General features: G+C 39.1%; 1 long non-coding RNA gene across 1 annotated transcript; it reads left to right on the top strand.

Annotated features, from left to right (window-relative positions):
• Window positions 1-26,480: 26,480 nt before the first annotated feature.
• Window positions 26,481-50,130, top strand: LOC103480510 (uncharacterized). Its single transcript, XR_536106.2, has 3 exons — window positions 26,481-28,340; window positions 28,419-28,479; window positions 49,628-50,130. It is a non-coding gene; the product is annotated as an uncharacterized LOC103480510 (long non-coding RNA).
• The last annotated feature ends 21,959 nt before the right edge of the window (window positions 50,131-72,089 follow it).

Below are 72,089 nucleotides of genomic sequence, written 5' to 3' on the forward strand. Positions count from 1 at the left end.
TTCTGAGCCGAGAGATTGCACCTTTGCTGTTGTGTGATAACACAGAAAAATGCAAATGGGAATGAAGGAGGCCGGCGGAAAGTGGGACTTTTTTGTTTGTTTCCATGAGTAAAATGTTGAGTGGGTGGGTGGATTCACACACTTTTTGTTGTTGTTGTTGTTGTTGTTGTTTTTTTGCATAGCCTGCCCCTTGTGGAATTAATTATTACTGCAAATTTGTCTCAATATGGAAGCAGAAACAAAACAAAATGCTTCCACGCTGCCTGCCCTCACGTTTTCTATTGTTTTGTTTTTGGGTTTTTTTTTTCTCGTCCAATCCTACGTTCTGTATTGACCGGCTTGATCCATTCACACAAAGATGCGGGGCTGGAAATTGGAGCTGAGGGGCAAACCTGTGGGAGGAGGAGGACGGCGGGAAGAGAGGAGATCAAAGAGAGGAGAGCCGAGGGCAGAGAGGGGAGAGGAAGGTAAATTATATCAGTGGGGGAGACAGCGTGGGGGAACTGGATAAGACATAACTTACTAAGTCCGCTGGTCCAGTCAGACATTTACATCTGCTGCTCTTGGGCATGAAAGTAACAAGAATTTTGAGTGTAAGCTTGAAACAAAAGAGAGCTGTACAAAAGTATATACAGCTCTGGAAACAAAAAATGAAGAGCCCACTGCACTGAACCCCATTGAAAGCCTCATGGCTATTCCACCAGATATTGATTTCTGAACTATTCCTGAGTTAAAACATTAGTATTGTTGTTTCTAAATGAACATTGACTTGTTTTCTTTGCATTATTTGAGGTCTGAAAGCGCCGCAGCTCTTTCGTGATTTTCACCGCTTCTCATTTTCTGCAAAATAAATACTAAAGTTTTGCTTGTAACTTCAGAGACATGTTGTCAAGAGTTCGAAGAATAAAAAAGAACAATGTTCATTTTACTCAAACAAAAGTGTAAAAATCACACAAAGGAAAATTTTGCAGTGGTCTCTTAGTTTTTTTTCCCCAGAGCCGTTTATTATTTCAAGTGCTTATTAGATGCTTCCAAGAAAACAAAATGTTTTTTTAGACGTCATAAATTTCTCTACTTTTTTTATTTGTAACATTACAAATAATGTTAGGGGTCTCCAAACAAGCGAGGAAGCACTGGGTTGCGGTGCAAGGAATTGTTCAGTGCAGTAATTTCTCTGATACTGACGAGCTGAGCGTGGGAGTGCAGCAACCCTGAAGCGTCCGCTTACTTACGTCGGCGCATTTGAGAATTATTAGGACATGAAGTGAAAGGAAGCTGGAAATTAAATGCGTGTCGGACATGAATCTACTTCCGAGAGTCAGGCAGCACATGCACTGGAGAGTTCACCATTCGATCTCAGGGTTAATGAACACAAGTATGAGAAAAACAGCCGCTCACGTAGGTGTAGAATTTAACCTCCAATTAAACGACTCGCACTTTCATTCGGACTGTGTAAAGAAACCCAGGAAAATAAACCAGTGGATGATGCTGCAGTTGTTCCAAAAATGACTATGGCAAAAATGCAAAATGAAAAAAAAAAATGACTTGGTGTATTTTGTGTCAGATCAACCAGTTGTTTTCAATTTCCAGCTGCCTTAGCTGCAATTTGAGGCAAAGCTGAAGGAAAGAGGAATCCATCACGTCAGTAAAACCCACAGGAAAAACAATCCCGCGGCTTGACGCTGCCGCCGTCGCACTTACAAACGGGACAGTAAGTTGACCTGGAAGCCTTACCTCGACTCTTTCAAGTAATAGTTCTTGTAATTGTGGACAAGTCGCCCACAGATCTTTGTCCGATCTGACCTTTTTGAAGGTCGCCATAATAACCTTTATCCAGAGGACATGCGGCTTGTCCGTGTGAGGGGTTGAAAATGTCAGCTAAATTTTAAGGTGATGATTTTAGAGAGGGGGCTTCTTCCTCTCCAGCCACCTGCAAGGTAAGTCCTCTTTCATGGCATCCTTTGTGTTAGGTGGTCACGTTTTTGTTCCTGGACACATGGACCAATTTTCTTTCATTCGAAGGGAAACAGGTTAGAGCTTGTTGCAAACATTTGCACATTGGCGACACATATGAGGAACTTGTACTTGTGCTTATGGGTAACCACCTACTCCCGATTGTATGTATTTTGGATTCTCCTGACTTTTATAGTGAAAACTCGTATGGCGTTTTTCAGGACCCTCAAAGACAATTTACAATAAAATCAGTCGTTTCCATTCACACACAAAGCATTCACTGCTACTTCCTGTCTACTGTGCGCTACATACATTCCAGTGACGTGCGGTCAGGGGAGGCAGGTGAGGCAGAGCCTCACCAGTCATCATGGAAAAATAAGATATAATAATAAAATCATTTATAAAGATATTTTCACCCTGTGGTTTGTACTATAAAGTACCTATTTTTCATTTAATGTAACCAAATCTGATGATTTTTTTCTTCAAAATCGCTGAATTTTTGCATTTTCCCATTCAAATGCTTTGAAGCTACGCCGGTGAGGCAGCAGCGAACTGAGCCTCACCTGGGATTGCGCAACCTCTCGTTAACTGCACTAGCTGCTATTCTATGAGAGCATGCTCCTCCTGTCTGTACGTCGCCAATAAAACGGTTGAAAACATTTAATGTATGAACTGATTTTCCATAATTTAGCTTATGTATTTAATGTACTGTGTTTTTATTGTCACCAACTGTGTGTGCAACGTGTTTCGTGTGCTGAGGAGCCATCAGAGACAGCAGAGAACAGACTCGAGGTGAGGCAGGCAGTTCTCGTGTCTCATCACTGGGGGCGCTCATGAACCCAAACATTGTGACTCCACAACTGCAACGTAAGAGACAGTTACAGCGATGTAGCCATGCAGAAGCTGCGCTGATACAGAGAGCGAGAAAAACGTGGTTTTGAGTTGTACTTTAACGGTTTCTCCCTTTGCTGTTAAGCACAGCATGAAATTAATAATATCTACATGTCTAAGTTTGTTTGAGATAACGGAATTATTCTGCGGGGCGGCTAAGCATCACATATTAAAAGAATAGTCTTTTTGCCCTCCAGCATTGTACGCATGCGCGAAATTTCCTTATGTAAACAATAACATGCAGAGGGTCTAGATTTGTAAATCTGATTATAATTAAGTCAGTGCCTCACCAGCTATGAACCTCACCGCACGTCACTGATACATTCAGTTGATCAACTTTTTTTCTGCATTAATGCTAGAAAAATGCTTGTTTAACTCTGTTCTTTTGTGTGTTGTGAATGAAAAGACCATCACGGAGAGCTGGCGAATAAAGTTTATCAACATAAAACTTCATAGAATGTAGTTATTTCGTGATCGACTCTGCAGTACATGATATTATTAAAAGATTATGCAAATCCAGGGTAATCTCTGGACACAGGGGACAAGGCTGTAAAACCAGTGCTCATTGCGAGTGATTTTCAGGCCTTTAGACAGAACTGCTCACACAATCCTGCTGTAAAAATCTCTGCATGGGCACTTAGTTAAATTCCCTGTCCTGAGTATGCACCGTGCAGCGGGGGGTAAAGGAACAGACCTCTGGCAGAAGCACATTCAGAAATAGGGTGAAACTGGGAGGCTAAGAAAACTAGAAAAAGATACAAAGGGAGACAAAAATAACCAGGCCAGGGACCCCCGCTGTGGTAAAGAAAAAAGAAATTAATAAAAACATAGTTAATCTAAAAACAGAGCAAAGAGAGTAGAGTAATGGGAGGGGACGAGTACGCCATCTATACCCACGATGGCTAGACCCGTTTCTTCTTGCAGCAGGCCTGCGCCTATTGCCAGCGGTCACTGAATGAGAGGCAGGGTACACTGGACAGGTCATTCAGGCAACACAGAGACACACGCACACACACACACACCAAGTGTGTATATCCCCTATCTCCACGAGGAGTTTGCATAGACTTCCATTCGTTTTTCATTCATTTCTGTAGCCTAACTCCGACCCTTCCTCTAAACTTAACCATTACCAGTACATGCCTCACCCTGAACCTATAGGCTGAACTCAGTTCACATCTCTAATCTAAACCTTAGCCCTTAAAAAGCACTTCTTCTTCTTCTTGTTGTGAGGCCTGGCTTTGGGCCCATAAGGAGCATTCAGTCTTTACAATGTAGGATGTGTTGGAAAACGGTCCATACACTAAATCAAAAACAAGGCCACACACACACACACACACACATACACATACAAGCACTCATACCTCCATAACTTAGAGCAACCAATGAAACTAACAGTCATGCTTTTGGACTGTGGGAGACAGAATGGAGAGAACCCGCCTGAGCACAGGCACAACATGCAAACGTCAGGCTGGTTTCAAACCTAGACAAGAATCTGCATCCTGCCAAAGGAGTCATTTACATTGAAATGTAATCAGATCATGTCCACCTTTTGCCCTAGTCAGTGTTCCTAAAAGTCGCTGATGTGCAACACTGCTAATGCTAATGCAGCTTTATATAGCTAATATATAAATTGGTGGCCAGGTCTTCCAAAACACTCTGTCTCCATGACTTGAAAATTTACCATTAGCTGAAAGTTCTGCATCTTATTTTATTTCAGGATACTGTGAAAACCAGCAACCATATCGACGTGGGGTCGTATTGGGTTCTGTTAGAGCTTTTCAACAGGAGAATACTAATGTTGCAAAACATGGAAAAAATAGCTTCAGGTATCGTTTAGTTTTTTTTCGCATACGTGACTTTTTTTCAGCCATGTTTGTCCTTTCAAGAAAAAAAAAAAAACATAATTACGTTCACCTAAAAGAAATCTGTCTCTCTGTGTAATTAGCTTTATTTTACACCTTTTAAGCTCTTCTTCTAAGTGCACAGATGTGTCAGGTGATTTTTACTGAGACATTTTTCTTTTGTAATTGGACAAGCTACACTTTGCACCTCTAAGCACACAGACAGATTCTTATTAACCCACTCATAAAGTTCCCTTGTTTTTCCTCCGTTGTGTTTCTGGCATGATTATTGAAAGACGTTTTCTTTACTAAACTTTCCTCTTAGAGGCAAAGAGAGGAAATTAAAATTTCCAACTACTTAGTTCACTTTATATTTTAAAACAGATTATTCAGTAGTATTTTTTTTGTTTTTTTCCTGTCTTAAGTCAATCATTCATGTTTTTAATTAAAAAGGGCGATTTTACTGACAGAAAAGAAAGCACCATTTGAGTGTCTGAGGACATTATGTAGGTGGAGTGCTCAAATCAACAACAGAGCAATATTTAGAATCATCGTTTAATAAAATTAGGGTTTTTTCAATCTATCTCCATTATCCCCTAAGGGGAGTTTAAATAGCTGGAGAGGAAGATGACGCAGAAGAATTTAGCATTTATATATTCCACGGTTTCCTAATGGTTTATTTTGTGTTAAAATTAGGCATGAGTTTTTGTGAGACTCAGAGAGAATGAGCAAAATCCCGTGGTATTAAAATAAAGTAATACTCAAAAAAAAGGACATATTACATTTTTAAAATATTCTACTAAAATGTCTGTGTACCCGTCCTTGACCGCTGGAGTCGGGCACCAGCAACCCTCATGTCCCTGCTAGGGACCAGGGTGTTGGATAATGAATGGACTACTAAAATGTTGTGAAATGTCGCTACAAGGTTGTTATTGGTATTTCTGGATGTATATAACGTCATTTTTGTGAATGTACACAATAATGAAAAACCAACTGACTGTAGATCGCTAACTAATACCCAGTCTCTCTTAATTATTGCACGACATTTCAACTTACCTTAGCTAAGGTAATTTAGCGAAATTACCTTCGCTAAATTACCTTTAGCGAAGGAAATTACCTCAACTCTTCCCCTGACTTGATTTTTAAACAGCACTATGACATCATACGGAGCGACATCTCAAATATTTGTGCCACAGTGATGGTTTTAAGCGTTTTCTGGCTTTAAGCGTTAGCTCATAGCATTAGCGTAGTTAGCATCCATCGGCATTTCCTGTCCCTCTTCCTCATGGGGCAAATACGTCAGAACAATTATGTTTTAGGCTAAAGAGGTGCGTTGTAGGTAGAGGGTTCTGGATGTTGTCAGATGTTTGTTTGAAGAGTTTCAAACTCACAGCACCTCTTTCTTTTGATCAGGGGGTATAACAGCGATATAATTAACACTGAGTTAATTTATGTTGATTTTGATGCAAATAAGTGTCTGTAAATCATTCAACTCTAATACGTATTGACTGTGTGTGCTTTGGGCGTTCAGTTGACACAACCCCCGTTTATAAAAGCAACACTCCTAATAAACCCCGGCGATGTGGATGAGAGAAATAAACAGGTCCCACTAATGATTACGAAGATATAAGCTGCATGTGCTTTATGACTCCTCACTAACAAGCAGATCATTTTAAAAAGTGCACAATGGTGTCAAGTCGCCTGGGATGATCTCCCCTTCAACGAGTGGATGGATTACTATAAGCTGATTTTCCATAATTTACCCTCACCGAGTGGAAAAGCACAATCCGGATTTGCCTTCCTAACTCCCTCTCCTTATCTTGTTCCCCTCACGTCACTGTTGTCCTTAGAACAAATATGAGTTATGTCTGCAAGCCTGGAGCTTTAAACGGGTTAGTTTTGAAGTTGGCAAATTTGCATTGTAGGTCAATGTCATCTATTTGGTTGTTTTAATAGATGGTTTTTATGTCTTTTTTTTGTTTTGTTTTTTTACTTTTAGCTTTTCAGGAAAGACACACTGTGACTGTGCGGCATTTGCATATTTTTACATCCTGTTTAACGTCTCGAAGAGGACAGCTGGAGATCCCCATTATTTTCTTGCTGAGTGGATTCTTTCCTGAATCCACACCCGGCTCACACACACACACACACACGCACGCACACGCACGCACCCCCCCCACACACACACACACACATGTGCTAATAAGACAGATGACGCCAACATATCTGAGGGACTTGCAATGAAAATGGAGCTGCAGTTCCATACAATCGCAACCTCCCACAGATTACACTCTGTTGAGAAACACGTCGCTTTCTGTAAGAGCCGAGCTTCATATTGTTCCGGTTGTGACAATCGGTTTGTCAGAAAAGTAACATGTGGTGTCAGAGAAGCTGCTTCTAGCGTGACAGTGGCATTGTTGATCCCTCATTGGAATCTTCACTTTGTGAACTGAAAATGGAAACTGTAAATTCCACCCTGTTGAGAGCAAAGTCAAAACATCAGTGAGTCAAGGAATAATTCTCCTCTTTTGCACAAAATGCATTGAATCCAGTGCAGCGTCTCTTGGACTAGCTCAGATTTTGCCTCCTGCATTGCCCAGTTTTTTCAGCTTTGCCTCAGTGTCGCTTTTGACTTCCTACTGCGTCTTTTTTGCACTGTAACGACTGGTATACGAAGGTGTTTAAATATGGCTTTATAGCCCTTTCCTGAGGTCCTTAGTAAGCTCTTTTGTTTTAGCCATGACACAAACAGCTGCATGGAGCTGCTGTTTTTCACCTATTAAGATGATGAAAGCAGCTGTTCCCAATCAATCAGGGTAATTAGGATGCTTAAGACCAGCATGGACTATATGATATTCTATAAAACCATGAATTTAAGCAGTGGATATGTGAATACTGTCAGGCCCGCTGTTAAATGCCATGCAAGCAAAATACAGAAATCCCTTCCTTTTAGTTGACACGCTTTACCATATTATTTTGAGAGATCTTCGTTTCTTCATTTCCAAATGAAGAAAAACAAAACCGATCGGTCTGTCACATAAGATCTTTCAGGCATGAGATAAGAGGAACATTCAGGTTGTTTTATACAAAAACAACGAAAAAAATGTTCAAATTGAATGACACAAATATGAACAGATTTAGTGGGATTTTTATGTTAAGAAATTCAAACGTTCAGTGAAGATGGAAAAGGGGACAGAAATGTGAAATCATAGGAGTTTTAGTTACATTTAGCTTCAGTACACTCCCAGACTGCATAGGTATATTTACTTTCTGCCCCCAACAAAAACAAAAAAACATATTCAGGCACCATGGGCTTCTAGCAACTAGAAATAAATGGTATAATTGCAGGGCTATGCTGTTCTGAAAACATCAGAGCAAACTTTTAAAGAACACGACGAGATGCATAGGGTTTCCTTTCAGTTTTCATATTCTCATCTGAACGCATTTTAAGCCTACATTTTCATTGAGAATATTGATCTCCCTGCAATAACTCCACAATCAACAGTATGTGAACACATGCAAAATTACTTGATTGAATTGCAATATTATTGGACTAAATAATCTGAATGTATTTTTAACATAGGCACAAAATAGAGAAATCCAATCCCTTTACATGCACCACGCTTTATTTAGAATAGATCAGAGTTGGAAAATTTCCTTAAAAACACACACACACACGCACACACACACACGCACACACACACCCACACACACACACACACACGCACCCACCCCCCCACACACACACACACACACACACACACACGCACACAGAAGAAGTTCTACTTCTATCTGTCCTGAACATAAAAACTAACAAATGCAGTAGTGTGTTTGTTCTGCGTCTTCTGAGCGCCTAGAATGGACCTGCGCCAGGCTCTCAGAACGGCTGAGATGTTTAAGCAACTGCATTCCCTAATTAAGTCACAGAACAAGCAACACATGCTGTTGGTCTTTGGGACGAGAGAGCGGGAGGAAATTAGCATCCTGATTCGAACTAACCCGACTACGCCACAATCAGAATACGATCATCACAGCAACTGTTTACGTGCAAAATTGAATATTGCTATGTAATAAACAGACACCGGTTGCTTTCCCAGGCTGTGGTACCTGACAGCTTATGGACATCAGAAGTGGTAAAAAATTAATCAGGATTTCTTCCTTTTGAGGTTTTTGTGTGAACACATTTAGTTAAAGAACATTCCTATAAATATTCACATTTTAACACTTTACCATACTTTTTCATTCTGGGATTGACTGTAAATCCCATTATGCTGCATAACTGTAAATATTTTGTTCTGATTCATCCCCAAAGTGTTCTCCAGGAACTAAGGTTTTTCTACAAGTGTGCTGTACCCTGAATTACCCCCCGAATTAAATACATTAGGGCTTTTCACAGACTTAAAAACCCCTAACTCATCAGACATTTTATTTCAGTAAGTTGCAAAGCTTAATTTACAATACATATGAGTGCAAATTACATCAATAAACGTTCGTCTCCTGCAGTTGCAGCTGTTGGCTGAGCAATTAAATCATGTAAAAATGTATTGACGCCAGAGGGAGCTCAATTATCACTAGCTGTATGTGAACCAAATTGACTACACGACCATGAGCGACGTTCCCCTATTTGCACACAAGGAATCCACAGATTTGTGGGAAATGTGGTGTTTAAAGTCTTAGCCAAGGACACTCAGACATGTGGTGGTGGGAGGAAACTGGAATCTTGTTGACCCACAAAATGGTATTTTCGAATGAGTTTCTGTATTTCCCTGCAACAGCACTTAAATGCAACACACCAAGTGCTATGTTCTGATAGTTCCTGACCTTAACAGAGACTATGTTCCCTCAAGCACAAATTAATGCAGCGACAGAAAAGCCAACCGCAAGCAATGATGATAAAACCCTTAAGAACTTGATTTCTTTTGGTCCTGCAGATATAAATTTCACTCCTAAGCACCAATTAATTTACAGCACCTGTAAAGTCAACGCCTGTTGTGTCACTGCTAGCTTGCTAGTTTGTGGTGCCAAGCACTAGGTTTAAGTCTCCATTTCACACTCCCACTCTGCACAAAAACATTTCATGATCTCATGCTAATTAATGTGACTCTCGAAAGAAAAATATTTGCATTTTTTCTTTTTCCCCCCCACATTAATCCTTAAAGCCGCAGCATACAACTTTTCTTTAAAAAAAAAAAAAAGATTTTCTTTGGCATATTTCTTAGAACTGTCACTATGCCGCTACAATATATTATGAGACAAATAATCTGTGAAAAATGCTTGTGAAAAATGCTGCCTCCTTTTTGCGGTCTTACAGCCATCTGCAGAAATGCAACTCACCCAGTCAGAAATAACCAAATGGAGCCAGCAGGAGGCGCCGGGCAGTCATACACGTGCACATGCTGCTACTAAGCTAATGGTGGAGAAACAACTTACAGTTACAGGAAAACTGTTAACCCAGCGTCATCTCTGGCTGCGCTAACTAGCCTTTATATTCACACCGTTCTCTGATGTGAGGAAAGAGATGTAGCATAGATGTAGCTCTGATTGGTTATTTCTGACCAATCAGAAATTGGTCAGAAATTTCTGACCAATTTCAATACTGTACAGAAATACAATACTCAGTACTGTATTTCTGCAAGTGGCAGTAGGACCACAGGAAGAAGCTGTAGCAGCTTGATTCTTTTCACAGATTATCTGTCTCTTAATGTACTGTCACAAGATGGTGACCATTTGGGAAAATATGTTTAAAGCATATTTGTCAATATAAGTAAATAGTAAATTAATATCTCTTCATTTACTACTTGAATAACAGCCAAAAAGTTACTAAACTTAAACTAAAAGAGATGCTATTAAGTACAAATAGCTTACTTCTCTGGTTCGGGCAAAATGATGGAGCTGGTACTAGCGTTAGCAAATGGAAGCATTTTTCGGACTAGTCCAGACAACAATTATCTGCATAATTCGAAATCTTCTAATTTAGTCACTTCAAAAAGAAAACACACAGGCTTATGTGTGTTTTCACACGGAGTGGGAAGATGAAACGTCTCAATGCTAAACTCATGTTCTTAATGTGTAGTCCAAAGATGTCCTGACATGTGTCTGACAACATGGGCTGACAGTCCCTCTGCGGAAGCTATCTTTAGCAAAATGGAGGAAGTACTTCAAGCTCGTCACTTTTCGCAGGCCAATTGTGTGTACTTGTCAGCTGATAATGCCTGTGTCAACTTGGTTTCCATAAATTCTGTGATGAGAAGAGATTTGGGCCAGAAGCCTGCTGTGTTAATCTTTTTCTTCCCCTGCCATGGTTTGCATAATTGGCAACGTATGGCAGGAGGATAATAACAGGTTCAGTGTTTACCTTTCTTTAGTGCGTCGCTATTTTTTGCCATTTCGGAGAGCTAAGTTTGACTTTGTGGAATAAGTTTGCAGTTGTATGAAACAAATATTCTTAGAACCTAGTCTGTTGTGTCTTTTCTTTGGACAAAAGGCCAATACAAACCCCAAAACGACATCATCAATGTTCTTTTAGACTTGATTCGGGAGTCAACTGTTATTCTCCATCCTTTGTGAAAGCACAAAAGTTTGTACAAACTTTTGCAAGCATCAGGTGTTAAAATGAAAAGGCTGCCTGTTAGCATGTGAACCATTTAAGAAAATACACGTCTTGTTTCTAAATTAGAAACATGTATATTTGTCTATTTTTTTATCAGTTCAGAAAAAAACATAGATAGATAGATAGATAGATAGATAGATAGATAGATAGATAGATAGATAGATAGATAGATAGATAGATAGATAGATAGATAGATAGATAGATAGATAGATAGATAGATAGATAGATAGATAGATAGATAGATAGATAGATAGATAGATAGAACACATAAAAACACATATTGGACATTTCCGCATACATTCCAGCAAGTAAACAAACTGACAAAGCAGAACAGAGCATCAACAGCATGAGAAAAACACTATACTTTTACTTTGACTTAGGGACAGACTGATTTTTGAATCTGGCGGTGTCTTGAACTTCAGTTGTTCTTACTTTGGAAAACTACATCAACATACGATAAGACAAAATGCAATAAATAAAATAAGACAGCAATCCAACATGTTCCAAGAAATGTACCAACGTCATGCCGACTCTGACTTTCTGCATATGTTTTCATTAGAAAAATCAAATTGATAAAGCAGCATAAAGGAAAGGCAGCTTGATATCTGCACTTGCTGTGAGTTTCTAACAATGAACATTGCTTTACTGAAGCTTGTTCGATAGTGGGACTTGTGAGTGTCTGCCAAGCTGTGGGCGATCCACTTCCTGTCAATTAAATGCTTAGAATCATGCATGCTGGTTGCACTTGTGTCAGATAGTTGCAGCCTTGTACATCCTTGAACAAAAGAACAGCCCACTCACTTAAACATTTTTGGATTTACAAATTTAATTTACCAGTTTCTTAATTTTAAATTCTAGTAATGTCAAGATAATTTATACGTGAATTGGACATACAGCCATGAAAGACTGAACGCAAGGGCTGGCACAATAACTATTCATTTAAAACCTATTCTGCTTTGGCTCTGGTTCCAATAGCAGGAAGAGGAAGGAAACTCTGCGATGTCATGGATACCTCCGCCTGTTCTGATCAGCCGCCATGGAGGGCGACAACATGCTCACTTATCCTGACGGCAGAGAGAAACGGCAGGAGCTTCGGATCCAAGAAGATGCATGGGTTTCTATTAGTGCATCCAGGGCCTTTCCTTGGCCAAAGAATAAAACTCAATCCTGGTTTACTCAGAATTCTGCAGACGGAACAGTGGAACTACAGGTTCCTCAACGTTGTAGCCGGTTACGGTCCAGAGCACGGGAAAAGCAACTTTCCAAGGTGATCTGTTCTTGATCCAAGCTGCTGCCACTTTGGTCCATTTTGTTTGTGTCTAAAACCGTAGAATGTGACAAGCTTTCAGAGCCATAACAATATTCTTTTATTTATTTTATTGTGTATTGCAGAACATTTAGCATGAACATGCATGAAACACCTCAACATTTACAGCCACATCACAGGCCGCATATGGCCACACCTTTCTATTTCGGACGACTCTTTGTATTACCAAAAGTGTTTTAAAATGATTTATCCACATTGAAAACAGGTGGAAGGATCAATGAGAATCTGTAACATTTCATGTTTTCAAAAAGTCTCCGTATTCTTACGACTGAAACGTGATGCCGCGCCTTCAAAACTCCAGCGTTAACAGTGAGGAGCGCCGCACAAACTAATTAGAATTGTCCTTGAACACTTGCAGGCAACAGAGATAACATGGCAACAGATTTGTTTGTACACAGTTTGAGCCGCAGCACGATAAAAGTAAGGTGTCACCAACACCTTCTGTGTGCTGATCCGTATTTGGGCGAATGTGAAACAACTCAAATTGTTTTACAAGCTCGCCATATTTGCAGATAAACAGGGACGTGCTTAATCATCAAAAACCTGGCAGAAAGTTTGATAAGATATTCCTCCTCAAACACAGAGAGGGAAAAAAAAAGAAGAAAATGCTGGCAGGAAGGCCACCCAGACCCATAAGCAAATGGAAGTTGGCTGCCAGTCTCTATTACCTTCCAGCATGTGTTATTGTTGCTTATTATTGCGCATATTTTTCATCGCCTCTCTCTCTCCTAGCTGGCACTTTCTGTCCAGAAACCCCCCACACCCCCAAAACCCTTTCTCACTACACCGGAGCATTGTTATGTGAACGTGTGAATCAAGTGACTGAATGAGTGAATGACTGCATTGCACTGAGGCAAATCTAAGCTTCATTTGGCCTTACAGACAGCATGGTAGAAAAAAAAAGAAAAAAGACAAAAATGAATTAATTCAAAAAAAAAAAAAAAAAGTTTCTCTGCACATTGGTCACTGCCTTCCGGTACTGTTCGTTTTAACTTCATGGCGTGTTTTCTTGGCAGGCGAGGAACAAATTAATGGATTGGCAGCTTTTACAGTGTCTTTAGTCAGCGTGCCATGATGTTTTTGACCACTGTATTAGCTTTGCCGTTCCAGCTGTTCCAGTTCTCCTCCACTGCTTTCTCTCCTTTCTAAATTAGCCCGATCTTAAACCATGGCCAACATCTGGAGAAGAATTCAGCAGAGGCAAGCAATCAGCCGATTACACCAGCGTGCTCTTAAAGAGGACGCTTTTAGCCCAATACAATCTTTACCGACTATGAAAGTGAGGAAAGAAGCTGTCATACATTTGCAGTGCCAGCAGCTATTCAAGTACTGGATCAATCTCTGAATGATTGCTTTGTTTCCAGACTGAAACAAATGCATCTTGTTCCATTTTATCCCTGCTGGATGCATTGGAGGGGCTGGCTCATGTTAAAGCAGTTTTGTTTTTCTTTTTATTCGTCTTATTTGAATGTAAACAGTCACAGTGATTTTGAGAAATGAGGGTTTCTATTTGGAGTATTACTGCATATTACCTCTCTCCTCTGGAATGAAAATATTTGACTTAGGGTCGGTTTTGGGTGAATTTGCAGTACAGCAGCAGAATTTAATCCTGAAACTACACATTTTTTAAATGTCATACGCTTTCACAAAACGTGTTTTTAGGAATGTAGCTACGTCATCAGCCACGACCTCAAGACATGCAAATGTTCACAAAAGTTTAACTTTTCCACACTTTTGTCATTTTGCAGATAGAAAGCTCATGTGATACTTTTAACAAAAATAGTGCACAACTGGGTAGTCAGAGGGAAAAGAGAGATTTTTTTTATTATTATAAAAAAATACATATTCAAACAAAAATTGTCTCCTTTACGCTGACACAAATCAAAAAAATCCATTTCTAAATAAAATACAGTCCCACTAATTGCTTAGCATCGATTTGTATTCAATTCTCTTTACTTAGATACTCCTAAATAAAATCCACTTTCCACCTATGTTGTTATTCACTCTTAGTTTAAATAAAATGGCTCCACAATTGAAGATTTTGATTGTTGTGTGACAATGCGGTCAGGTTCAGGGGCCGTGAACACTTTTGCAGCACACTCCACTTCACGGGAATCAAAGTTGCAACGGGGCATCTTGTAGCCTGAGCCATTAATTGCCAGCAAAGTCTCGGGGCGAGCATGTAATTGGCATTTATGCCATCGACGCCAGCATGCGCTGGAATTTGTCTGTCAGGCCACGAGCAGAACATGCAGAGTCAAAAATTGTCAGCGGAGTGTGGAGCCAAATCCTACTGGAGTGTAAGCATTGCTCAGTGTGATTAGACTGGGCCGCCGTCTCGGTGCCAAGCAGAGAGGACTGCAAGGTCAGATGTGGCACACCAAACAAACACCCGACAAAGAAGTGCCAGATTAAAAAGTTTACAGGGCCGCCGGTGTCAATGGGAGACCGAGACAAAGGCAAAAGGATTCGCACAGTGAGCTCGTATGTCAGGATGGCTGCACCTTTAATAGTTTTACACAATTGTAAAGTTAATTTATTTTCTGTGTAGCAAAATGTTTCTGTCTGACTGGCTGGCATGAATATTTGAATGTTACATTACCTCCGGATCTAGATAAACAGAACAACTTTTCACATGAACAAATTAATGTACTTTATATATTTCACTCAACAATGCATATCTCTTTCTTGCTTTGTGATCACGTAGTGCAGTGGTTCCCTGATCCATAGAAACAACAGCATATGTTGGACCCCAGCACTCTGCTGTCTTGAGTGTTTGGGCGCTAACCTGTTGGTTGCTTGTTGCATCCCAAAGAGAGGCAACGTATGTGTGGCAAAAGAAGAAACTCACAGCAGACTGGAACTGGTGACTGCACACGCCGAGTGATTGCATGTGCAGCTATAATTAATGGCGTCTAAAAATAGTTGCGATTGAGTTGTTTCATGCAGGTAAGCTACAAACTGTTCTCGGTTAACGGATCTGCTGCCGAGTTTCTGCCTTCAAGCACGTTACATTTTGTTCGTTCTCGCTCAGTCAACTTAGTCAACTGGCTGCCTCCTCAGCAGTTTGCCATGCTGTTCCTTCTTCAACAATAAGCCCCTTTTTTTCAGTTTTTCTGTATCAGCATCAAAAACTGAGTGGGGGGAGAGAAAAGCCTGATGGTGGAGCCAGAAATAGACGCGCTGTTTCTGCAGCAGGAGAGTCTACTGTGGACGCTCTCGCAGCTTCTGCTAAAGACATCAACATCAAGATATGTTGTCATTTTGTCTAATGCTACATTAAAGGTGATTGACAAAGAATTTACTCTGTTAAAATAGACCCAAATATAATTCTTCTGGTGCTAATCCAGCAAGCTAACATTAATGTTAGCATGCTAACACCGTACCACTGACAGCTGGGAGACTCAGTTCACGAGTGTGGCGCATTTCTGTCAACAACCAAATCTGGCAAAAGTCTGCACTGAATTACATTTAAAATATTAGTTAAATGTAAACTGTTGGGGTCGTTATTTTAAATTACAGTGCAAAAAGAGAGCTACTTTTTAATTGATTTTGTTTTCTAATTGTTTACAAGATACAACCAGCAGGAGGGAGTAACTAATTATATTTACTCAGTCACATTTAGTTATGAGACTTTTTGAAAAAAAAAAAAAGGGGGAGTAGTTTTATTTTGCTGTACATTTTACTTTTATTTGATGAGTAATATTACTATGACATATTAACTACTCTTGAGTAAAATTTCTACACTTTCTTAGTAAATTTGCTAAACAAAAACATTTAACCAAAAATGCAGCAGGTACAGACACACAGCTACATTTAATGTTAAAATAAGATTCCTTGTTTAAACACAAGATTTGTTCTTCTGATGTTAGTTTGTATCTGCTGAGAGATACAACGAACACAACGTGTTCTCAGTGGAAATACTTTATTCAGACAGTTGAAACTAGAAGTTTACAATCACCAAACACGTGTACACAAATTTCTTCTCACTGTCTGAAGTTAGATCATACCATTTCTTTTTATTGGTTAATTAGAACTACCAAAATGATTTCTGTTCGCTAAATGTCAGAAAACTTAGGGAGAACATTTCTCTGATTTCAATTAACACAGTGAGAAAAAAATTTCCATGTGTTTATCTTTTTTTGAATTGGTGTATGCAAACTTCTGGTTTCAACTGTACATATACTGTACACTACCTTAAGTATTTGTTTACGAAGTTTTATATTGGGAAATATATTTGGAAAACTGTTTCTTTTGCTTTAATTTGTCATTTTGTGTTATGTTATTCTCTTAGCGTTTAAAGTACCAAACTTTACACTTAACACTTTCTTTGAGATCCTTTTCTAAATATTAAATCAAATCTTCTGATCAGTTATTCAGTGCTTGAGTAGCCTTTTTTACAAAACATCTTTTACTTGTGAGTAATTTCTTGGATGGGTACTTCTTACTTTTATTTGAGTGAAGATGTGAAGAATTATTGCTACTCTTACAGCAAAAACTTGAATACGTTTTTCAGGTACACCATCCAGCTGCAGATGCAACTGAAAGTAGCTGGTGGGAGCAATATTTATTAGCTCCTGCAAGATAATATTTATTGTAGAAGGATCATTGGCAAAATGGATGAAAATGTCGTTTTCATAAAGTAACAGATGATGCAAACAATATCAGTACATCCACTTTGCTCTACTTCTTGTTTGGATAAGATTTTTTACTTCCCTTTGCCCTCAATTTAAATTTATCTGGCCTGTCGAGTTTCATGACTTTCTCTAAGTCTCATATTTTCCACATCAAATGGAGAAACTCATTTTTTATAATGGAGTTTTATTCCAAGTGATTATCCAAAGTGGTAGCAGCATAAAAAATAATAGTTGTAAAATGTCAGACTATATTCCTAAGTGAAATGGTGCAACTATTCTTATTTCTATCTAGGTCTCTGTATATACAAGCGACATGGAAATAACATGACAATTCTGCACCAAGAAGCTCCTCAGACTACAATGGTTCACATACCAAGATTATATTTATGTGTTCAAACACTTTTTAAACTCAAAACAAGATGGATATGTGTGTAATTTGGCCACAACACCAAAATGCTTTCTTGAAAATGATCCATAAACAATACGGATGTATGCTTGTGAGCACCAATTTGACAGAAACAATCGGCATTAGGGAGAGATAAAACAAGAAAGAGATGAAAAAATAAATAAATAAAGAGTTGAGGAAGATCACGAATTTCCCAGAAACACCTTTGGATCAGTATGTTTTGTTTTCCATAATAGAACAAAAAAAAAAGCTGAATCCTAAATGAAATAAAACCGAGAGTGAAAAACATATTTTTTATTTCTCCCTCAGAGTGATGAAATAGAGAAGGAGAGCTCTGGAAGTTGATTTGCCGCCAGAGCACTTTTGGAGAAATCAATAAAGCAAATATAAACGACCCATTTGTTTTCCTCCAAGCTGCCACTGATTTGAATATATATAGTTACGTGAACAGCGTGTGTAATCTGCTTTTCGAACTGGAATATAGTGTGCTATTAAGGTCACTACCCAGCGCTCTTAGGAGATTACAAGTTGGGACGCATTTCTATGAGCACAGAGTGCTGCAGCGAAGTCAGCAAACCCTGGAAATTAATTTAAAAGTGAGAGCTTATGTTGTCATTTAGAAATGATGAAAACTCCAGATACTCGAGGTGGAGGATAAAAAAACAAACAAAAAAAAAACAAGTGTTTCATTTATTTATTTATATTTTGCTTGAAAGAGACTCTGGGAATAAAATGTTGAATTAGGAAAAACAGTATTTTCTCAATAACAACTCTAGAATTAATATACTTAGTATGCCTCACCTCACAATTGGCAAAGTCTCTAGTTTTTAAATGTGTTTTGCGACAGATTTAGGCTCTCAAGGGAAGCGCCATGCTGTGTGCTTCCCAAAAACACAGTAGGGAGCTGCTGGCTTGAAAAGACTGGTGCATTCAGCTTCTTATTCACTTTAATACTTATTCTTGTATTAAACTGCCCGAGCCCCGTTGTAGCCGCATTTGAGATGAGAGTTTAAAACGACTTTAAGATGTGGAAAGAGCGGAGAAAAAACTTTACTCGTTAGAACCGAGGGGCTTGATGTGCATCTATCATGTTAGCGACGGAGATACAACACATAACGTCTGATCAGTGGAGGAAAGACCTTGTTTTGGTGCAGAGTGGCTGTGGACCAGCAGGCAAAAAAGAAATTGCATGAAATTATAACAGAAACCAGTCTTTTAAGAGAAAAACATGTTGAAAAAAATCAATATTGCTTATAACCAAAATATTTCCAATGTTGCAGACGATTTTTGGATTAACTGGTTCTGACTGGAATGTCCTGGCGAAGCCGTGTTTTCTTTATTGAGATGTTGCTGAAAGAATAAAATTTTGGCTTTCAAATGAACTCCTGCAGGTTCTCGGTCCAATCTCATTGGCTGCACCTTGAGAAGGGAAGTAAATCCGCAACATGATGTGCGCCCACCTCCAAATTTGGCAATTCACAGTGACGCTTTTGCACCAAACACACCAAAAATAACGGTCAACAAGTTTGAATTTGGATTTAGAAGTCAAAAATTTGTTCTTTCTCAAGATTTTGTGAATATCTTAGCCAGGTCTCGATGTTTTATTTGATAGATGCCTCTGTACCCCATATTCCACACAAAAATGAGAATAAAGGACATTGGTTTCACGTGTTGAAAAGAGCCAATTGTATTGTTGTGAGGGACTTGACAGCACCCACCTGAGCAGCTTTTGCCTTCATATTTCGTCATTCTTCATCACCCATTGCAATGTCACTATTTTCCCAAAATTTCTTTAAATATTGATGACTGCCTTCGCTGCGCTCTCGCATGTCTCTGTCGAACGCTGGGATTTGGAGGTTTTCTTGTTTGTGCCTTGTAAACCTTTTGATCCTTTGTGTGTAAACTGTGGCTTCAGATAAAAGACCCAAATGAGCAAAAAAGATACAAGAATCAGAGAAATTCCACTAGGACACCTGGACTTTTTTTTTTCTTTTTATATATATTTCGCCCTTGAATGTGCTTTCCAGATAAAACGTACTGGATATATGTCTCATTGACATTTTGAAATTATTTATTACAGTCTAATCTTTTACGTCACATAAAACTGGAATGCTTTTTTTTTAAATCTTCTGAAAGTACGTCCATTTGCTGTGTTTATTTCATATTCAAAATCCAGAGCTGAACTGTTTGGGTACCTGCAGCTCAAGTGTTGCGAACAGGTCTGTGGGCTGTATCAAGCGGTGAGCTACTGTCAGATAACAGAATCTGTTATTTGTGAACACATTATTCATCATTTAAAACAGCAACCTAGATTTACCCAAGACAAACCAAAGCTAGTTTTGGCTTCAAAAGTAGGTACATAACGCTGTGAGACGCCGCACTGCGAGCACTGTTTCCAATACTGGGGTACTTTGACATCTGCACTTTCCACATGTTGGCCAACTAGAAGATACCACCAACCAGTCTCTTGAAAAACCAGTGATGTGACCTCTATCAACCTCCAATGTTGTGTGTAAGAAGTCTGTGAGGTGTCCATCTTCGATGATGATCAACGCGTCCCGCAACTAAGAGTGCAACTCACTAAAACTTAAACAGACCAATCTGATGGAGACCAATCTGGCACCCTGTCTACTTAAGGTCCCTTTGCCCGAACATGGAGAGCTGACCTTGACCTTGACAGGGGAGAAGACACTACCCTCCACTTCTCTCTTTCCATCCCTATTTCCTTGTCTTTCCTTCCCAGTGTTGTGCAGTGTATGGACCTTACTGAGCCCCACTCCAAAGCAACTGAGAGAGAGGCCAGATTCATGAAAAAAGACTAACCAGTATGATTCAGTTGACTCTTTGACGGTCATAATGTTATGCCTGATCAATGTGCTTCTCATGTTTTTTGTCAAACATTTGCTTTTTATCGCTATATGGTATAACAACAGTGATCTCAGAGTACCTAACTAAGTAACCCGCTGAGGTCAATGATGCTGAAGTTCTCAAAACTCTCACCTGAAAGGAAACGACGCATCAGTGCGTCTTACGTTTAAGGCGAGCGCATCAATTCTTTAGACTAATTGTCATTTGCTGACAAAATGCACCAACCAGAACTCGTTCTGACACATTCCCTTTGCTTTGTGATCCCTCCTTGTCACAACAAAGTCTTTTTGTTGCCTTCATTACCGTTAACCTCCAGATGACTGCTGAGCCCGCTTCATTCCAAGCTCATCCCCTCAGTATGGAGCTCTTTGTAGAATAATGCTGCCTTCTGGATCCTTCTAAACTCTGACTGCTCCTGCATCTCTGAGGGCCGGAGCCGCTCTGTATCTCTCCTTCTCAATCAACACCGATCCCAAACCAGGATGTTTGGAGAAATCAAAATGAACAGCTGGATTTTACGATTCAAAGCTCTGCCGACTACACAACTGATTCCTTTCTTGGTTCATTTTGTAAGTCATTAGTTTGCTTTAGGCTTGCGCACATTTCATTGTGCAATACGCTTCCTTCTTCCTCCTGCCTTGCATCTTACATCAGCTTCTCTCGACTATTTGCTTAGCACGTTGTGTTCCCAGAGAAGTCATGGTTTTAGGTACAAAGCGAAGAGAAGCCTTGTCACAGATGGCACATTTGTGCTGATGGCTGCTACCCCTGTGGTCTGCAGTCAGGGTTTTGCTTTTGCTGGGGAGGGGGTTAGGAGGGAAAGGGTATTGTGTGGCGTATGAATAAACGCTCCTCCTAATCTTCCATCCAATCTGCAGAAAATCAAGATAAGAGCCACTGAACCAAATCTTTGTTTTCTCTCACCCCCCCCCCCCCTTCCAAATGCTCCCCAGGAGCAGAGCTGTCAGTGACAGGAAGAGAGATGAGGGAACAAGTAAGGGAGGAAGTGGAGGAGGAGGAATACTCTGGTAGAGGCATGTGGTGAAAGTATGTGGAAGAAAGTGGGAAAAGGCGAAAGAGACGAAGATGGTTGTGGAACAAACTGACAAGAAGTTGAAAAAGTCAAGGAAATAATGAAGGAGAGGAAGTCCCCCAATTAATAAACAACAGTGGCGAGCAGTCTGGGCCTGTAGGATATTCAGACAAGGCCCAGAAACAAAAAAATAATACTAATGGTAAAAAATAAATAAATAATGAAAGTAAAATAAATTTTTGACACCGCTTGTTCAAATTAAATTAAAACAACTAAATGGAAAACTTACTTGTATCATACCAATGCAGACAGTGCTGAATTGTTAGGTTGATGTCCAAGATCTGCATCTTGGAGGAACCCTAATATTAGCCACTCAGAAGCTCTTCTATGTGGTCACTAGCCAAAGACTATTTATCCAGGCCTGTTCTGCTTTCCTGTCTGAACCGAATAGCTGTGACTGACGGCTTGAGCAAAAGATTCAAATCTGCATCTTATAGAGCAAAACTGCCACCAGACATGCAGGCAATTAGTTTTTCTATCAAATGTATAGATTAGAGGGGGACGAAGTGAAAGAAACTTTATGTCATGCTATCAATCCAATCTAACTGAGGTTGAGATATCCTGCAAAGACGAACAAAACTTCTGTCAAAATTGGGACATGTCCCAAAAAATATACAGCAGTAATTACAGGCAAAGTGTTTGCATATGTAGCTGAATATAAATTCATGCAACACTCTGCAGTTTTTTATTTGAAAAAATATTTCTGGATTACCAAATATCCTTCTCCTTCCATATTGCAATTACACATTAATGTGTTAGTCTATTATTGCGTTCATAAAATACATCGCACTTGTTACGTGAAAAAATGTGGGAAAAGTCACATCTATGCAGGTGTATAAATACAGAAAGTAGTGTCATATGTGCTTCTCTGCACGTTTTCTGTAATTACAAACAAGGAAAAAAAGAAAAGAAAGAAAGGGAAGAATGCTTATGGGGAGAAGAAAAATAATGGACCTAAACAGCAAATCCTCTGCTGACAGGAGCGAGCGCCGAAAAATTAGCTGACAACTAGGAAATGAAACAAATGAGTCAGGAAGTCACACTAAATGCTCAACCCAGACTGAAGACACTAAAACTAATCATTTTTGCTCATCACTGTAGTTCATCTCTCACAATTTATCTTGCACTTTACTGAACTCACCAGAAGAAAATCCTAAGAACTGACTATAAAGGTCTAGTTATTATTTTATATCACATAGCTTGCCCCAAGTCAAGGCCTTGAGTTCCTGAGACAGACCAGTTCACCTTCATGGCATAAAGCCACATTTTTAAAGCCAGTCTTGAAAATAGACAGAATATATATATATATATATACATATATATATATACTAAAATTATATATACTTTTTATGTGGATGTAGACAGATCAACATGTTGCACCAACCTTGTGTAGGAGCCTTCAAAACAACATCTAATGTGGTCTGGAATAGTAGTCCAACATGTATGACTATACAGGTTGCATGTTGCTTGTTCGGTTTCGCTCTACATAACCTTTAATTTATGGCATAACATCAGTGCCTTAATGAAAGCAGCCTCTATCCACTTTACATTCATAATTCAGCTCAGTACTTGGAAAATTCAAACCCGTAGAATAACAAAGTGCCATAAAATGAAGGTATTTGGATGGATTTAGGGAAGACACAAGCAATGCCAAAAGTGTGAGTATTGTAATTTCAGCGTCAATATGCAACACATTGTTGTGCGTCTTTGCAAAAAATGCTTTGTACACTAAATGGAACCTAACCATGAGATCTGAATTTGCATTTCATAAAAAATAGATATAAACTGCTTTCTTATTGAAAAAAAAAAGCAAGTATGCACAGATTACAAGCAGTGCTGAAAGTAAATTCACGTCTGTGGAAACACTTCACAGATAAACAAGTCTTTTCTTTCTTACCTAAAGACATGAAAGTCATTTTTAAAGTTTGTCATTTGAAGCTATGCTGATTGTTAATTTTTTTTTAATGTTTTGTTTTGTTTCTCTCAACTTAATTGGACCTTCTTGAATAGCGAAAGCGTCTGTGCTCGACTAAAGACGCTGCTGGCTACAAATGCTTTCTCAAAAACCTTTCTTTTAAGTTTAACAAATGCAGAGCAACTGACTCGATCTCATACCCACAAACTGACAACAGCTCAGATGAAACCGAGTTTCTCATCACAGCTTCTTTCTGCACTAGAATATTTACACATCGTGAGGAAACACGGTGAAGGTTGGGGGGTCTCTGTCACGTTTGTCGAAGTTGCATCATACAGTTAAACGTAAATCTGAGCTTAATTCAACACCAGCCAGAAGATTTACACATAAACGTAACAATGATGCAACCTATTTACAGCAGGTAGGAGGAGCAATAAACACAACAACATTTTCTCTGTTAATATATTTCTGTTTATTTAACAGAAATATATTAACACACAACATATCATTAATAACACAAATGACAAAGAAATCAAATGAAGTTAGTAATTACACAGAAACAACATCAATTGAATTCTCATGTTCATTTTTTTTCAATTGGACATAAATGTATTTATTGGCTGGTCTATTCAAGCAATTTTACTTTCCGTCTCTGAAAACAAATAACAGATTCTGTCATGCTTTTGGTGTGTTTGGGTTTTCTTTTTCTTCTGTGAGAGTGTGAGTCTTCCCTTCTCTGAGGATCTCTGCAGCTGTCCATGCCATCCCTGAGCAGGAGGCACACAGTTCACCTTCTACCTCCTCGGGTTCCAGAGGATTTAGGGAGCTGCAGCACAACCGCCGGATGACTAACCGAATTGAAATCCGTCTCCTCGTCTCAAATCCTCACAAACCTTCAGCGTCGAAGACGATTCCAGAATCATACCACACATGTCCTCTGCGTGTCCAGCGCCCTTGGATCTCCACTTGCCTCCTCGCTCTCTGTTGCCATCCTCGACTCTAATCGAAGACTTGCCAGGATCAGATTCACCTCCTCCGTTCACCCTCAGCGACTCTAAGCCTGCCATCATATTACTACTCCTCAGACTTGTTATTGTCCTCTTCTAGACTTCTGAATAACTTTCTCTCCTTCCAGACGCCTGTAATTGCCTAAAGTTGTAAACATACCTGCTTGCCTTTATCTTCTGTGTCCCCCAGTCGATGCTGCATGAGGGTCAGAAAGATAAACTCAAACATGGCAGTTTCCTTGTAGGTGTGTTTAGGACTATTATCTTCAAAAAATTCCTTTTATCTTCTGATTCTGGTGCTTTTCTCCATTAATCTTTCCCTCTGTTATGTAAAGTCTACACATATTGTGTAGTGTGTGTCACACTCATCACCAGGTCCCCCTTCCCCTTTGCTATTAAATCTAAAATTGACTTTCTTAGGTTTTTTTCCAGTTCAGTTTCACCCGCCCCCAGGATTGATCGCTGCCTGACATGCAGAGTGAAGAAATAACCTGTTGGTTGGGATTGATTTTTTTTTCTTCTTCTGTCTTAAATAAATAAATCATAATTTGAAAACTGCTTTTCGTATTTGCTCTGGTCACCTTGGTCCAGCTATTAAAACCCGGTGGATCTGAAGTAAAAGAATCTGAATGAAAAAGGGGGAAAACAAAATAAATCTGTACGAGGGAAAGTACTAATCGACATGCTTGTGCACAGATCCACAGAATATTTTTGCCCAAGTGCCATCAGTAACGCTGGGATAATTTCACCACAAATGGTAGCACACTTGACTTTTACCTGCTGCCTCTTCTTCTTCTTCTTCTTCTTTATGAGAGTGCGTGTGCTTTCTGGACGCGAGTTAAACAGGTGCTTCAGTGCCAGCAATACGCCACTGTGTGTCCTACAGAGAGGTTAAACGGTTCTCAGAACATCAATGACTATACAGTTGGCATGCTTGTGTGCGTGTGTGTGTGTGTGCGTGGGTGCGCGTGTGTGTGATTTGCTGTTGACAGGGGTGTTTTTCCACTGACAGCAGTGATCAACGGTGAGCACCCCTGGCTTGGCACCAAGCTATTACTTAATTCATTGACATTTTGTGTAATTGCCTCGGGGCAGTTTGCAGGGGAGGCACGGGGGGTTCTAATGGGATTAGATTAGAGAAATACAATTACCATTTCACGTAGAAAGAGAACACTCTGAGAATCTCATCAACTCAGGGGAGCTGAACGAGAAGGCGAGTTATTTATGTGTTTATCTGCATGTGCACATAAGTTCAAGAATAACTAGGGAGACAGAAATTTTCTCACAACGTGCACATGTTCCCGAGCAGGGAGAGCAAGTGAGGAAGCATAAACCTTAAGGAGACTTATGAGTATTACTAGCTTTTTTTTTTTTTTTTTCTTACTTTACTCGGGTTTATCAGGGTGGATCGCAATGGCAGCCTCACAAATGGCCCTGTCAGAGCTCTTGGAAATGTCGATGTGCAGATAATGACATGCTGAAAGCTCTAAACCACCAGCTTGTCACCTGCTGGTAATTGGTTCTTCTACCAGTTTATTGTCTCCAGCTGCACAGCTCATCACAGATATTCCCATTTTAGAAAGTGAGGAAGGGACAACGGGAAGAGATGAGAAGACTGAGACAAATATGAACATTTTCATGTGCAATTGTGTGCCGTGCGTGGAGAAGCTGCAGGTGCACATTAGCTTCAAACCATATGTGTCTTTGTGCTTATTATTAATTAGTTGCCATGGCCTTTGGAGTAGCTGTGTGAGTGTTGGATTTAAAAAAAAAAAAAAAAAACACATTTGCAAAAATCTGTTATTTACTAAATTTAAACGAGAATTCACAGTAACTTAATTTATCTTATCACATCAAGTGATGTTAGCCACACTGCAGGTGCTGAGCAAAAGTGGGGGAAAAAAAGCTTTTGGTATCATTGAGCTATTTTAATATTTTAAACCACAATCAAACCTCATACAGTACTGAGTAGATTACAGAGAGACTAGGTTTTGCATAAACACAGTTAACATTTAATCTGCTGTAGAAAAGCCTCTGTGTCAAGATATTTTATTTTTATTTCACAAAAAGGGAAAAGCCATTGAGCTCTAGAGGTTTCTATTAGATAGTGTTTGTAATGCAATGTGTTCTATTCATGCAACAACAAAACATTATCTAACTATTAATTTGCATTACCTTATGGTTAGCATGTATGACTGACCGAGTTACTTAAAGCTGCAGGTACTTTCCTAAAAAAAAAGAAAGAAAAAGTACTTTACATATATATTTTTTTTCAAACCATCCCTATTACCTGTCAGTATGAGAAATAATCTCTAGGAAAGAATCAAGCTCCTCTGCCTGCTTCCTGTGGTTCTGCTACCAGCTGCAGAAATACACCACCTGGTCAGAAACAACAAATCACAGCCAGGAAGAAAGTTTTAGTGCTGCAAGTCAAACTTATGTCTACACCCTCCCCCCCTGCTTTCTGCGCCGTTACAGCTCCGAATGAGCGGTCCAGTTAGCATGGCCATCAAAGATGGCAGATAAACAGTTTTCCTCTAATGGTAAGTTCTTTCTCTACCATTAGCACAGCTTCAGCGCATACACAGGTGTGATTGACAGTGCTAAGACTCTCCTCCTGGCTGCGATTGACTGTTTCTGACTGGGAATGGTGCATTTTTGCAGAAGGCAGTAGAACCGTATGCTGAAACAGTTTAGGACTCCCTTACATATGAATAAAATGCATGCTAATGGTAACTAGTGTTAATGCTTTTTGATCCATGTTTTATTTTAATCTTTAAATAGAAAATAAATATGCCGTTAAAAATTCTTTCATTTTTTAGTGAAACTTTCTCAGTTGCTTGTCAACTCAAATAACATGTTGGCCAGCTGCATAGTATCAGCTCAAAACATTTAGGCATTCAGGCTTGGTGAAGATGGCCCGCTGAAGGTCAACCATGTCTCAGAGTTGGGAAAAGAATGACACCGCACGTGACATGGTTGCATTAATAGCAACCTGTCAGGTTTGCTGTGAATGGTTCAAAAAAAGAGAAATAAATATTTCAAAGCAATGAACATTTTATCTGCACCGATTTGAGAAAATAAGACAAGAGCAGCTTAAAAAAAATACTTTGTTCCAACCGAGGTAGGTGGAGGATGTTCTCTGAATGTACCTGGAAGCAGCAGATGAGCAACAGCAACAAAAGACGATATAAAAACAAGGATCCATCTCAACTCGTATCAACAGGTTTAGGCTGGTGGTGGTGATGTAATGATGTGGGGGATATTTTTACTGATAAATTTTCGTCCCTTTAGTATAGCTTAGCTGAGTTTTATATTGTGTACCCCAATGGCCTCCACTTTGAGATGTAATGGAGATAGAGCTTTGCATCATCAAGGCGCAGCCAACAAATCCAGAGAAACCGTATGATGCCATATTGTAAAATGGACCAAAAATAGCTGAGGGATGTTTCTGACACCTACTTGAACCTGTACTATGAAGGATTAAACTAGCTCTTAAGTCAAACAGGATGCCAGATGCTACACCAAGGTGCATCTTGTAACCAGGGTAATTTTTGATGGATTCACTTTTATTTATTTTACAAATTTAAAGATTTATTTTTTTAAAATCCTCCTTTCCTTAATTTCTTTTAAAAACAAAAATAAACCAAACAAGAACAAACACCATTAAGTGTGTCTGTTCTCACTTAGTGTCACGTGACCAGCCGTACGTCAGCGTCTTAATAGACGCTGCTGCTCTTATGGCTGCTGCTCACCGGGCTGGGTGGGAGACGCCGTCTCTCGCTGCCACAGGTAGGATTCAATACGTTTGTAAGCCTGGATCATATGCTCATGTTGCTGTCTCTCACTGGTATGCTTCTCAACTTTTAGATGTGTTTTGATCGTGGATCAAAACCTTCAACTGATCACACGGTTTGACAAGTTGGAACTGGTGAGTGTTTGCTTGTTTGGGAGCTAGCATGCTAGCGCTGGCCTCCTGGTTATTGTTTGGGCTCTGTCAGTGCAAACTGACTTGAGCCGAATATATTAGTTTGAAGCATTTAAACTGAAAAAATATTTTAAATGGTGAAATACTGTTTTTATTGTATGTGAGCATGAAATAGTGAGAAATTTATATTGATGAATATTGGATAAACTGTCTTTATTTTTTGTTAAAAATTGAATGTGTTTTTATACCACTATTAGGTCAGTACTGTCTCAGGGTTGTACTGTTGTAATGGTCTCTTACAGACCATTGTTACACATTTACGTAAGATTAATCCAAGGTATCTTATATGTTAAGTTAATACCTATTGATGCTCGGACATCAAATACCAAGGATCATGTTACCAAATCATGAGTAATGCAGCCAGTGATTCTTGAGAATATGGACAAAACGGGTCCTATGGATAAAGCACAAAATTTGAATAAAATATACACAAAATATAATTTTTTTAAATATCTGACTAAACTAACCTGGGTCATGTGAGCACAACAATGTATATTTTCCTGGTGTTTGCTGAATATTTTTTTTATTTTAAACATTGTAGTCGGTGGATGATGCCTGTAAAAGCCCTTGTCCTTGAGCAGACCTCAATACATTATAATAGTTTAAAACAATTAAAGAAATTCTAAAATTATATATTATGACAATTAAGTATAACTAGTCATATAAATAATTATAAAAGTATCAATAAATTGAATTAAAAATCATTTTTAGATATTTTCCAACTCCATTGAAATTTGTCCCTAGTTTTTGTCAACACCATCGGACATGAAAAGAATGTAAAAAAAACAATCAGGCATTATTGGGGGGCACCAGAACTTCTGAGGACCCCATGACCTCTTTCTTTCTCTTCTTCCTTTGCTAAGAGGGCTAGTTAGCTCCGGTTAGCATATGTTATTCTTTAGTTTTTTTCTTCTTTTTATTCCTAAGTTGTTTGTCATAACCATGATGTGTCAACACCATAACTGACAATTTACAAAACTTTGAAATTTTGTGAAATAAAAGCTTAATTTTAGTATATTGTAAAGATTTCATGGACCTGATGAGCTACAATATGGCCCACTTCAGAGTAACATCATAAAAATGTAGGTAGTTTGGCATTTTTGTCAACTCCATCAGAGTTTTTGACTCTTTCAGTGAAATTGTTGTCAAATCTCACTTAAATGTGCAATAAATTCATTTTAATGTATTTTACATAAATTGCATTACAAATTGCATTATCAAGTTTTTCTTTTTACTCATTAGTTTGTCACCACCTTCAGTTCTGTGTCAACTCCGTCATGCACTGTCAACTTCATCAGATGGATTTTTTGTTGTTTTTTGTTTTAAATATTTCTTTTGTTTCTTGAGAAGCATTTGTCTGTAAAATGAGTAAAAATATCACTAATGGGGTATTTTAAAAATCATTTTATATTTATTTTTGTCAGATGGTGATAAAGTTCTGGGTCAGGTCTATTAAAAATGTAATTTTAAAAAAAATTTTGAAACTGGGAGCTTGTACCTTAGCATCTGTACATTTCCAAAACATTATTTGTCATATTTGCATACATAAGGTTGAGAAATAATAATAAAAAAAAAATTGGGGAAAATTAAAACCCATTTTGTCCCTATTCTCAAGAATCACTGGTGGCTAATTTGCACCGTAAATATCTAAATGTGTATCAATTGTATGTGTGCCATTTTCAAATTGACAATCAAATTCAATTTGATTGCTAAAAGTTAAATACTACTTTAAATTTCAGCAATAATGGGTTAGCGGTGAATGTACCTTTTAGGTCTTTTTAAGGCCTTCGAATGGATTTTTATTAAAGATGCAAGAAAAATCAACAAACCAATTCTTCCTTGATCAAGTATGATTGACGATCATCATGGCACATAATGAAATTTTTTTTTTAACTTATTGATTAAATCCATCAAAAATAATATTTTGAGTCTTTAAATGCATTAATAAACATAAATTTTGAATTTTCTTTGGAGTTTAGTGAAAGTCAGATTTAGGCTAGTGACACAGGCTTTGGCTTCCTAATGGATGGGATGTTGTGATTTCTTATTCTGTTTTTTGAAACCACTGCCTATTTCAAAGAGACTGTAGCGTGCTTGCATTGCAGACCATATAAAATAATAATAATAATAAAACAAACATCTAATTGGTCAAAATTAGAACTAGCAAATAAGATCTTAAGGACAAGTAGAAATTGGTATTGGTCAGTTTTCTCTTGATTGGTGAATGTCTAATTTTAAACATCTTTATTAAAATACAGATGTGAGACGAAATAGTTGGGGTTTTTTAATATATCACACTAGTGAACATGTAGCAAAAGATTAAGCGAATAGAAAAAAGTCATTGCAATAGAGCAAAAACCCTTTCTGCTTGAAGTCATTTTTTTGTATGTATGTTAATTTGAAATCAGAATATAACATACATGCTGCCTTTATATTTAGGTATTTAGAATTCTCATTAGCAAAGTTAATAGCTGAATAGAATAGAATAGCTGTGGGATTTTTTGACTGATTAGGGTTTTATTCTGTTATTAATCACGTTTTTAAATGTATTTGCACTTCATATTAAAGAGGATTAGCAGTGGGATTTTCTTTCATTGTGTTGCGTTAAAACCACATCATTCTTTGAGATGCAAATAATCTATTGAGATCAATAAATGGTAATCTGGATTAGACAGTGTTATTGTCTGCTGGTTATCCTAAAAGCATGCCTTGTAGTCGGTGAATCTTGAAGCTTCTCTTGTCTGTCTTGACCTTGCTTCTACACCATGAGGGTAGTTCAGTAATTTTTGTCAAAGGATGTCCTGGGTGATGATTTATAACTCCATTAGTTTGTTAAAACACAAATGATGGTCATGAATCATGCCACACTCTGACCAGCCTCCTTCTAACAAATGTTGACCTTTGCGTAGTTTCCCTGGCAATTTCTTTCAAAGCATTACCTGTGCTAACATGGCGCCTTTAAGTTTGTTGCTAAAGTTCATGCACATATGATGCACTGTAATAAGCAAGTTTTCTAACCCGGTTACTGCAGAACACATTTGTGGTGCTAACCATCCCAGCTTGCTTTCTTTCTTGGCGGTAATTTTGCCAACATGACACTGATGATTACATCCTGAAGCTGTCCTTGACCTTTTGTTGCAAGACCCAGACACTCTACTTGACCAAGCAACACAATGCATGTAGTTTGGAAGATGGGGAATGAAAAATTCTTGAGGACTTTACCGGGGGGCATGGACTTCTCAAAGTGGTAATTTTTCTGAGACCAACTCTTGACGGATTGTTCCAACAGTGCTACAGCAGCAAGACAGTATTTCATGTAGTTTCATCTGTCATGTAGGGATATCAGAAGTTTAATGGGCACTGCTCTAAGCCATTGATGTTCAACCAGCTCCCATTATTAGAGCTGTTTCGCTGTCTGATTTATCTCTTCATTTTGACCATTGGATTTTTTTTTTTTTCCCTCCCGCAGCCTCACCAATTTCCATCTCCTGGAGGGGATTGAATGTGGTGAATCTTGAGACGCGATCTTGTCAGGTGTTGTGAAAATCCACTTGGCTGTGCAATTCATCAGTATCTACATTGCGCACACACACAGCCCTTCATTTATCTCTCTGGCACCATAAAAATCAATTGATTTGGCCAGTGAACTCCATGGCTTCTTCTTTATTTTCCCTCAACATGGTTTCTTATGATGGCCATTGGGGGGAAAAAAAGCCACTGGAAGGAGGCGCACTCTGTTTTCAAAACTGTCGTGCTACTGTTGTTTTACAGTATCAGTTAGGGTTAGAGTGGTAAAGCATTTTCACGCTGCACCCGAGATTATTTGGATTGCTTTTACCTCCCTTAATAAATTGTCACAATTTGAAAACTGCAGGTTGTACTTCCTTTGTTGTCTTTGTACTGATTAAGGGGCAAATGCTTTTTCACAGCACTGCGGTGAGATGACACTACTTGTTTAAATGTCCTAGTATTTCTTATCTACTGGTTTGTGAACTAGAAACCTGTCGCATGGTGCAGCAAAAACGGGGATCTGTCTATTGTGGATTATCAAAATGAAATCCATTATCAGTCACCCAGCCTTTAAAATACAGTAACCAACCCCTTCCCACTGAATTGGAAGATCTGTTTATTTACAATTTTACTTCTCTATAAAGAAAATGGCCTCTTATATTTTTTTCTCCTTACTTACTGATTTCCGTTGCTATCAGATAAATTTGTTCCTCAATTCTCATTTTGCTACCTTTTACTTTGCAATCATTTTACCTCCTCTCTGAGCTACTAAGCCCACAGTCTTTTTTTTTTTCACCACTCTAGATTTTTTTTGTATTTCCACTATAATAATCATCTCCAAACTTCACAATTGTCAATAAATGTGTGACATTTAGGTATCACATGAGCAGTTTGATATGCCTTGGTTTTGTATTGGACTGTAATTTATACTTTTATAAAGCTGTAGTAATGTTGTAAGCTAAAATTGTAGACTTGTCTTATCTCAGGACTGACACAGTAGGAATTTGCTGGGGATTGAAGTTTTGTGCTACATTCAGCAGTAACATCGTTCACACTACATGCTATCAACACAAAACACCACCTGTCAGTATGTCAGTGGCTAAGGACAACTGAGGCCCTATATTCACAATTTGGACAGTATTTACAGCACTTCGCTTACTCAGCATTTGGTTATGGTGCTGGCTTACTCCAATTGCATTAAATTTACCTCTGCCACTTACACTGAAAATTTCACAACACATTAACTAAATGGCTTCATGAAAAAACCGACAAAAATACAAATTGAACAATCAACAAACAAGAGTAATTTACTGCGAGTGTGAAAATGATACTTATGTCCTGTAGCAGCTAACTCTACCCACATGCTAATGTTGGCAAAAACAACAAGGGGATGTTTGGTTTTAACTGTTGCATTAATATTATTGTCTCACTTATGAAAGTGCTAAATTTAGTAACTTAAAAAAAAATAAATTATTTTCATCACCGAAGACGTATGCTATTCTCTGTTGCTGTTTGGTGAGGTTACAAGATGAAGACGCAATAGCTTAAAGTTTCTTTACTTGCTAATGCATCTAGTTGTAGGTGCAACAACATTCGCTTTAAAAGTGGCAAATACTGATATATTGTCAGCAGAGAAACGTGTTTCTTTTACCTCATCAGAATGTCACTTGAGTGATGTTGATGAGATCCTTCTTTCTTTTGCTCTGCTTTGGTCTAGAGCACCAGAGGAAAAAAAAAAAAAGCTCTTTAGCTGCTAACTTGCGCTGTTGCCACTCCCGTTTCACTGAAAGCTTGGCTGATTGCTCTGCTGAATATGGGACTAATAAGAATGTAATATTCATGTGTTGATTCATCAGTGTGAGTAACCCAGTGCTTGTCATTACTGGTGCCACACATCAAACATTATTCACACCCTTTATCCTGTCACTTGCTACTTGATAAAGATGCTTAAAGATGCAGGAAAGTCTGCATATCAATCCCTCATTCGGTGCAACCAGGCAGCTGAGTTCAACTAATCCTTTTGTCTAAATGTAAAATTTGATCTTTTCAGTGACGCCGTTGTCAGTGTTGATTTGGCATGAGCGAACTTAATAACGCTCCCAATTATCAGTTTGACACCACGCTTAAGTTAAGGTAAAGACAATAGATAACAGCAGTGCAAAAAAAATAAGAAATAGAGTAACATTTGCCTTCACTGTCTTTGTTGTTATTTGCAGGTACCTCAGAATAGCATGAAAGACTGTTTACAGTGGCGCTGCTCATTAAAGTTTGCACATCACTGTCTCATTTCACAGACACACTGGTCACCTTATAATTAGGGTTTGGTGACATGGAATCTCAATGTTGTCTGAAGACGGGCCCACTGTCTCAGACTTGTCTTGGTCAATACTTATTCTTAGCTATGGACAATTACTGAAATACTGACTCATTAGTTTCCCCTCACATCCCTTTCAACAAAGTGTAATCTATCTCCCTTGCATCCACATCCTGTCTGGGATGTTTTCAATTACTCACCATGTCCTCTGCCTCGCTTTACCGTTTCAGCAAAAATCCTCACTCTGCCTTCGGCTGCCAGTAGACGCCCAACAGTAGCTGCTTGTCTCTGAGCATCGTAGCCTTTTGAGAGTTCATCAATCTGCTTATAACTCCTGCAGTTTCGGGGAAGCAGCAAGCAAATACAATGAGACCTTTTCATTTCATTAGCCAATTGAAGAGGAATAAGAAATGCTTGTAAAGGTATTCGTACCTCAGAAGAATTTATACTGGTATTAAATGACACTGAGGGAAGCTAATCAGGTCACTTTGACAATTGTATTTAGTGGTGTGAAGAGTGACACACTTTGTTTTTTAATCTTTGAAAACAACATAACATTTCTATAAATAAAATTCATTGAAGTTTGTGGTTGCAGCATGACAAAATGTGGAACGGTTCAAGGGCCGCGAGCCACTTTGAAAGGTGTATATATATATTTTACTTTGGCTATTTACATCCCATTTAGTCATGCATTTTTCACAGTGCCATCATCTGCCCAACGGCAAAGTTCCCATTCCTAAATGTATGCGTTTGTGGTTGCAGGGCTGCAGTGATATCTGCCACTCTCAGCAGCACTGTGGGGCTTTTGTGCGGCCCGTCAGAAAGGTGTTGTATCCCTGGGACTCCACACCTCACGCAGCTAGACAGATTCCCAGCCAGTCTGCCTCTTGATAAGCACTCTGTGAAACCCCAGAGCCGAGGAGGGGTACGATTAAAATAATTGACCAAAAAATGGGAGAATATGTTCATATTTCCCCTTTCTATCTGATGACATAGAGATAGAAAGAGGTAATTAAGTGTCTTGTTTAGCCAAGAGAGGTGGTGAGTAAACTACATCAGCAGCCTTTATGTCTGCTATATTGCTAAAATAGTGTTCGCATTTAACCCTATTGGCCTTTTCACCTTTGCACGCACCTCGTGAGTTTGTCCAATTTGCTGACAACTTGAAGGAGACGGAGGAAGAACCATGCCTGATTAACACAGTCTCTAAAATCTATCCCTCTTATAAATCGTCTTTTCAGAGCGTGTAGTTATTTCGAATAGTCCAGAACCGAATCACGCTGTTTAGCAGATTCTTAGAGCAACAAGTCCCACAACTGCTTTAGGATGCACTGGGCGCGGCACCAAGGTTAATATCGCTGCCTTTACAAATCTCATTGCAATGCTTTGACTTGCTTTAACAGTAGCTAAAGACCACTGCAAAAATACCAGACCTGAAATGGAGAAATGATACAAATCGATATTATACATTAGCACTTAGCACAAAGTGCTGCTGCAAGCTGTAGGCAGAAAGGGAGGAAGCCCGAAATAGATAACGGCTTCAGTTAACAGCATTTAAATTAACACAGAGACTCGGTTGACAATGAAAATGGAAGGCACGTTGAAACATTTTATAAATAAACCCTACCTCAGTTCAGGTGTAAATGAGTGTGAAGACATCATGGCGTTTTAAAATGCAGAGCAGACTGATGTCTGCTAACAATGGAAGGTGAAATTCAGAGCTGTCAGCACGATGTGCTGTGATTGAAGACATATGGAGACCGAAGAAGTTCAACTTTGCAGATAAACTTTTTGTTGCTGTTCATAATATCTCAGTCAGCCCCTTTCTAATATGTTTTATTCTCACATTTCCCACTATTTTTAGAAAATAATTTGGATGATCTCATAAATAATCACCAGTAGTTGCTTTATTTATCCACATCACTCGGTGTCGGTCAAATTTGTTTAAATCTAAAGCATGTCACAGGCAAGGGAGAAAATGTTATCAGCCAGCTACTATCTTCAGTTGGATTCCTATTTTATGTGAGTAGTGGAAAAAGACAATCTCTAACATGCACGTCTAAATATTGTGCGTGTCTGTTGGATTTTCACACGAGTCAGGACAAAGCCATGCCCAGCAACCAGCTCTGCTCCTCCAAGCATTCTATGCTTCCTTACAAAGCTGACTGCCTTCTTAGCAGTCCTGTACCACTGTTATGGAAGTCAAAGTAAAAAAAAACAACAAAAAAACCCAACAAAGTCTGACCTCGGTTTACCCTTCACATTGATGTTGATGGTAAAGAAGCTGGAAAAAGAGAAATGCTTTCAGCACCAGCAAAGCTGAGGCTTCTTTCTTGCACTGAAAATAGTTTCTTTTGGGGGAACTTCATTATAGCTAATAGTGTTTTTTTTAATGTGTGAATTAAGACTGAAAAGGGAGCTTGTATACCCCCAGTGCAGCATGTGCCATTTTAAACTCCCTTGAGAAGTTTTTTTTTTTTCCTCTTTCCTAATCAGCGGAAGACAAAAACACTGATAAGTAGTTAATTAAAAAGTGTGAACACTGACTCAGAGTCCAACAAGAGTCACAACTTCCTGACCCACCATAGGCAGGCTTACTCTGACCGGTCTGCGATATCATCTCTGGTAAACATTATTAGCCAGTTGATGGCTGCAATGTATGTCGGAGGAGAGACGAACAACGGAGGAGAGACGGATCCCTCGTTGCCCAGATGTTTTTTGTCGAGGCGGTTTTCAGATCGCGAGATACACTCACCTTTCAAGGATCTGCACACCATATCGGAGGCAAGCGGTGTGCGTTCAGTTCGCAGTGGAAGGCGTCGAGCGTTGCCGTTGGCTTTTATTTACCTGGTAATGAGGCTGACGGAAGAATAAGTGAACATAAATATAAACAGCAGAGCGGGATACATCACCCACTTTGCTTCTTTCGCTCCTGTGATTGGTATGAGGCGACATTTAAGATGCAATATCACGACTGCTATGAATAAATCAGTATTAATCAGCGCTGAATCTATTTGAGAGCCTTTTTTCACATTTATCAGCCTTTTAATATTAACATTGATTAAAGGCATGTCTCAAGCTTTAAGTCGTGGGGCTGTTCAGCGTCGAGACGTCTCATGAAGCCGACGGGTGTCACATGGGAGCTTTTTTTATCCATTCGGTTCCAGTACTGAGTCGGGGTCATGGGGCATTGTTTGGTTTTCTTGGAGACAGAGATTAGAGGCCTATAACCCAAAAACATTGCCCCCAGCAGTGAGACATGGCGGTGTCCTCAAGGGTGTTCTGGATCTTGGAATCTTGTCCAGGTGAAAGTAATTATGAAAAAAGATGCAGAAGTGAAGACCAGGAGATTACGAATCGATTCTTCAAACACTGAATGCGTAGCTTTAGTTTTTTTTAGTTTTTTTTTAGCAATACCAAAACATTCTCTAATAAACACCCCAGACAAAAAAAGTTTATGCAACAGAATGGATAAAAAATTTTCTGCACCTCCATGACAAACAAAGAAGAAGCTAATAAACAAACAGCTCAAATTATGAGATGTAGCAAATACACTTTAATTTAATCTGTGGCGACGGTAATCGGTGGGCATTTACAAATATCCCTAATTTGGGATTCTGACTCATTCATTGTGCAGTCGTACATGTCTATTTAGTAGCACCGTGCCATATAGTTACCCTCCATTATGGGCCTAATTTTTGTTCTTCTGTCATGTTTTCTTGATTCTTCTCCACGCAGTACACCTTCTCTTGTTCCTCCCTCCCGTTAACTTTCCTGTCGGGGACACGCTGTCCAATCACATCCCTATTCCACTCACTGCCCTTGGCAAGCACCTTACAAAAGTGAGGGCAGGTGCATGTTCATGTTGCTGCTTAACATCGTGTTCCTGATGCAGCTAAAGTGGTTCCATTTTAGATGAAGCCCACATGATAATGAGCAGGTGTGAGGATGTGTTTATGTGTGAATATCTGTGGCTGCCTTTGTGCATTTCACAATAGTCTTTGATTAAGGCGATTCAGCCATAATGGGAGATGAAAGTTTGAGCTGAAAAATGGGGGTGAAAATGTAGAACATGCAGCACCTGCGAAAGGAATACCGTTCCACTTTCCCTTTTCTGCACACACAGATGTATCCATTCATGCTGTACGTATACTAGTGCGTCTCAAAAATTTTGAATATTGCGTAAAGGTGAGATATTTCTAGCCAGTCATCTCAGACGGTGAAATTGCAATTTTATAGCGATTCGTTATACAAAAGGTAAACTAGTTCAAGTTTTTTTTATTTTTTTTTTTGCATTTTTAGTGATTATGGCTTACAGGTGCAGAAAACCCAAAACTCAATGTCTCAGAAATTGACATGCAACATTGGACCAATCAAAAACAGATTTTTTAAGTACAAATGTCAAGATTCTGAAAAGTGTGTGCGTTTCTACATTCACTGAATAATTGGTCGGGGCTCCTCTTGCATGAATTCCTGCATCAGTGCGACATGGCATAGAGGCGATCAGCCTGTGGCACTGCGTAGGTGTCATGGAAGCCCAGATTGATTTGATAGCAGCCTTAAGGTCGTCTGCCTTGTTGAATCTGGTGCCTCTCACCTTCCTCTTGACGACAGGACTCACGGGAGTTTTCTGGCCAGTCAAGAACAGCCTGGTTGCTGAACTAGCTTTTGGAACCTTTGGCAGTGTGGACAAATGCCAAGTCCTGCTGGAAAATCAAAATGGCATCTCCGGCTAGATGACTTGTGTTTAGAAAACCCAGTGGGCCAACACCAACAGATGACACGACACCCCAAACCATCACTGACTTGATGGTGGAAACTTCAAACTGGACTTCAAGTAAGACGGATTCTGTGCTTCTACACTTCTTAGCCCTGGAATCTTGATTTCCAAATGAAATGCAGAATTTACATTAACCTGAAAACGGCTCTCTGGTCCATTGGGCAACGGTAAAATTTTTTTTCATTTATAGTATTATTGTTGGCTAATGTTTGTACATCTGAAATACATGTTTCTCAAATGAAACCTTTTGTGGATCCATTAAAGAAAATGTTTTTCTTTTTTTTCCACAAATCTTTGGCACTATTGAATAAGCAATATAATTTTTAAATTTGGAAAGTAGATTCTTTAATCTATATAAAATACAGTGCATTTTCAGAAAAGAGACTGCAACATTCAGCCAAAAAACAGGGTACAAAAGCTGAGGATGTTTTCTGGAAGAATCAATAGAAACAATCAAATGTTTTAAAGGATGTAGCGAGAATATGATTTTTTATTTTTTTTTTCCCCCCCTCTTTCTGGACTTGTACTCCCCTTAGGTGATGCATTTCCCACACAGTGGCCTTTGAGCAACACGCACACAGCACCTCCTTTTGGCTTACAGGGAATTCTCCTAAAGGTCACATTAGGATGGCAAGCCAAACAGAGTGGAAGAGGATAATCCTTCTCTCGCAGTTCAAGCCTCCCCTCTTGACACTTAAGCCCACACTGAACTGTACACCTACACACCTTTGTAGAACCCCAAAACCGGAGAGTCTTAACGCCTCATACACAGAATACATATTAAAGATATAGAGATGCAGCTCCACACATCAGTTCCTCTCCACTATTTTTTTAAATTTTTTAAGTAGAGGTAAGCACTGGGGTATTGCAAGCTTTTTTTTGTTGTAGCAGTCAAATACAAACCCATGTATCCTAAACTAAACCTGGAACAGGTATAGGTAAACATTATTACATGAGTAGAACATGCTTTTAAAAACCAGCAAAAATGTCAGAAGTTGTTAGAATTTATGATCTCATCCACCATCAGAGAGCATTAGGTTTGAACTTGGTTTTGTGTACGATGAGTTTGAAAATGTCTCGTTATGCTTCCACATTTGTCAAACCAGAAATTAGGAGAAAAGTCTGTGATTTAAGCCTTGAGTCATGCATTACCCCCTAAACGATCATAGTGGTTACGGGTTTGTGAGCACCTCAATTTCAAGTTGCCCAATTGTGCCTTATGGCTGGGAAAATGCTAGAACTCTCCTTTGTTTACCTTTTGTGTGATCTCATTGCTCTCTGCTCTCCACCCAGAAATTGCTATTACACGTGTATGTGTATATGCATATATATATATATATCTCCTCCTGGAACTTTCCTTTAGGAGAGGACCTGTTGGCCTAACTTATATTAACAACTTATCTACACCTTTTTACTGCCTTCGCTATTCCACCTAGACATGCTGCAAAATTACAATTGAGAGACATAACAGGCTATACTTATCTGCCATACCGTACCTGTCTTCCATTGGTCTTGTCCACTTTACTGCCAATCTTCAAGGAAAATAGCAGCAGCCATACTCGCCATCCTCTCCTTGGCCACTGACACCCTGAGATGAACCTGTCAACATTCATTACCATAATTTTCAACAGCCAAAAATGACTCAAGAAATAATCGCGGTTATCATCAACTTGAGTGTCACTAATTCATTCTCTCTTCCAGAGAATGCCTACTGTCATGTACTCTGAAACTCGAGACCTGCCATACTTCATTAGTTTACAATAAATTGTTTAAAACTTTATTGTAGGCTTTCTGTTTTTTTTTTTATGTGCCTTGTGAACATAAAGTAAAAAAACTGCAGCTCTGTGTTTAATAAAAGCTCAAAGCTTAAGAAGGGGGGTGACGGTTTCATGGAAATGGTGCTTTTGACCCTTATCCATGTTTTTGGTCTGAAATCTTTTCTTAATGTCGCTCCCTTTCAGTGCCATAGAAAATGTATGCTTTTTAATTTTTTTTTTCTCCTACTCCTGTGACACTGCAGCATGCATAATTTGAATACCACACAAACCAGACAGCCATGGATTAACATCACTTAATATCATGCCTTCCAGACGTTTTACTCGTCATGGAGTCCTGGATGCTTGAAATTGAGTGTGATTAATTTGGCTAATAATTACTGTGTGTAAACACATGGGGGCACCCTTAGAGCTCTGAAATTAAAATCACAGGTAGACATTTGATTATTTATCGTGGAAATGTAAAGATAAACTTAAGGTGGCACTCTATATAACATACCCAATCATAAAGTGGCACAACACTGTTTCACACCACTGATCTCAGTGTACACACACTAGTCAAAGCTCACCAAATGTGACATGTTTCAAAGATGTGAAATATTCCACAAAATGTTCTTTGTTTTTTCATAAGACACACATACCAGGCTTTTTAAAACACCAGCATTCGTAGCAATATAGGGGCCAATATGTCAGCAGCTTAGGTCTTCATTTTCAATGATCTTACCAACACATTGTTAAACAAGCTTAAAAAAAAAAAAGCTAACTCAAATTTGCTACAATTTTCATAAACTCCTCGAGAAAGACCTCTGGTGTGTTGCAAAAGAGTTAAAATATAGGAAGAAAAACAATAATGTACCCCAGAAACTTTAGTCCTTGATGCATGCTGTACAGAAGCATCAATTCAACCAAGGGTCCCAAGGGCTCACTTTTAAGTCCTTTCTTTCTCAGTAGTTATGACTTTATGTATGAAGTTACTTGGAAATGTCAGAAGAGACCCATTAGCTTATGATGATGTCTTCCACTATACAGTATGTCACTTCACACTCGTATTCCTGTTCTGGTTGCTAATGAGACAACTCGAGAGACCAGCACCTCTTGAGCCACAGGTGAGGAAATGACACCATCGTAATACTGGCACACATGGCAATTCAATACAGATATATATATTTCTGTAATGCATTTTTTTTAAAGTTTAAGCACTGAAATAGTTAACACTGTAGGCTGTTCTTTATACATTGCATTTCAAAATCAAATGTTCAAAGTGTTATAAATGTTCAGTCATGTTGTATTGCATATCTCACTTTATGTAGGATTTCTTGGCGGTGGTTTGTATTATTTCATTACTTTGCTGAGGCTATGGTCAGCGAAATGTGAGTTTACAGATATGACCCCTGTAATTGCTGGCAATAGAGTGATTTCTGTTGCCACCAAGCATCCTGGGAGATTCACAGCTTGTGCCTTGGGACCACCGCCAAACTAGTTCAAGGTCACCTTGGTGAACAAACTGGCAGAAAGCAGAGCCCCCAGCCCCCTCCTATAACTGCTCATCCAAAAAAAAAAAAAAAAAATTCTCTCCCCACATTTCTCACGAAAAGGGAGGGGATAGAGGGGATAGCTGGCAATCATCTGTCTCGCAATACTGGCCACTCATCAGCTGCATCAACTGCACTCCCACACCTTCCGTAAAGCACTTTCATATTTCACCTTCCCTGAGTACAACAGCGCCAGCCTACTCACTCTGCCCCTTCTCTGAACCCTACAAACCATTTCCCATCGCTGTTATGTCAAGTCCATGCTCCACCTAACAAGGTCCTGCTGACCTCAAGCTCGTGTCCTCTTCAGCCTTGGCCTCAGAAAGCCGGTCCCCGCCGCAGGGTTTGCAAGTTTTAATTAACCCCAAACCTGGATCAAGCCAGTTTTGACAGCTTACGAGCATCTGGGCTTCTGGCAAGTGGTGGTGCAGGGATGTCCATTGTCAAACACTTGCCTGTCTTTGCTGTATAAAGAGGATACATGAAAGGTAGCTGTTCATTCTGAGATTTATCTCAATACCAGAGAAATTATCTTTAGCATTAATAATATAGCAAAATGTTGAAGGAAAGTCGAGAGACACTGAGTGGAATAAGTTTGACATCTTCCTCAAAGACAGACTTTGTAGCTGTACAAAATAAACGTGCTTTTTTTTTTTTGTTTAACTTTATTGCCACTTTATAGCTGGAGCTTTTATTTACACGGCATTTTGGTCAACATTTTTTTGTTTTTATACCTGGCGACATCAACTTTTGATTTGGACTTTTTGCTGAAGTTGTCGTACACTGAGCTTCTGAGGTTTAGTTTTGCCTACCTTGTCCTCGGTATGTGATATGTAAAATATTTTAAACCTATTTTCATTTCATGGGCATCTTCCATAATGGGGCACAGTCACGTACAACTAGAAACATTTAAAGTGAGGGGTAGTTGAGTATGTTCTTGCCAGGGACATAGTGCCATTTTAATTCACAATAAAGTAACTGTTACTTTCAGGTGTTATAGAAATACTGTATATATTAGGCATGACTTGGAAGAAATTTGACTTTGTAATTTGACACCTTAAAATCTGGCCTCTGTCTCTTTAAGAAGCTCTTTCTGTTTCCAACACTTTGCTTTCAGCATGGCATCACAACAATGATTTCCATTATGCCGTTAACAACCATAGGAGCTTGGGGGGAAATGGAAGTAGTTCCTATGGTGAGCTCAGAAGTTCCAGCAGATGTTTGCCAATTGCTGCTGCCACTAGTCTGGGGGAGATGAAAGATGGGAGGAAGTGTTTAGGCATTCCCAAATGGCTGCATGCATAAGCATCAAGCATAAGGAAATACAATTGTAACATGATATAAAGCTCAGGTCAATTTTACACAATACCCTCTCTTTCAATACATTTCTACCATCTTTTTAAACATCTGAAGTGTTTCTAACCACATGAATGTGAGAGTCTAAAAATACTAGGCACCATAGTGCATTTGTGGTTATCACCTGTTACCTTGCAGCAAAAAGGGGCCTGGAGACACCTGGTACTCTGGTTTCCTTCAGCGCGGTCCAAAATATACATGTCAGCTTATTTGGTTCTTCAGTAAATTTCCCATAGGCAACAGGCTATTTGTGTCTCTGTTGAAAGTTATACTAGTGCTTTTTGCCCATTGTAAACTGAAAATAGGCACCACGACCCTTCACAGGATTAAGTGAATATCAAAAATTTGTAGACAGCTGGAGTTTTAGAGTAAAATTAGGACTTCGACTCCCATGGGCAAGCCATGTGCGCTTTCAAAGTTCAGCAGTAAAATGAGCACATAAGTGAGTGCTGGTCTTTCTCTTTCCCAGTGTGCATCAAATGGGTCATAATTTGTATGTAAGAGGAAAATGCTCAATGAAAAATATAACCCTGATCTGTTTTTCAGACATCAATAAGATTTTATCATTCGAGGACGCGTGCAAGGGCAAGTGTGCGAATGGGCAAAAGCCGAATTGTGGATGGTTCCTTGTGCTTTTCGTCTGGAGTTTAAGGCACTGAACTCAGTTCTGGGGATGGCAGAGAAGACTTTGGCAGGGAATTTAATTAACATAAAAACAAATGAAAGGGAGTGAGGAGCTGTTTTAACTTGTCGCAGTCAAAATTTAGCCTTGTAGTCTACGGTGTCGTACATTGGTGTACTTACCAGCTTTTGTCATGTTACTGTCACATCTTTTGTGTTTTATTGCAATTTTTGTGGTTAGACCAATGTCAAGCAGTGTCTAGTTTTGAAGGAGAAGGAAATGGATGCATAATTTCCACTTTTTTCAGTAACGCTGTATATGGAGCATGGAAACTTCTATTCAGATCCTGTTACTCTTAGGAATTGAATACAATTATTGTCCCTTATGCAATTTCAGAGCGCTGTTCAATCCACCATTTTAGAAATGGTGTATGGCACATCTGTTAAACTAAACATTAAGTTTAGGTTAGCCTAAAATGGATAGACAAGGAGAACATTAACTAGAGAAGTAGATGAGATCTAACTGTGTAGAGTAGGGATCCTCAAATCCAGGCCTCAAAGGCCAGAATCATGCAGGATTTAGATGTCTCTGCTTCAACACACCTGAATCGAATAATCAGGTCATTAGCAGGACTCTGGACCATTTGATTGAGGAATGTTCAAAACTGCTGGAGTTTCTTGTTCGGATTACAAATGAATGCTACGTTTTTTGTTTTTTTTTTAAAAAGCATTCCCCTTGTACTTTAAGTATAAACTACTATGTGTTGGCTTGTCACATATCTGTAAAATACTGCGGTTGTGATGTGAGACAATGTGAGAAAGTTGAGTGGTTGTAAAGTCTTGCAATGTGAAAAGGAAATCTACGACAGGCCTTTCTGTTCCACTAACTACTGACAAATATTTGACATCAGGAGCTGAAGTATGAGTAGTTGATAGAGAGGGGGGCGGGGGGACCGCCAGGTGTTTGCATTTGATAATAAGAAGATTATACTACAGTAAATAATAAATGGATGAAACTATGGCTTGTTAGCTGTTTCACCAGTCTCCTTGCTTCTCCTTCTAAACTTTGAGAACTTCCTCTCCTCCACAAAAATGACCAGTGTGAATTTTTTATTTTTTTTTTAGCTGCCGGACGCGGATGACAGCTGGAATCTAATTTGTGACAGCTGTTTCGAACAAAGTGAAGAAAAGGGGAAAAAGCGGGGGTAAAGCGAAACCCAACAGCTATGTCAGCATAGCTGTGTGAATACCTGGGCAGTGTGGAGCCTTGGAGTTTTTTGTCAGCTCTGTCACGCATCACTGTCTCATGAAATTAGAAACACAGAGGAACACAAATCTTGACATTGCTGGATATCTGTATGACATTGGCCAACGTTAAACCCGCTGTCGCAGTGTGGCGCGAGCCGGCGACTGGTGTGCGACGCCAACAATGGCTCCTTTGTCTGGAAGCGCATTACAAGTGAGACAAAGTATCAGCCAGAAGTTTTTGTCCTCTTCTTGACAATCGTATCTAATGATCCAAATTTTGAATCAAGTCTTTCCGATGTGTGGCTGTCAGGAACTAAGCCTATGCATTAATTATATGCTCTTTGCCAGGTCAACAGCAGGGCCAGAGGACGGTGGGAATTATTCATTTCGTCAGGGTAGATTCGTCGGACCCCGGTTGGTATGGAGTCCTGTTGATGAGGGCACAGGGCACACAACCCTCCTCCCCAAACACCTGCTCCTATACGTGGAGAGTCTCTGGCTTCCTCCTCCTTTTGCCCTCCTCTTGGCCTCGGTTCCCCCCCCTGCTCGTACTCCATCAACTCATGGATGTCAAAAGGCTGCAAGGTAGAAGAGAGCGGGGTCTTTTTCTTTCACTCTTTTCTCAGTGGGAAGCCCTTTTAGACACAGCAGCCTCTCATGATTATTATTCCCGCCCTCCTCCCCCTTCCCCTTCCTCGAGGCCTGCTTTAGCGTCTCTCCTTGCATTTCTCAGCTGAAGACACCTTATTCCCCAGGTCTAAAGACGTCTCGCCTGGGAGATGGAGGGGTGGCAGAAAGTAGCATGGATGGAACTGGGAAAAACACCAGATTTCTCTAGCAGCTCGGTCTTAATGAGATCCGTAAGATCTGAAGTTATTTCTCCCCTAACCGCACAGCACATATCATGTAATTTACATTTAAATTAAAAGAAAGAAATGTAATTTTGACCATTCTGAGGGCTTCACATGAAGAGAGGGGAAAAAAAAAGAAAACAAAAAGGCTTTGCAACATGGCTGGATTCAGCTAAATGCGTCTCGCCCAGTGAGTTTCAGGCTAAACAAAAGATCCGGATCAGACACGGGGAGGCCAGCGGCTCAACGCAATCAGAGAATTCGGCTAATGACGATGGTGCCAGGTGTATCGCCAGGTGTGGTTGATTAGAAGGAATGAAACAGACAGTGAAGGTGACAACTGGCGCTGGGTTCCAGCTGAGAGTAGACGGAGATTTTCAGATCAATGAGCCGCCTAGGACAAAAATCTGAATCGCCTAAGAAACTTCCCTCTCTGATTGCGAATGATTTGATTCATCCTGACATGACAGAAATGATGAACAAGATGAGTTCACTGCTGGACGATTTCAGACAGGTAAATCAATTTGCCGACTCCATACATCGCACTCAAAGGCGGGTGAAACTAGTTTCCCGTTCAGGACTACTTTCAGCGCCTTGGAGAAGTATTCACACCCTTTTTAGTGTCACACAGATTGTCATGTTATAGACGCAAGCTTCAATTTATTTCAGACAAACGCAAATTCTTGCATGATTGTCAAGTAAAAATTAAAGTTTGCCATCATGTATTGCAGTGAAAATGTTCAAGTGAAAAAAAAGTTACAGTGGAAAAAAAAAAGAAAAAAAGAATTGGTGTTTCCAATTTGACAAAATTTGCTATTTCTTATTAATGCCCTTAAAACATGCAACCCATTAAAACCCAGATTCTCTCAACACTGCGGCTGTAAGATGCAGCATAACTCACCAGTCAAAGGGAGGAAAAGTAACGTTGACCCCAACAATACATGACTGAGTGGGGACGACAGATGCATCAGTCTACTAAATTACTCTGCACAGGCCTCTTTCTCATTTCTGAATTACTGTTGAATTGGTGCACAGCTGAAGAAAGAGGAGGAAAACAAATCAAAGTGAAATGCCAACCATTTAGGTGAAGTTTGAACACCTGCGACTTTGCGTCCCAGCAGACAGACATACGTGCTGGCGGCTTTTGTGCTTTTCGGCAAAATATGCTATTTCTAGGAGGAAAATGATAAATATTGATCTCAGAAGTTTGGGGTTGCATAGATGCTTGATATTACTTTTTTTTATGATGACTATATTGATCGAAGTTCTTGGACAGAACTTTCTCTGTTGCATATGTGCCAACGCAAAAGTAATTACGGAAAGTAAAATTTACAAATGCAGGTTTGGGGATTAGATGAGGCTTTGGAGGACTGACCGTTACTCAATGTACTTTTTGTTTTCTTTATCCAATGTACACTTTTTGGTTTAAATATGTTACTACTGGCTAAAGATTTTTGTCGCCAATTAGTTTTATAAGATATTTCCCTTTACTAGATTATCTCACGTCATCTTCCATTTGTTAGAGTTCCCTATTATAAACTGTCAGTCATCCCACTGAATATTCATTTTTCTATAAAATGTTCCAACAATTAATCTGCATTGTCACTGATACTTTCATCCAATACCACACCCAACTCTATAATCTAGTTCCTTAAATTTGTTGCAGAAAGTAAAGATTGCATAAGAATCTGGGATTGAAAAACGAAAGAGGTCTACACAGAATTAATGACTCGGTTCTTATATCCTGAAAGTGGCATGGCGATGTATAAATAACAAAAAAGAAAAGGCTCAGCTAGTCTGAAGTGTTTCATTCAACAGCTCTTTAGAGTCTATCAAAGTTGTAATAAAAGCTTGCATGGATATAAATTAGAATCCATATTTTTACTTTTCACAACATCAAGAAGTTGCGTATTTTTCTCAAGCACATGATCTGAAGACAAAATTTTGAATTAATTACATTGCCATCACATTGCGTTTCACTGTATAATTGACTAAGCTAAATTGTTTTGCTGTTCGATAAAACTGTCACAACACAGAAAAACAACTGACAGAACCTCTTTCACGGGTGGAGATTCTACAGTTTTCTGCCCGAGGTTGTAGATGAAACTCGCAAAACTGCCCGTCGAAAATTCCAGGCTTCATTTTCGGTTCTCAAGGTGCTGTTAATATTTGATCACAGCTGATGGTGTAATCTCCAAAAAACTGTTGATGAGGCCGTTCTATAGCTAAAATATCCACCCTGCATTAATACTAATGGGGACAAAGGATACTGATTTCTTACTGCTGTGTCGGATATTTGGCACATTTTTAGTAATTAATCAGAAAGTTTTGCTCCGCTTCTGAAAGCCAGACGTGTTATTACCAGTTTCTTTTTTTTTTTTTTTTTTTTACTTTCACCGAGTCGGACAGAAATAATGGCTCTCATTCATCACAATTTGCATGCATAAATTAAAACAAGGGGCTTTTACAATAATTTTATTTTGAAGCCTGCTTGCTTGGTATTTATTTTTTGTAGGTAGCTCGTATCAGGCTAGAAAAACCTAATTGATTTTTAAGAGGAGTGAGTCAATGACCCCCACCATATTTTATTTGAGTCCCACTTATTGTATCAGAATTAAGAAGTTTTGGTACTTCATTTCGTAGTTCATTTCAGTAGCTAGTAGTTAAAACCTGAAAACGTTTAACAAAAATAAAATTTTATGCTGAATAAAATGATCCATGAGAATAAACATTTAAACAACTTTTTGTGTTCATATTTGGATCTGTGTATGCCGTCTGTTTTATGATGACTGTGGATATGTCACACTTTGGTATATTCTTGATTAACCTTTTACTGCAAGATTTTATTACATGTGCCACAAACTGTTTGATTTTTTTTGATGGCAAGTAGATGCTAGGCTACGCAGACATTGCTACTTTGAATAAAGAACATGGAATAAAGAAGGATGTTATTTCGTGCCAGATGTTTTTGCATCAGTCGTATTCTAGTGATACAAATATGATCATTGTTCAGAATGGATATCATTTTTACAGTCATTTGTTTCAATGAAAAGAAACTGCTAATTTTATCACATTTAACAGTGAACATCCATCGTCTATTCCAGCTAATCCTGGCAGGATCGATGGGGAGTTGGTGTCTGTCTCCAGTAGTCAATGGGTTGGAGTCACCAGTCTATCAGACCAACACAGAGACAGACACACAAGATGAGCAACCATGCACACACACACACACACCCATACCTGGCTGAGGGCAAAATAGAGGTCTTCAAAAATTATTGCATTTTCAAACGTCAATCTTTTGCCATCATTACCTTGCTGACATCATCTGGGATTTCCATTGTTTTAAGACTTTGCAATCTTTCTGTATGTAAACTTCTGATTTTGAAGACAATAAATAAATCTGATCGTTTCAATAGTTTCAATCATTTAGCAAATGAAAATGATTTTGGCAATTCTAACCGACTTAAAACAGGAGAAGTTTGGTATGATTAAGGTTTTTTTTTTAATGTATGTAAACTTTAGGTTTTAACTGAAAGTTCTGTGCCAGTCGGTTCTTGAACACATTGAATTTGCTTCCGATTTCACTATGAATATTTAATGTAGTAAGACTCCTCCAAGTGAGATCAATCCATAAAAAAAAATAAATAAAAATATATATATATATATATATATATTCTGCAAGTTTAGCTTTTCATCTTTATCCTTCACACTGCTTGACATTAGTGTCCTTTAAATGAAACGCGTTCCATGTCGTACTTTGGTTTGTTTTTGTGGTGTGATGTTGCAGAGCATTGAGACATACATGTCTGCCCCAGGCAACATGGACATATAAACAGCTGGAAATGGACAATATCCTTGAGGGCATAAAAATTGTTCAACACCATGAAGTGGTATTAGGGAATTAGGTTTCTCTAACCAGTTTTCCTGCAATCTGGCAGCAGCACTTATGAAAACCGATTTTTCCGGCAGGCATCAGACCTGATGCAAGGACATGGAAAGTCGGACGGTTCTGTCGAAAATGTGGCAGAGGGAAAAAAAAAATCAAGATTCCTAAAGATATCCAATGAATTCCAGGAACGTCCTTCTCTGAAATCAAACCAAAAGACAAGAGAAAATGTGAAATGTCTCTCTGTTGGGGAAGAATTGGAGAAATGGCACACAGTATTTTTGTTGCTTTGATGAAATCCTTCCAAGCACAACGCTGCAAAAACAAAATCTTACCAAGAACATCTAGAGACTAGCAGTAAGGTAAATCAGCCAGTAGAGAGGGAGAAAGTTCTGTAGCTCCTCAAATTCCCAGTCCACTGATGAGGCTGATGAACGTCAGCTGTCCAGGCTGCCAGCACTCTCCAGGAACGATCCTCTCTAAAACAGATGTCTCACTCAGACAAAGCGCAAACACCAAAATCCTGACTCATGACAGGAACACAGTTTTTTTTGGGGGGGGAGGGGTGGGGGGGGTTGTTCACAGTATAGTCAATTTAACATTAAGATAAACTGAGAGGGAGTTAAAATGGCCAAAAGAGACGACAATTTTTTTTTTTAGCGGTAGTGAGGCTATATTAATTGGTCATTTTTTTAAATAATAGCTGTATGTTGCTAATGTCTTTTTTTTTTTTTTTATCCAGATAAAAATGTCAGTTAGTCTCAATTGCAATAAGTGAAATTTATTCATGAATTCCAAATACATTTCAGCATGTTAGGTTTATTTACTTAAAATTGTAGACTTTTATTCACTTTCTACGACTCCATAGGTAGAACAAGAAAAGTTTAAAAGCCCAGTTTAAGTAAGAGCCTCATGCTGCTGTTGATGAGTGTATGTAAACTTCTGAACACGCCAAACATTTTATTAACTTTTCCCTCTCCTCCTGACACCTCGCACCATCACAACCTCGCCTTCCTTCGGTCTCTTCCTTCAGCTCATCAACGTGCACGTCATACCTGGGTGTTTTCCCCATTAGCTTTCAAAGAGGCATGCTCATCCATCAATAAGCATGTAAAATATTAAGCAGCACCAAAATTGGTTAGGAGCTTTAAACTGCTATGTACAGATGCCCCCATGCTTTTAAGTGCTGAATAATACATTTCAGTTCAATGTCTCAGTCTCCATTAATGCTCCTGCTAAACGCTGCTGGGATTTCACCTCGCCTTTATTTCTCATAAACACTACCTCCGCCCCTGACAATCGTAACAGTTTTAGCCATCGTGGTTGCAGAAAGGGTTTGGTCTCGCACGCACGCGCTTCTACTCACTTATGTCAGTCACTCTGATGGTTTCTGTTGCAGAGCTAGCGAGGCGTACGTTCTGATGGTCCAAATCACCTGCTGCTCAAAGCAACGTTTGACTTAATTTTAAGAGTAATGGATCTCATCCGTCGGTGAACTCGAAGCATTATATTTCGACATGCATGAGCGCACGGTTATTAATTCAGGTCTGGCGATGTTTTGTCACAATCATTTACTGCCTGTGATTGTGTTACTGGATTTAGGAAAGGCTTAAAGTTTTCTAGTTTGGGAGAATCACACAGTTTTTCTTTCTTTCTTTTTTTTTTTTTGGAACCAAAGATTTTATTGTATTTTAGCAGGATTTTATTGAATAGACCAACAAAAGTCTGTCCACAGAGCCCATAAATAAAATCCAGTGCAATCACTGATTTATAAAAAATGTCACAAATGACTTTGGGTTTAGTTTGCTTGTTTTGACTATTTAGTTTCATCTTGTCTCTTTTATTTCTGTGATCCTGATCTTTAGTGTTAATTTTCTCTCACTGCCTACGCATCTTGCATCTGTACATCTGTACATCTGTTTTCCATCTGCTCATTTACTCACCTGTGTTGCATCCAATAATCAAGCTCCCAGTATAAGAGCTTCTGTTTTATTCACACATTGTTAAATTCTACTGTTGATCCTGCAGATTTCCTGTTTTGATCAAGCTTTGAATTAAAATCTTTCTTTTTTCCATTTTCGTCCTGATGCCTTGGCTCTGCTATTTGGATATACAACATAACAAAATCAGGTCCAACAGTGTGTAAATAAATCCAACTGTTTTGAAAAAGACTTGGGGGACAAATGGTATCATGAGGACCACAGCAGACATGTCCAAGAAAATTTGCACAAGTTTCAAAAGGTGTTCGATTATGAAATGGTACCCCAACTTTTCAACAACTCAAAGAACACTAATAAGTCACAGTAGTCCTTAAGAGGCCCATGGAATCTCTGGATGAGCTGCATGGATCTGTGGCTCAGGTGGAACAGCTTGGTGACCAGACGACTGCTAGTTGTCCATCCATCCATTTTCTAACACCCTTGTCCCTAGTGGGGTCGGGAGGGTTGCTGGTGCCTATCTCTAGTTAACGCTCCGGGCGAGAGGCGGGGTTCACTGTGGACAGGTCGCCAGTCTGTTGCAGGGCAACTACTGGTTGTGCACTCCATAAATCTAGTCTTCATAGAAGACTGGCCAAGAAGAAAAACAGGAAAAAAAAACATCAAGTTTGCCACTTAAATTTAAATTCATGGACTTGGCAAAAGACGGCATACCACAGGGCCGCTTGGCGCCTGTCTCCAACGGTCTTTGGACAAAAAGTGGGGTACACCCTGGACAGGTTGCCAGTTCATCACAGCGTATCAGAGACAAATGGAACGATAAACATGCACATGGACACATGCTCTTAAGGGAAGTTTACAGAAAGAAAGAAATCTAAATTGCATATATTTTTAACTGTAGGAGGAAGCCAAAGTACCAAAAGCGAATCCTCACACTAATTCAAACTTGTCTTCCTCTTCTGTAAACACTGCATAGATACACATTTAAAAGAAAAAAAATAATCTAATTTCTTTTATAGTCTTTTTTTTATATATGTATATATAAATATGTTATATTCAAACTGAACCAAAGTCTAATTTCTCACATGAGTGCACAAACTTGACAAATCAGTCTGATTCAGCTTTTGGCATGCACAGTACAAACATGCAAACTCCATGCAAAAAGACCCAAGGCCAGAATGTGAACTTCAGACCTTTGTGCTGCGAAGTAACAGTCCTAACCACTGCACCTCTGTGAAGCACACATTCCACTGCAGTGTGAATAGATTGGCAAAGGCTCTGTACAGCCTCTTTTCAGAATGCTACATTGTTACTGCAGAGACGCATAAACCTTGAGGAAAGCAATGTGGAATTAGGTTAATGTTTTATCCAATTGTCTCTCGTCATATAAGCTTTAGCACAAATCTCGTCTTACAAGCTGGGTGTTTCTTCTCATAGGTCACCATCTGCAGCACCTTATAGCTCCACTCTCTAAAAACATTTTGGGGGGAATCATTTATCATCTAACCGAATTGACAGAGGAGAGAACACCTCTCTTGAGCCTTGCTGATGTAGCCGCCTCATGGTTATTTAATTACAGCTCATTTTGCTTCCTGGAGACTGCAGAAGGCGATACACATCTTATTCCAAGAAGTGGATCGTAGATGTTGCATAGTTGGGTCAGGTTACAGAGAAATCAACTCTAAAATGCTAAACCCCCTCACCGCATTACCCCACATTCCCACAATATGTCTAAACCTTCAACAAATGGGTCAATCCTGGGCTTGCAGATTAATGGCTATTGACATCCTTAATTGATTTCTGTGGGAAACAGTTTCAGGCTCATCCTACTGAAAGCTTAGAACCATCACAGACACCAAGCCTTATGTTTTTTTAAACTGGAATATGTTTATGGTGTGGCTTGTACAGTAGATCAGGTACAAGCCTGATCTACCTATTGAACTCTAATAGGTTCATTAGAGTTCAACAACCGCATAACTTGAGTTGTAGACTTGGGCTGTGTTTGTTACATTCTGACTAGCCTTATGTTGGCAATTAACTTTAGTGTCATTTGCACAGTTTTATAAGCTCCCCAAAACACCTTAGCTAAACACAGAGTGGCATAAAACTGCTAAGATGGGCAACTTTATTCAAACTCACTGTTCTGCTCCAAGACTCAGACAACTGACTCTTTGTGATGTAGCATGTCGTGCTATGGGTACACACACTGAAAAGGCCTGGTAGTTAAAAGTTTCAGACCTGTAGCCTAAAGAGGCTACTGTTCAAGCTACAAGCTCTAGCCTTAAACAGTAACTCGAAACCACCTCAAGGGGGCAGCTTAAATTTACAAACTTCTTTTTTTCAGAATTTAACTCCAACTTTAGTTGTTCAAAATTGAACTGAAATACATCAAAAGCAGACTTGAGAAATTTGAAATGATAATGAAAAATTTAATTGTGCCATCTGTGAGAAAACCTGAATTCGGGATTTGCACTCACAGAATTATCTAAATAAAAAGTGAGGATCCTTGGTCATACTATGGAGCCCTGAGGAACTCCTTTTAAATTCGGGGAAAATCAAACCACACGTATGGTACGGGTAATTCTCTTAAAAGGCACCAGCTAAAATTGAAATTGGAGACCCGCTCCCTCTATATTTTACTAAATTTGCTAAGTTTGTCTACAAGTCTGGCATTGTGCCATTAAAAAAAATATTTAATGAGAGAAATGGCTCTCTTAGAGTTTGCAAATTGGACTGAGTTTAGGGATTCATCCCTCTATGCATCTTTTAAATTTTGAACAGCAAGAAAATGTACATCTTTTGTGAAGTGCATCTGTTCCCTATCTTCTATCTTTGCACATATGATGTTCTGCTCAATAAAATGAAGACAGGACAGCTTGTGTTACGATGTATTGTGAAGTCAGTGGTGTTATGTGGTTTAAACCAGTCAGTGTTCAAAAGATGGATCAGTTCTCTGATGAAGACCCAAGCCAAACGACAACAAAAATGATTGAGTGCACTGTGTGTTTAAGCTCAGCAAATTTAAAAGATTTCTTGGCACCTCAGAAGCTGCAGCTTCTTTAATTATCCCTTAAAAGTTGGACACATAAATTACAAAGCATGTTTTTATTACTTGAGTCTGTTATTCATTGAAAGCCATCCCAGGTTTAAAGACCAGACTTGTTAGATTTAGGAAGTTTTTTTTATTAAGATTTTGTACTTTCTTCTGGATTCTATGTCAATGTTGATCATAGAGCTTCACATTTCTTGTTTTATCTCAGTAAACAGACAGCAGAAAAAGACCTGTTGTAACCTGCTAGTACAAAATGTATGGTAAAATCTACTGATCAGTTTTTAGCAAAAATAAGCAATCAAATTAATAACATGTAATGTTAAGAAAACATGAGCTCTTTTGAAATGCTGCTTCTCTGCTTGGACAGAAATTTACAGATGGTAAACGCACTCGTCGCTTAGCAACCAGTTAACAACAAATGTTCATAAAACAAGATTTCTTCTGCTCTTTTGAAATACTACTTAACATATTTTTCTTACGACTTGCCAAGAATTGCGCAGTTGGTGAAATTTGCATAAAGTGAAAATGTTTCATCATTGATGGTAGATGTGCTATAAAACAGACATTCAACACAAAAGTTAAAATCTGATGGTTATTTCGTGGCATTTTACCAGAAAACTCACTCGTCTCTTAGCAACCTGTTGCTAAGAAATGTTGTTGTTGTTCATAAAACATAAGATTTCTTCTGTTCTTTTGAAATGGTATTTGTCGTATTTTACTTATGACTTAACAAGAATTGCGCAGTCGGTAAATTTTGAATAAAAGTGAAAATGTTTTCTTTGTCATTTGTGGTAAATATATTACAAAAGAGACATTCAACTTGAAAGTAAAAATCTGATGGTTACTTTGTGGCACTTTGTTACCGGAAAACATGCTCGTCTCTTAGCAACCAGTTAATAACAAATTCATAAAACAGATTTCTTTTGTTTTTATAAAATGAGAAATACTACTTCTTATTTTACTTACGATTTAACAAGAATTGTGCAGTTGGTGAATTTTGCAGAAAAGGGAAAATGTTTTCTTTGGCATTGGTGGTAAATGTATTATAAAACAGACATTCAACACAAAAGTAAAAATCTGACTTTTTTTTCTTTGAGGAACTTTGTTACCGGAAAACACACTCGTCTCTTAGCAACCAGTTAACAGCAAATATTGTTAATAAAAAATAAGACTTCTGCTTGTTTTAAATACCATTTATCTTATACTACTTACTAGTAATCAAGAATTGAGCAGTTGGTGAATTTTGCAGAAAAGTGAAAATATTTTCTTTGTCATTGGTGGTAAATATATTATAAAACAGGCATTCAACACAAAAGTAAAAATGTGACAGTTACTTCATGGCACTTTGTGACCAGAGAATGGGCTTGTCTCTTAGCAACTACTTGACAACAAATATTGTTATTGTTCATAAAACATAAGATTTCTTCTGCTCTTTTGAAATATTGCTCATTGGTGGTAAATGTATTATAAAACAGACATTCAACACGACTGTACAACGCGCTCGTCTAACACCAAATTAAGAATGACTTTCACTCTAAAAGCAAAATCCTTTTGACTTGCATCTAAGGCTATGTTTAAATGTCAAAGTTTTACTCAGAAGATAAGTCTCTTAAAACTGGAAATGTTTGGAGGCCAAGTTACACCTGTCTTGACCTCAGGATAACATGAGGTTATAAATAAATCACCACAGAACTGATCTGAAGGAAGACGGGCGAAATTCCAGCAGTAGGGATCCACAAACGGGAAACGGGTCCTGCTGCCACGCGTGAGAGCGCATGGCAGGATGTCAAATTAGACGAGTAATATTCTGACCTGGGAATGAATTTAAAAAGACGATCACCTGATGTCTTGAAAGGTCAGTCTCTCCCGTGTCACGTGATACCGGACATGTGGGGTCAACTCGTCTAAATTGGTTGTTTATGAAGTGTGTTTAATAAAACTACGACACGTCATAAGGACCTTTAAATATTGTCAGCTGTTTTTAAATAGCTGTAAAACCATAACATGTTGTGCAAAACTTCCATGCGGGATCGTTTTCGAAGGATTAAAACCTCCTCTTGCGGACAAGTAAAAAAAAAAAAAAACAAAATAAAAGTCCCGTGTACAGGTTGTTTACCTGGAGAGCCGTAAAACACGTGATTAGTCATTCCCCCGGGTGCATGAGGTTAACACATTGGGTCATTTAAACCTCAAAAGTTTAGTACTCAAACTAAACGGTGAAGGACTGCATGCCCAAATTAAAAAATGTACGCCACCTGGTTACCATGACAACATACAAACAATTCACCTGAGTGAGCAACATTTGATATTGTTTCTTTAGCAAAAGTCACAAAATTGAGCCACGTAGGGCTCAATTTAAGATAATCAGGGTGTCGAACTAAAACCTTGTTGGTTCTGGTATGAAAATTTCAGAAATTGCCTCTCCAAACTGGTGCTTCGCCGAGATTGTTCAGAGAGTTGTCTCTGCTGCGCATAAAATGTTTAACTGGTCCGTTCCATCACAGGAGCACACCTCTGAGTCACTTTGAAAAGGAAACACTTTTAAACTTTTACGTCAACAAATAAACTGTAAACGTCTGAACTAGAGCGAACTGACAGCAAATTATCTTCAATTTTACCAAATAGCCATCAAAGAAATGATAAAAGGAGATGCAAATATCTGATTCATAAACTAATTAGGTTAAAAAGAATCATTATAAAACTTCCTTCCATTCTTTGTGTCTAAACAGTCACAAGGGGAAATGCTTGAAAACAAAGAAAATGCCCCTCTATTATTACTGAAATGATTTCTAATCCAACTTTAAGTGGGAGTCTGGAACAAACATTTAATTTCCTTTTGTGCAATTGCCTTATTATTTATACCCTTAAACGCTTGGCTGCATGAGTTGCTCATTTAAAAAGCACAAAACATGCTCCTTTAATTATTTAATATAAAAGATCCCTGGCTGTTAATTGCTTAATCAAAGCACAAATGTCTGCACGAATCAGTTCCTCATATTTAAGATGTCATGCAAAAGAAGAGCGGTCTTAAGTGGTTACATCTGAAAAATGGCACGCAAGTCTCAGTGCAAATTAATTAACATTAAATGTATGTTTTTTTAAAAAGTGCCAGGAAGTCACTTGAGCGGCTTTTACTCAGTCTCTGCATGTCACATTTGGCTATTTGTCACATTAGCAACCTATAAATTTACCTCAACTTAAATTAGACAGAATCTCTGTGAAGAAATTCTCGGTGGAAATGGTTTCTGCCATCCAGTTCATATTTCATATCACACCCACTGGCATTAATTGCATTCACATACCCAGACATTCCGATGGAAACTGCTTTTAATACAAATTACTTCAGACAGCGAGTAATAACTTTTCTCTCTTTCCCAACAGTTGCAGTCTCGCACATCTTTCATATTCAGGGCTCATGAGAATCCACCCACAGCCCTTTAATCAGAGCTCGTTTCTCCACATCTCTGCTTCACGCCTGTGTTTTTCCAAATGTCACTTGTCTTGACACCGGTTGAGGCTGCATATTGGATCAGATGCATCACCAAAGAAATTATCTGCGAGATTTAATTCAGAACTTCATCAGCACAGCCCCCTACCTAAAAAAAAAAAAAAAAAATACATATTGCAGTAGATATCTTTGGTAACTAGACAAAATGACATAGAAGGTCCATCAGCTTCCAAACTTTTTCTCTCCTTTTAAATGACTTTTTCCAAGATCTCTTTAAATTTAGATATAAAGTAGAAAAGCATGCATCTCTCTAAAATACCTTTTTTTCCTATTCATGATGGAGAGCTACGGCTACCGTTGTGCGGTTTTTGCCAAAGGATTTGAATGGATAAACGAAACAACTTTCACCACCGTAAATAAGCTAAAACTGAACATTAGACACAAAAAGCACTGTTTGACACCAATAATCACCATACCTAACACAAAAAATACTAAATGATGTTTTCTAAAAAAAACAAAACCTGAATGTGTTAACCTGGTAGTCGGCATTGTTTCATGCGGTAGACATAAATACATGCCATTCGGGAAGCTCAAGCTTATGCTTTGTGACAAGTTTCTTCATGCGCCAGATTTATGTATAAAATATACCAATGCAAATTCAAAAAACAATGCAATGGTGTGACATACTGTATTTGCTTTACCAAAAAAATGCAACACAATTCAGTGTTCAAAAATATTCCTACCAGTGGAAGATTTTGATTAAAAAGCATTTTGTTTCCAAGTCGGGCATCTCTGAATAGATGGCAAAGAGGTATTGTAAAAAATATATATTTATTTTGTTTACACAATAAAAAACTGATTAGCAAAAATGTCTACAACCCTTTTGAAGAATTAATGAGAAAATATTGTTTTTGCTCTACAACATTTTAATTGCGGACCACCTTTTTGCATCTGCCGGTACATTGATGGTTTTCCATGTTTTTTGTTTTTTTTGTGGAACTGGAGGAACTGCTTGCCATGATCTTGATCTTCAGCTCCCTCCTCAGATCCTCTCGGATTCAAGCCAGGATCTGAGCGACAGCAAAGCATTAACATTGCTTGCAAACAGAATAATCATGGTGGTCCAATTAAAAGATTTATTTCATCCTACATAAATTGAACATAATTTTGGGCAAAAATGTATGTTCATAGACCTTAGCCATTTCACCTGGGTCTCAGAACAAGAATGAAGGCCATGTTGTGACATATAAAGAAATGTAGTATTTTAAAGGTATGTGTCCTTTATAAGGTGCCAACACAACATTTATTGTGTGTATATGGTGTAAATTTTAGTGTTCTCCTGCATGAGGGAAAACTGACTATGCTTTGCGGTACCATCACTTCTCTTTTTTTTTCTTATTAAAATATTTTGGTTGCCTGACTATCTTGGACTAAATGCTCAATGTTCTGTTCATATTCTGATATTCCTGCAGAGTGGTTGTGGTATATTCAGCCAAAATGGTATTCAATGCAGTTTCAACTCCCCTGCAACCACTTCAAATATACAGCATTCTAAGATGAACACATTTTCATCAGTGCAGAAAGAGTGTTTGCATAGGACAGCATGACAATTAAAAAAACAAAAAAAAACTATCAGGTTGTTTCTGTTTTATTCGAGCATCACTTATGCAAGATTTGTTGCAGCGGTTTATGTATGCAAGTGGAGAATTATTTCAGTAAGTAAACTAGAAAAGAACAGAATGAATCTGCTCTGTGAATATGTAAAACATTCTCTGACAAATGCCTTGCTTTGAAAAACTTAAATATGGCCAGGAATTATTTCAGGTTTGGAATTTTAAAATTTGTTCTCACAATTTTCAGGTTGGGACCTATAAGCATCAATGGATTTAGTTTGAATTTGTGTGAGCTTGACTTTAAATTAATTCTTATGAAGTTTGAACTTCAAGCCTTCAAAGGTCCCTTACATATGCAGAACTTTGGAAATGTGTTCACACTCCCCCCCCCCACACACACACACACACATTTTGTCATGTTCTAGTCACACAAGACAAAGTGACACATAACTGAGGAGAGCTTTATATGGCTGTCAACATATTTTACAGGTAAAAATCTGACAAAAATATGTGGTCTGTAATTAAGCTCCCATTATTCAAATACCCCTAAAGGCAAATTCCATAACAAAAAAAAAAAAAAACTATTTTCAGAAAATACTACTCTTTAACCATTCCACGGGGCACAAGTACAATCCTACCAAGTCATGGTCAACCGCACAGATTTTCAGGACGGGCAAGGAGAGCATTAATCAGAGAGGCAGCCAAGAGACCCATGGTAACTGTAGAAGACCTGCTATGCAGGGTTCATTTCAGGTGGCACAATCTGTGGAGAGGACGACTATTAGTTGTACGCTCTACAAATTTTGTCCTAGTGAAGGAAAAAGGTTGTAAGAAAGTTGTATATAAAAAAATCCCGTTTGCCAAAAAGCCCAAGTAGGAGAAACATCAATCATGGATGAAGGCACTCTGGTCGCCCACAAACAAAAGTGAACTGTTTGACCTAGATTCAAAAGGCATTACGTTTGTGATAGCATCACGCTGTGGATATGCTGCTGTATAGTTGTGTCAGGAAAATGGTAATCACCAGCAGCAAGTAACTTTTTTGAACAAAAACTATTAGAGGATACACAAGCAACCATAAAAAATACAGCTAAGTCTACAGTAGAGCAAAGCATGGTCATGTGTTATAGTTGAGTCAAAGTCCACACCAAAACCAGTCAAGAATCTACGTCAAAACTTGAAAACTGGTGTTTTCAAGTAGATGAAGCAGTTCAAGCTCTGTCTTCTAATCTGAAAGAGCTCGAGCAACTTTGCAACAAACGCGTTGCAAAAATGTTATTCTTCATATGAACAAAGCTGGACATACTGCAACACTCTGGAAGTTGTAATTACTGCACAAAAAAAAAGGTCCTGGGTTAGTGCAGATTAACAAATGCATGCCACGCTTTTCAGATATTATTCATTGAAAAATCTTAAGAGTGCTGCACTTTCTTCGATTGGAATGTGCCTAAAAATTCCAACAAAACAAAAGCACAATGAAGTGAGTGGCTGACGGTGACAAAAATGCGAAACATAAACGGTCAACACGTTATTTAATCTGAATAATTAACAGATTATATGGGATTATAAAAGTAAAACATAGTCCTTTTAGCCTATTATCTAAAAAAAAAAAAAAAGATCTTCATGTGAGCCAATTGAATAGGGATATCTATTCCATGCAAGCAAAACAAACGAAAAAGTTTTTTTTAAAGCCTATTTAGATGTTATTTAGGTCTGTGAAATGTCTTATCTGAATGATTATGGCACAGTGAGGAGTCTGTCTTCCTGAAGGGAGCGATTGTTTCAAACAAAAGGGGTCACCAGCAGTGCAACGGCAGCCTTTCCTTCTTAACGACGCCTTAGAGTCAGAGCCTATCATTCCCCCTAATTATTGTTGATTGCATTCATTAAGTCATGTCCCGATATCTTGGAGGCGCTGTTGGTGGTTTAGACTAAATGGCAGCTATGGGTTAGCTTGTTTCTCTGCGCTAATTGGACGTCAGGCCAACACAGAGAGAAGAAAGCGCAGCTCATCAGCAGACTGTCCATTGTCGGATGTAATTCCTCTAAGCTGGCAGACCCCTCGCAGAGCAGACTGAAGCACAGGGTTGTGATACTCGCGAGGTGTCAAGCACCTCGCCACGGAAATCCCTCAAGCTCTGTTTTAATGAAATTAACAAGCCTATTAAAAAATCCATCGCGCTGACATCTGACACAGCAGTAGGCTATAAGTCTTAAATAAACTTTTCACCGAGTTGCTGGAAACTTAATAAAAGAAACAGACACTTTCTTTCTTTTTCTTTTCTTTTTTTTTTTGAATCCATTCTGTAAGAAATTGTGCTCTGGACAAGCTTCTTCGACTATTTCTTTATTTTCTTATTTTTTTTAAAAAGCACTGAGATAAAAGAAACAGTAAATGCACTGAAGGCACCAAAGGGAAATATTTTCGTCTGCGGGATACATTTCCCCTGAAAAGAGAGAGAGGAAAGATTAGAAAAGCACTCTGGGAGCAATTCTAAATCTCACAGATCAGCAGTGAAGGGACAGCCAAGCTGGCAACAGAGATATGGAGGCACAATGGTGAATCACTCCCACGCCTTCCCCTGAACAATACAAGGAACTCAGAAATACCAGGGCACCTATGTGCTCACTGTATATCTGCCCAAGCTTATATATTCATAGACGAGCACCCCACAGGGACGCCGAGATTATTACCATCCTGTATGTGCTTTCACTTTTAGAATCTTTTTTTTTTTTTTTATACTTTCTGCTGGGCATAAAATTTTCTTCTGCATTAAACAACTCTAATACAGGTAAATTGGTGTTTAAAAAGTGTAAATTTAGGTGAGCCAGCATCAGTCAACATGCAGCGCTTGCAAATCCACTTTCCGGAGGTGAAGTGGAGACATTATTCCCCCCGCCACCCCGCTCCCCTTCCCTGATTCACTCCCTCCCCAGTTTTTCCTCTGCCCTGGTTTTCCTCATCAGCTCCAATAAAATCTCCTCTCTGTCCTCTTAATGCAGCTTTTTGCTGGTGTCTGCACATAAAAGATCTCGGGGCTCTTCTCTGCATTACTGCGAGTGAAAAGCGAGAGAGAGGCTAAAGAGTGATCCCATTCCTCAGGAGCTTGCCGTGTGAAGACCCACGCAAAAACTTTTTTATACGTGTGTGCACTTTCCCACTTTTAGTGTGTGGCTGTGGATCAGAAGGTAAACATTTTTTTATTTTTATTTATTTTTTCCTTAATACTCCTTCAGATGCTTTCCTGTTACATATATAAGTTCTTAAAGAGACTTGACCTATGATTATTTTGCCTAAAAGGAGAAACGTCAACTATAAACAACTACTTTTGTGCATATGCACATTATAGTTGATATTGTATCTAAATGGGCTGCCTTTTTTACCATTTGTTAATCGTGCTTGAACAAGTGGATCTACTTCCCCATTTTCAAAAAGACTGGCTGCAAACGTACAGTTTTTGGCAGTGTGACAATTGCATAAAAAATATATTCTTGGTTTAGTTTTTAAACTAGCAGAGTAAAAATAAAAAAGTGAGACGACCACTCAAGTTTAGTCCCACCCCCCTTCCACTTCTAAGTTAGTCAAGTCAAACTCAGCCGATCTGAATATAAAAGTCACATCCTGAAAGACGAACTGCATTCTTGTTGCAGTGTGCACCCTCTGGTGCACACATGGATTTATTAGCACATTGAAAAAAAATGCCGGTTTTCCTCATCAAGGGGGTGGTGAGGTTCTTTACAGAGCACAGTGCATGTTAAGTGTGTCATTCTGCACAATATTTTGTGCGCATATCTCAAATCACAGAGTCCTAGAATCTCTACCTAGATTCTCTACAATCTAGGTAGATTGTAGAGGAATTTTGCGCCAGTATTAACATGACCTCAACAGGCAGCTTAAACTCATCAGACCAGTTTGATCATCTGAGAGGTTGATGCCAATCTGAGCACATCCACAGTGGTTGGGCAGGACTCCCAAGTTATTTACTGTAAATTGGCGCATTAGCCAGATCCGTCCTGGCTGCAACTACAACAATCGAAACGCGCAAGTACCGCAAGCAATCCACGCAAAACACACATCTTCAACCCCGATAATGTAACCCTAACAAACAGAAAACTTGGTCATAAAATTAAGTATGCGCTGGACCCCATGAGGAATAAGGCTTTCAGATCAGGGGCACACACACACACACACCTCCAAGTTGCACATAACAGCTGGTCGCTAAAGCAAAACCCAACAAAAAAATAAATGAGTCATTAAAACTGATGGCAATGATTCTACAGCTTAAATCAACAAAACCCGGGCGAAGAGTTGTATAAAATCTATGTAAGACAAGTGTATGCTCTTGTCAAAATGAGCAAAAGATGCTTGAGAAGCTTATGTAGCTAGTTCTATTACTAAATAAACTATTTTCTAACGCCTAGCTTAGCCCTTTGCAAAACAGCCAAGCAGACAATTAACAAAACGGGCATACAGAATAAATAAAAGTTAGGGATCTGAAGTAAAATGTCACAGTGCAACTGTGTTTTAAAAGCCTTCGTGAGTAAAAAGTTCTTAGGCTTGGATTGTAAAATGCCCCGAGATCTGTTATTGAGTGTAAATCCAGAGGAAGCTGGTTCCACAGTCTGCAGGCCGTGATCACGAAAAGAATATTATGCAAATTTGTATTTAAAATGGGTCAAACTGGTTTAAAGGTCACCGCAGTAAACTAAATTGGTAAATTAATACTCATAATATTATGCAATAGTTAATGCAGTTTGATGTAGAAAGTAAAAACAACTTCTCCCAAAATGGTAATTTGAATAACTAAACAACTTCAGCTTTTATGGGCTGCTCAAACTTCCTTGATTTGTTTATCCTTATTAGCTTATTTATTTGCATAAAGTTAAACAAGTAAACGTCAAATCTTAAAGAAAAAAAAAAACAAAAAAAACGAGCATTGGCTCATCATATATTTACTTCATCTAAAAGAGCTATATTAAAAAGTACATGTGGTGAATTACCGTGAAACGACTGAAGACTGCAGGTTTCTCACAAGAAAATATGAATTGTTCAATCCACCAGGCAACATCCAATAGTCAAAAAAAAAGAAAATGAAGCTGTCTTTAAAGCCGTTAGGATGAAAAGAAGAAACCATTGAATAACTTCTTGGTTTCCTCTCCCTTCTCTTGGTGAGAAAATACTTTCCCAAACTGAGGACGCCAATATACGAGTTGACAATTTAAGGGAAACACCATCGCTGTGTGAATCTAAAATCAAACCCATCTCTGTTCGGCTCGCTGAAAGGTTAAAAAACAGTTGGGTATTAACCTCAGGTGCATAGTTTGATATCCTGTCAGAACCAAGCTGCCTCTCGCCTCAAAAGAAGAATTACTTCAATTGTAAGAGTCTAAATCTGACAGTAAATGTAGCTATTATTTATAGGAGAAATGTGAAAGGAATGTCTTTCATCTGACATGGCTTGTCTTTCATAATAACAATGTTTATTTTTGGAGTTTCCATTTTATGATTGTGGAAATGTCAAAGCAGGAACTTTGTTTTTTGTAACAATACAGCCAGAGGACGAGAAAAACACTTGAATTTCAAGGCCCGCGCAATTACTTCCTTAGCACTAAACACAGCCATTAACGTTCCACTTCAGCGAGGCCATTTTCTCACGTGGAGAGGCTGCCGTCAGTCACCAACAACCAACAGATTTGTAAATGAAATGGGGCGGAAGGGGTAGAAAATGCAAAAAAAGAATATACACATACATATGTTAGTGGCACATATTTAAAAATTTTAAACGTTTATGAATATCCAGGGACACCTGGATAAACAAACGCACTTTTTTTTTTTCTTTCAGCTTAAATTCAGGTATGCTCAAAAGTCCGGAAATTGCAATTTTTCTTTCCCGAAGGTAGTTGCCTTACTTACGTTATTGTTACTTTACATTTTAAAATAGTTCAAGGGTCGCCAATAGTGAGCTTTCTCTTATTTGCTCTGTAAAGTAAATCTCAACCCCCATCATTCAAAAATGAGCATTCGCAGCAGTGCTCGCAAAAATAATCGTGGCGCCTTTATTGACGGAATGCAGCAGCTCTTTCTCCTCCTTAAAATATAATGTCTAGAAAGTAAAACCTGTGTGAGTCACTCCTACTGGCAGCTAAAATATTGACTGATTTGACTGCCCAGAGTTACGCTGTACTCTTAACTTGATGGCTCATCGTGCCTCGGGCTCTTTTCAGACAAACGCGCATGCACACGCAGCACCCCAGATATCCCCCGCTCCCATACTGACAAACACGCTTTAGTGCGTTCCAACACACACCTCACCGCTGACAACAGAACAAAAGTTGAAATTGTAGCAAAAAAGTGAGGGACGTATCAGAATCCGTCCATTATTAGAGGAACCAGCAGACGAATGCTGCATACTGTTCCAGCGCTATCTCGAGGTTTTATATATATATATATATATATATATATATAAAAATATGCGGAAACCTTGGCTTCTGCTATGTGTGGTGCTTGGCGAGGGGAGACCAATTTGAGGCAGGCTCGCTTTGCTCCACATGATACCTGTCAGTGCCTGCGGTGACACAGAAGGGCCGAGGGGCTCCTCCCTCCGACAGGATGGCCAGATACACACAGTTCTGGTGAAAATAAAAGTACGTGTACACATATCATGGACATAAATGATAGATTATTTCTGAAGACTGCACTCATGGGGCCCCACCATGGAAACCGGGGACAAAAATAACCGAGTCCCAGGTGGGTCTCATGCCCTGGGCGGTTGCCCGAGTTGCCCATATCAGAAACCGCCTCTGGGTCCGGGGGCTGATTTGCATGTTTACATTTGTTTCTGGTTGTGAATAGTTTCAAACGGGAACAAATCAATTCTCCCTCTTCTATCAAATATATGTTCGCCTTGGATGCCTCGATTCATAGCTGCAAGTTTATTTTAACGTGGAGTCATGTCCTACGAACCACAATGAAGCCAGAGACATTGCGCTGGTAAAAATTTAAAAAGATGTGCCACACATGACCACATATTCATCCTATGTTATGGAAACATGAATACATCTGAAACCTGATAATTGTTCTCAAGCGAAAACACAGCATTTCATGGTTTCAAAGAAAAATGGGATTTTTATGTTTTCACAGTGGTTTTACAAAACCACTTCTGAGGGATAGTTTGGTTCATTGACCCATTGGAGCACATAATTGTGTCCAAGCTTATATGATCTGACTTAAACTAATGTTGCTATGGACAGAAAGGGGACCAACCAAGAAAATTAAGCACATGTCTCCATCTGTCTTTTTGTCTGACTGCCTGCCTGCCTTGCCTCTCATTGTACAATGGAGCAATTCTTACTGTTCTCTTGAAGGCCATAGGTTCTGCTTTAAACTCCTGGCCTGGGATCTTACTGGATGCTTTAGTTGGGTCTCAAGGTGCCTGGGGTTCCTTCAATGTACATAAAAATGACTTTCAGATTTAGTAGTTGCTTTAAATTCCCGTTAGGAATTTAAATTTAAATACATTTTTTGTGTGTGTGTTCCCCTGTGATGGACTCTCAACCTTTCTAGGCTGTACCTGGCTTCTCGCCCAATGATTCCTGACGTGAGGCAACAGCCGTCCAAAACCCTGCAAGTATATGCGGTTCTAAAAAAAAATGGAATATTAATAATGTTGGTGTAATTCTGACCCTGTATGAATTGCAGGAAATGCACTGTAAATTCAGTTTGTGCAACCAATTCTTGCTTTTAAAATCAAATACCTGTCTTTTTATCATTTCACCTTCAAAAGAAAATGGTTCAAATGCTTTTTACTCAAAGCCCCGAATTAGTGTGATATGCATACCCATTGAAGGGTGTGTGGAAACTTTTCACTGGCACTGTAAATGTAGAGCAGGTAGCTCTAAAAACTCTGGCACCTGGCACCGCTGCATCATTTAAGGCCTTGCCTTGGCCCGTTTCCAAGAAAGAGAGAGGTAGTGCTTTCACTCCTCGCCATCCTTTCCTCCTTCATACATACTCTGTCTTTAGAGTACTGTGCAAAGTCAGCAGTCTCCAACCATCCACCTTTAACACATCAAACGGATGCCCTCCAGCGTCTTTTTGAAACTGAGCTTTATAAACGAAGGGAACAACAGGGGATTTAAGGAAGAGGAGACAGAGTAACCATTAGTGTGGCCACCTGGTGGCTGATATCTCTCATTTGTCCCCATCCTCTTCTGTTCCCACAACTGCTCTGGGACCGTCTAAAACCCCAAGTTTAAAGCCACATCTCGAATGTGGCTTTTCCCTAATACAACCCAATTCTCCGTAAAATACCAATTACTGCAGGGAAAAAAAAAAAAAGAGGCTCCGATCTCCCTGAAAGTGAAAGCAGCATTATTAGACCAGTAAGTGGTGTCTTTATGAGAATGCAAGCGTAGCAGAACATAAGTAGGGAGGCAGCCGAAGCAAAGGACATCAAAGAGGCTTACCTCGAGGAAATGCATGAGTGGGCTCAAATCACTTATCGTGATTAGCATCGCTCCCTCCACACCTCCGGAGCCTCGGATCCATGTGGGAGAAAGGAGGGAAGCAGCCGTGATTTAAAACCACGCTGAAAAATGCCACATTTATGGGATTGTAGTCGAATTAATGAGGTTTCACGGCCCAAACACGATGAGGAATGAATAGTTTGTGTGGGGAGGGAAAAAAAAACCCTCAAAACAAACCTTAAAGGTTAGGCGTGTGACGTCGCACATAATCATCTAGAAAGAAGCTCTAATGAGATGCAGCAAGCAGTCGGAGAGAAAAGACGATAAAGAATCGTGGTGGGGAGTGTTTATGGTGGAGCAGGGGGATAGGTGGGTGGGCTATGTGATGAACCATGGCCTTTACCGCTCAGATTTATGGCGTTTTCACATGAGCAGCGAGTGGAAAGGTGTGCTGCGTGGATTTGATGTGTTTTACGAGCCGTGCACGCGGCGCACTCAGTAACCATTACACCTGTGTCAGAAAGCCTTCCATGAAGTCGACACCTTCCATTAATGAATCTCTGACGGCAGCGAGGCGCTCTTCAACTAAGCCCGAGACGTGCTAGGATAGCTCATTAATTTCTGTATTTGTTTTTGCCTGTGGGTATGTGTGTATAATTTCCTTTAAGTAGTCTGTAGCTACTTCTCGGTCTCATTTTGCTTTTTTTCATCATTGTGTTTATTTAATACTCCTGACATGTTCTCCATATCTCAGTTATGTCAGTAGTATTGATTATATTAGTCATTTTAACTGTTCCACGCAGCTCTCTATATTTGTGTAAACCACTACTGTTTAGTGTTTATGTTGTTTTCAAAAAATTAGCTCATGGAAAAGACCTTGGCATGCTATGCCTAAATGAATGTCTGGACTTCCTTAAGTAAATAAGCTTGGACCCATCCGCATTATGAATTGAATTAAACTGTACTTTTAGGAATTTGCGTCAGAGATCCCAATCTGCCTCGGATTTAACCAGGTAACTCTGATTTGTTTTGCATTTCCATCAAATTTAAAGTTCCTTTTCTTATTTTAAAATGTCTTGTGAATTTGTGGTGCGATGTAAATAAAATAAACATAATTGTAGATGCTATAAAGTCTAAAATGAAAATCAAAAGATCTTGGTTAAACTTGATATTCTATCGAGATCCCACCCAAACATAACCATCCACGAAATTGAAATTCAACATGACACCACCGTATTTTCCGCACTATAAGGCGCACCTAAAAACCTTCAATTTCCTCAAAAGCCGACAGTGCGCCTTATAATCTGGTGCGTCTTATATATGGACCAATACTGAGCCACAACAAGTCTAGAAACTACGGTAAGCAGCCGCCGACTTCATTTCACCCATAGAAGAAGAAGCGCGTGGTACATGCTGGGATAATTGTCAGAACGCTGATTTGTTAATAAAGTTTGGCTGACCTATCTACCTACCGACCGTCTAGAACAGTGTTTCTCAACCTTTTACGGGCCAGCGCCCCCTCCCTAGCCTTTACCCAGGTCCCTCACCGCCCCCCACCAAAGAATTTGCAGGCTACTTTGCACTGACTGTTATTTTATTATTACTATCACTATTGTAGATGTTTTTATTTTTATGCTTGTTTCTCTATTTATCAGCAAAAATAATTTCCCAGAGAACAAAAAAGCCATGTGAATAGAAATCATTTTCACAGGTGTCTAAGAAAAATGCAATGGATCTTCAACTTAAAATTGGTAGGCCTAACAGCAGCCAATCAGAGTGGAAAAAATATTCTTGTTCTGTGCCATTTTCAAGTTGTTAAATATTCCACAAAATGACCAGATAAAAGATGTTCAACATGCCAGTTTAAACTTTGATCTATTTGATCTATAATGACTGAGCTATGCAACATTAAAACATGGATAGAACTGTAACTACATTAATCATAACTCTTCTTCTTCTCTTCAGTGTTTGTCAGTTTCTGGTGGTGCAGCTCTGTGCTGCCTTCAGGAGAATGGGACATCAGAGTATCATCCATAAAATTTCACCCACATGGCATTTAATGTGCAAACCAGAGCTTTCAGTGGAAAAACAAAAGTTCAGCTATAAAACCAGAACATTTAGTGCAAAACTTGCACATGGGATTGTTTTCGAAGAATTAAAGACTCCTCTTGCGGACAAGCAAAAAAAGGAAAGTCACGTGTACAGGTTGTTTACCTGAACATCCGCAAAACAGGTGATTAGTTATGCGATTAGTGATCCCATGGGTAGGCTCATCAGGTGCCTAGCAGTCATGCTTTTGGACTTTGGGAGGAAGCCGGAGTACCCGGAGAGAACCCACGCATGCATGGGGAGAACATGCAAACTCCATGCAGTTACTACGAAGCCCAGGAGGTTAGCCAAGAGACCAACAGGAATAGCTATGGAGCATTGGAGTTCGGGCAGGAGACTGACAGGACTCGTTATGAAGCCCTGAAGAAGTGTATTGCATATTGCATTTTCAAAAGTGTAGTGGAGAAGTCTCCAACCACACGTCTGACTACAGGCTGCTGCTTCTGTGGCTGGTCTGAAACAGCCGCAAAACACATGATTAGTGATGTGATTAGTGATCCCATGGGTAGGATCGTCACGTGCCTAACAGTCATGCTTTTGGACTTTGGGAGAAAGCCGGAGTACCCGGAGAGAACCCACGCATGCATGGGGAGAACATGCAAACTCCATGCAGTTACTACGAAGCCCTGGAGGTTAGCCGAGAGACCAACGGCACTAGCTACGAAGCGTTGGAGGTTGGGCAGGAAACCGACAGGACTCGCTACCAAGCCCTGCAGGTCAGACCGGAGACCGACAAGTCTTACTACGAGGCTCTGGAGGTCAGGCAGGAGACCGACAGGACGAGTCCTGGAGAAGCCCTGGAGAAGTGTAGTGCATATTGCGTTTTCAAAAGTGTAGTGGAGAAGTCTCCGACCACACATCTGAATACAGGTTGCTGCTTCTGTGGCTGGTCTGAAACAGACATGCTGTATTCATGATGGCTAGACAAGACTTACTACTGGCAGCTATTTATGCTGCTTCTCTGTGTCCCTCAGCCTTTTCTCCAACTGTTCCACTTGAAGCTGCAGGTTTTTGCATATATTCTCAAAAATAGTGCCCTCCTTCTCCAAGGTGGT

This window comes from Poecilia reticulata, chromosome 18, assembly GCF_904066995.2.
Source record: "Poecilia reticulata chromosome 18, P_reticulata-male-v2, whole genome shotgun sequence".
Lineage (NCBI taxonomy): Eukaryota > Metazoa > Chordata > Actinopteri > Cyprinodontiformes > Poeciliidae > Poecilia > Poecilia reticulata.